Source organism: Pongo pygmaeus, chromosome 1 (genome assembly GCF_028885625.2).
Source record: "Pongo pygmaeus isolate AG05252 chromosome 1, NHGRI_mPonPyg2-v2.0_pri, whole genome shotgun sequence".
Lineage (NCBI taxonomy): Eukaryota > Metazoa > Chordata > Mammalia > Primates > Hominidae > Pongo > Pongo pygmaeus.
This window is the reverse complement of record NC_072373.2, coordinates 182,238,515-182,289,333: the sequence shown is the minus strand read 5'-3', so window position 1 is coordinate 182,289,333 and position 50,819 is coordinate 182,238,515. Positions and strand designations below refer to the sequence as shown.

General features: G+C 48.7%; 1 protein-coding gene across 2 annotated transcripts; it reads left to right on the top strand.

The window, feature by feature from the left end:
- Window positions 1-5,434: 5,434 nt before the first annotated feature.
- Window positions 5,435-50,313, top strand: SLC5A9 (solute carrier family 5 member 9). Of its 2 annotated transcripts, none has more exons than XM_054473773.1 (15): window positions 5,435-5,540; window positions 25,205-25,439; window positions 27,263-27,334; window positions 31,102-31,206; window positions 31,547-31,711; window positions 32,850-32,955; window positions 33,801-33,881; window positions 34,202-34,407; window positions 34,623-34,758; window positions 35,860-35,967; window positions 37,933-38,083; window positions 39,875-40,043; window positions 41,519-41,734; window positions 44,648-44,807; window positions 49,019-50,313. In XM_054473773.1, the coding sequence occupies exons 2-15, from the start codon at window positions 25,278-25,280 to the stop codon at window positions 49,225-49,227; spliced, it is 2,046 nt and encodes a 681-aa protein (XP_054329748.1). In that variant the 5' UTR covers window positions 5,435-5,540; window positions 25,205-25,277; the 3' UTR covers window positions 49,228-50,313. The 2 variants fall into 2 exon arrangements, with proteins under 2 accessions (XP_054329748.1, XP_054329749.1); XM_054473774.2 differs by lacking the exon at window positions 5,435-5,540 and adding an exon at window positions 9,326-9,383 and having other exon boundaries at window positions 49,019-50,178.
- The last annotated feature ends 506 nt before the right edge of the window (window positions 50,314-50,819 follow it).

The following is a 50,819-nucleotide window of genomic DNA, read 5'->3' as shown; positions in this document are numbered from 1 at the left end:
CCATGTGTGTGGTTATTTATATTTACAATTAAAAATAAATTAACTTTAAAATTGTGTTCCTTGGCCACACTGGCTACATTTCAAGTGCTCAGTAGCCACATGTGGTTAATGACTAAGATTTTAGATAGCACAGACAGAACATTTTCATCATCGTGGAAAATTCTATTAAACCACACTGGTCTAAATTCTAAATGCAATGACGTACTGTTCAGCAATAGCTCAGACTTCCAGCGGCCCAGAAAATCCCCCATCTGATGTTAACACTGCAGGCAGATGGGGTCACACATAAAATAGTATATGGAAATATTGCTAATGCTTTACTCCTCATCCCTGAACGGGAACGCCTCTGAAAGATGCTGAAACCTGCCCCATTGCGCCACCTTGTGCCCAACCCTTGATATTGCGCATTCAATGTGCAAATAATTGTTACAGATCCACCATCCCACAAAAAGCCACAGAGGAGAGAATGTCCTGGGCTTACACAAAACAACTTCCTAAATGCAATGGACTTTCTGAGTTACTGCCTCTCCATGGCAAGGGCTTATGAAACACATACAGATCTCTCCATGCTCTGAACTCCTGTCTCAATGAAAGTCATGAGGATTGTTGGTGTTTACCCAGGCATTTTACACTTGACTCATCTATTACTGACCATAAGCATGTAGCAGTGGCACGTGAACTATCACTCCCAATCCTCACAAAAGTCATGCAGTCCCCATCATTATTTTCACTGGATTAGGAAAGAGAGACTTTGAGGAAAGCCGTTTGCTCAAGGTCATACAAATAGTAAGACAGGGAGTGGAAAATCAAACCTAGATCTGATTCCCCAAATGCCCAGCTTTCTCTGTTCCCAGATCTAGCTGGAACTTCACTGGAGGAAAGGGATTTGATCTCCACCTTCTTCTGAACCAAGAAAGGTGCAGCCCAGAACTGGGAAGTGAGCAAATTCCTAAGAGGGATGAGCTAGTGAGCGGGAAGGGAGTGTTTGTCACAAATAGCAGCTTCCTTTGCCCGACACCCATTTGCTGTATAATAATGGGCTGCGATGGACAGGTGGACCAAGAGTCCTGAGATTCAGAGAGAGTTTAAAGAGAAAGCCATAACATTTCAGCCAGTTTCATGATATTTCAGAGATGTTATCACAGTGTTCCAGAGAATGTTTACAAAAGTTTCAGAGATGTAGATACTTGTGGATTTTCAGAGAGAGAGAAAGATTGGGAGAGTTACATAGAGAACTTAAGAAAATTCAGAACAAGGTAGAGAATAAATAAAAAGTCAGATAGGGTCAGAGATTTTTCTCATACATCAGCTCCTAATTGCCAGGAACGTCTCAGAGAATATTCAACATCTTGCTGCAAAATGAAAAGCCCAATGAATTCCTTGGCTATCTACAAATATTGTATATGGAAGTTAGCCTTACATGGAGAATGAGATGGGGTAGAAGGGAGTGGAGAAAGGACTGGTACCTAGTGTTCTGCCTCATGGCCCAGAAGGCAGGTGGGATGGGAGACGTTGGTGTGCTCTACCCCTCCCCACTGCAGTCATCTTTTGTACTGCATATTCTGAAAAAGCCTTTTTTGGTAGGCAAGATATTTATTGATAATAAAAAATGCGTCATCAGAGAAGACAATCTGGAAAAATACTTGAAGGTGCAAAGAAGGAGTAATTCAAAATTACCTTCTTTGATATATTGAGAATAGCACTTTTTCTGCTAGTACATATGTGTGAATGTATATATGCACATATATGAATGGTTTTGATTTTACAAATATATGGTATGTACTCACATATTTACAAATGGAAATCATACTATCTGTAATTCACAAATTGTCACACTAAACATAAACCATTTTTTCTCTTTTTATTTACTTAATATTCTAAGCACTTTTTCATGTTAAGCATTCTTTGAAAACACTAACTGCCTGTGTAATATCCCATTCCATCAATGATTCTCAAACTCTAGCAGGTATCAAAATTACCTTGAGGGCTTTAGGAATTCTGAGCCTCACTCCAAGAGTTTCTGAATCAAGAAGTATCAGCTAGGACAAGAATCTGCATTTCTAACAATTTGCCCAATGTTGATCTTGCTGGTCTGGGAACTACAAAGTTGTTCACTATGTTATACAAAAATTCTCTTATAATTGAATATTTAAATTGTTTTTGTTTTTAACATGAAGCTACCCCTAGCCCCACCTGGGGCCTCTCAGAGCTCTGGGATTTGTCAGGACCAAGTACCTGGGACTCGGTGTTAAATCTGAGTAAAATCTTAATACATGATAATTTTCATAGAATAAGTTTCTACAATGGAAATGACTAACTACAAATTTATGAACGTTTTGGAGACTTAATACGTATGTTCAAGCTGACCCAAATAACTGATACCAAATTGTGTTAAAGGAAAAGACATGGGCCTGGAGGTCGGAGACCTGTGTTTAAATCTTGCCCTGCCACTTGCTTGCTGTCTGACCTCGGACAAGTGACTGGAACTCCCTGAGCCTCGGTGCTATAATTACCACATCAAATATAAACAGGAATGGCCTTCTTTTAAGGTCTTGAACTCAGCCCAAATTCTCCAGCCCCATCTTCTGTCTCAGACAGAATACTGGAGTTGGAAGGAACCTAAGACTGTATCTTGCACACCATGAAGGGTTAGTTTCCCATCCTCTGAGCCTAGGGAGCCATCTATACTTACAACATTCACATCATTTATAACAGTACATTATAAGCAGTTGTTTAAGGGTCAGCCACCTTCCAAGTCAGACCACGAGGTCATTGAAAGAGATTAGGCCTGGTTCATTTCTGAGTCCCAAGTGGTTACTGAACACACGGCAGATAGTCGCAAAATGTTTGTTGACGGAATTGTGAGGAAGGAGCTCAGCCTCCACCATTCCCAAGAAGCCCTGACATGAGATGTTGAAGAGAAAAAAGCATAGCCCTGTAGCTGGGAGCCTTGAGGGTGCATCTCAGTCTTCCCATAAATTCACTGAGATCCTGAGAAACTGCCTGACTCCCCCTCATTTTCTAAGGAATCCCTTATCCCTAATTACCACACAGGGCTAGTAGGTGAAGATAAGAACATGGTGTGTCATTTAGACTATAAAGGGTGGTATGGCTGGGACTCCTAGGATCCTCCAGCACCATTATCTGTTCCTGATTTTTAAAATTTCAGATTCTTGACAGGGCACAAGATCACCCAAAATAATGACGGTGTTTCCCATCCTGCTTCGCAGCTGGATAAGTCCGCATGACTAAGTTCTGAGCAACAGAATAATAGTGGAAAGGTTATGTGCAATTTCTAGGAAGTATGCTCTGGAATACTGAGGCAATGGCTGGAGTTTGAGCAGCCATGTTAACAATGAGATGGAATATGGTAGAGAAGAAAGATAAAAAGGGCTGTGCACCTTTAAAAATTGTGAATTATCCTACCAGTCCTATTCTATCTATCTCCAGACTTACATGAAAAAAAAAACCTTTCCTGCTTAAGCTACTCTTAACTTGGGCATATATTATAGCCAGATTAATCAGAGCTGATATATATGGTTCTGCTAATGACAATATTTACATTGAATTACAGCTTTATACTTTATAGACAGCTTTCAGGGGAAAGGAGTAAATTAATGTAATATTCACTCATTCATTTATGTGATGAAAAAATGAGCATCACTGTGTGTCAGGCCCTGGGCCACGTGCCAGGAACAGAAATGAATCTGGTAAAACCCCTGCCTCCTATGGGCCCACCACTAGCAAGGGAAACAGATGAGCAATCATGACACAATTGAGTGGTGTGGTAATAATGGAAGCATGGGCAACTGTGGGGTGCCATAGGACCCAGGATCTAGGAAAAGGCATGATGTCAGGGATGGATGGGGATGGTGGCAGGAGCTGTGGCTCCAGGTCCCAGGCTGTGCCGCAGATTGCTAATCCCAGGATCCTCTGAATCTCCTTGGCCCAATTCCTATGGAGGCATTAGGGAACCTGTGGCCTGTATTTTCCCTCCCAGTGAAGACCAGATGCTGGTTGAAGAGCTCCCCAGAGCCTTGTTGGGATAACTGCAGTCTCTGCTTTCTGTAGAGGATGTGACAAGGTGAGCCTCAGACTCAGGCAGAAGCCACCCCAACTTGAGGCTTCTTGGGGCTCTGGGATTTGTCAGCACCAAGTAGCTGGACCTGGTGTTCCAGGGTGAACATGTGTGGAGCCAGGAGAAGCCGTTCACCTGTGAATGATAACAAGGCCAGCACCAGCTCCTACTGACTGAGCATTTCTGTGCCAGGCCAAGGGGTCTGTGCTTTACACACTTACTTCATACCTCAAGATGACTGTGTGAGGTAAGCCTTGCTGTCCCCATTTCATATACAGAAAAGCTGAGGCTGGGAAGGGAAAATGAGTTGGCCAGCCTCACACACCTGTGACTGCCCTGCCCGGGCCAGGCTCAGATTCACACGCCTGACTCTTAAAGCCTGGGACTTGAGCTCTCATGGATAATTTAGTCTATCACACTTGAGAGTTCCAAGGTCGTTAGAAACTACTGCAGATGTCACTTCACAGATGAGGAAGCAGGTACTCACAGTGACATACAGTCTTATCCAGGGTCATCAATGTGCACTCATGACTACATAGTGCTTTCCCAGACAAGCTACAAATAGTGTGTGTGTGTGGGTGGGGGGATGGTGTGTGCATGAGCGGGTGTGCACCTGCTGGACACACCCATGCATGAACTGTAACTCAACACCAAGACCTACTTTCTAAGGTCCAAACGATGGCCGTGTCTCTAGTATTAGCCGCCCTTTCCTCCTGTCTTTGTGTGTGGATGCGTTGTTTTATTTTTATTTTTTCAGCTTTATTGAGGCATAATGAACAAATAAAAATTATATCTGCTTAAGGTATATGGTGTGATGACTTGATGTAGGTATACACTGTGAGATGATTACCACAATCAAGTTAATTAATACATCTATCACTTCACATAGTTACCATTGTGTGTGTGTGGTGAGAACACTTATGATCCACTCTCTTAGCAATTTTTATATAAACAATAGAGTATTATTAACCACAGTCACCATGCTCTACATTAGAGCCCCAGGACTCACTCATCTTACAACTGCAAGTCTGTACTCTCCTCCTGTCTTGAGAAACCTGTTTGCCCAGGTACGTAGCAGCTGGGCTGCCAGCAGCAACAACAGCTCCCAGCCCTGAGCTGGGGTCTTCCTTCCGCATCTGACCCTGGGGTCCTGGAGCACTCTGAGCCCAAAGCAAGTCCTCTCTGTTCCAGAACCAAATCTGGTAGCAAAGCCAAGTGCTGTCCCTCAGAGGCCTGGGCCCCATAGACTGGAATGAGACTTCTGGGCCTTTCCAACTGCCTCACCTGGGAGTGGAGCCAGGGCACATCCCTAACCTTCACAGCCCTCCTGGCACTGTCAGAGCAGCTGTCAGAGGCCAGCAGGAGCTGCTCCATGCCTGGGGAGCTGCTGCCCAGGAGCCTGGGACAGAGAGCTAGGGCCCCAGGAGGTTTTGTCCAGGCCAGGCTGCAGAAGGCTGCACAGGTAAGAGTTGGCTGGGGCTGGCAGGTGTGAGGTTTCAGTGGCTAGAGTGTACCATTCTCCTTCATGTGCCTTCCTTTCTTTTCTCCACCCTTGGATTCCTGTCACCATCCTCCTCAGACCTACTCACCTACATAACAATCCTTTCCTCTTGGAATTGAGTATTTTTAGCCTGTCCACATAGGGTCTCCTTCCACCCTCCCACCAGCACTTTGCCATCTGACAGGGAAGCACCCCGAAGCCTTGGCCCTGATGGTTGAGGGGGGGGTACTGTGAGGACACAGAGCACCTCTCCTGGCCTGCAAGGGCCCCGTAAGCTTCTTCTCCCCCTGTACCCAGTGCAGAGAGCAGAGGCACTGCTTCCACAATGCCAGGGGCACCACTGGCACTGTATTCTTGGGTAATGGTGCTCCCTGGAGTTGTGCAGTGGGACAGCCTGACACAGGGCCTGGCACAGAATACGCTCCATGAGTGGCTGAGATTAATCAATGGAATTGCATTTGCATATGAACTGAACTGAGCACAGGCATGTGGGAAAAAAATAGCATCAGTAGGCCTTATGAAATTAGGGCTAGAGGGGGGCAGGAAAGGAGGGATGAGTGAGGGACAGCTGGCAGGGGAGGGGCCGGCACGGCCTCTGGAACTGGGGCCCAGACCCAGTGGAAAGCCCTATCCCCAGTCCAGACATCTGTGTGCCCTCTCATGAAGTGGCATTGTTGTCTGGGGTAAATACCCAAGATTCGTTGTCTCATGGCCACGGAAATCTAGGACGTGGACCCACCAGAGTTAGGTTAAGAGTGGAAGTTAGATAGGCTAAAGAAAGAGAAGAGCTCTCTGTGCAGAGGGGTGGTGGAGAAAATGGGTTGCTGCCTCCGTGGTGAAATGCAGATTTTGTAGATGAGCTTGAGGAGACAGTGTCTGATTTACATAGGGCACGAAAGATTGGTCGGATGAGGTGTGTCATTTGCATAGTGTGGAAGAAGCTGACCACCCCACCCTAATCTTTTCTTATGCAGATGGGTTCTCCCTGGCCGGAGCCATGTTACCTTGTTCTTTAATGTACATGTCGTGACAAAGAAAAGGGAAGGTGGAGCCTCCATGTTGAACATACCTGGCTTCCAGGTAGCCCTTTTCCATTGACACAGCTGCCAGCATTCACCCGTGCAAGTTTCCAGCTTGCTTATCTATGTCTGCAGCTCGATTTTTCAGACTGCTCTTTGTTAGAAAAGAGATGATTTGGGGGCTGCTTTTTGTTAAAAGGGAAATTCCGCGAGGACCCTGGTGCCCTTTCTATCTGCCTAAGTAATTTCTTTCTAGCTCCTGTATCACTCAGAGCTCCCATGCAGAGGGGCAAAACAGAGCCGCTGTCCACCCACCACCAGGAGGGATGCCCCTTCCATGCCCTCTGCCCTGGAGGGAAGGGATGGTGGTGCAGCACAGCTTTCAGAGTCAGACAATCCAAACAAGCAATGGAAATCAGCCAATAAATTTCACTCGCGTCCGTGTAAAAAGACTACCAAACAGGCTTTGTGTGAGCAATAAAGCTGTTTATTGCAACTGGGTGCAGGTGGGCTGAATCTGAAAAGAGAGTCAGCGAAGGGAGATAAGGGTGGGGCCGTTTTAATAGGATTTGGGTAGATAAAGGAAAATTACAGTCAAAGGGGTGTTGTTCTCTGGCAGGCAGAGTGGGGGTCACAAGGTGCTCAGTAGGGGAGCTTTTGAGCCAGGATGAGCCAGGAGAAGGAATTTCACAAGACAGTGTCATCAGTTAAGGCAGGAACAGGCTATTTTCACTTCTTTTGTGGCGGAATGTCATCAGTTAAGGCAGGAACAGGCCATCTGGATGTGTACGTGCAGGTCACAGGGGGTTTGATGGCTTAGCTTGGGCTCAGAGGCCTGACATTCCTGTCTTCTTATATTAATAAGAAAAATAAAATGAAATAGTGGTGAAGTGTTGGGACAGTGAAAATTTTTGGGGGTGGTATGGAGAGATAATGGGCGATGTTTCTCAGGGCTGCTTCAAGCATGATTAGGGGTGGCGTGGGAACTTAGAGTGAGAGAGATTAAGCTGAAGGAAGATTTTGTGGTAAGGGGTGATATTGTGGCGTTGTTAGAAGAAACATTGTCGTGTAGAATTATTGGTGATGGCCTGGATACAGTTTTGTATGAATTGAAAAACTAAATGGAATAAGGGAAGGAGAAAAACAGGTGTAAAAGGTCTAAGAATTGGGAGGACCTAGGACATCTGATTAGAGAGTGCCTAAGGAGATTCAGCATAGTCCTGCCAGCAAAGATTGTTTATTTACTTCAAGAGTTAAGAGTAGCAGTTTGGGGATAGCACCAGGAGATACCAGCTGTGATGGCTTGGAGAAACAGTGTAAACCGGCAGTGTAAACAAGAGCAGGGCATGTATGAGTAGTTGAGAACTGTGAATAGGAGTATGACTAGACAGAAGATAGTAGGGATGACAAGTTTTTTTGGGGCACAGTCTAAGTTGGTCTGGTGTCTGGAATGAGACTGGGACCTAATAAAAAGGAGCGTCTATACAGGAGCTTAAATGGGCTGTACCTTGTAGCATTCTGAGGACAGGTCTGACTTCTGAGAAGGGAAAGTGGTAAAAGTATTGTCCAGTCTTTTTTAAGTTGGTGGCTGAGCTTGGTGAGGTGTGGTTTTAAAAGACTATTAGTCTGTTCTACTTTTCCTGAAGACTGACGACTGTAAGGGATATAAAGGTTTCACTGAATACTAAGAGCTGAAAAAATGCTTGGCTGATTTGTCTAATGAAGGCTGGTCTGTTATCAGACTGTATAGAGGTGGGAAGGCTAAACTGGGGAATTATGTCTGACAGAAAGGAAGAAATGACTGCGGTGGCCTTCTCAGACCTTGTAGGAAAGGCCTCTACCTATCCAGTGAAAGTGTCTACCTAGACTAAGAGGTATTTTAGTTTTCTGACTTGGGGCGTGTTGAGTAAAGCCAATTTGCCAGTCTTGGGTGGAGGCAAATCCTTGAGCTTGATGTGTAGGGAAGGGAAGGGGCCTGAATAATCCCTGAGGAGTAGTAGAATAGCAGATGGAACACTAAGAAGTTATTTCCTTGAGGACAGATTTCCACGATGGAAAGGAAATGAGAGGTTCTAAGAGGTGGGCTAGTGGCTTGTACTATAGCATAGCCTGCCTTTGCTGCTGTGTGGCGATTAGGCCTGGTGGAACTGCCATCAATAAATCAAGCGTGATCAGGGTGAGGAACAGGAAAGAAGGAAATATGGGGAAACGGGGTGAATATCAGGTGGATCAGGGAGTCATGGAGGTCAGGTGTGGTATCAGGAATAATGTGGGAGGCCGGATTGAAGTCCGGACCAGGAACAATGGTAATTGTGGGACTTAACAAAGAGTGAGTACAGCTGAAGGAGCTGGGGAGCAGAAAGTATATGCGTCAGGTATGAGGAAGAAAATAGATTTTGGAAGTTATGAGAAATGTAGAGAGTGAGTTGAGCATAGTTTGTGATTTTTGAGGGCCTCTAAAAGTATTAGGGCAGCAGCAGCAGCTGCACGGAGACATGATGGCTAGGCTAAAACAGTAAGATCAAGTTGTTTGGACAGAAAGGCTACAGGGTGCGGTCCTGGCTCTTGTGTAAGAATTCTGACCACACTAACCATGCCTAGCAAGGAAAGGAGTTGTTGTTTTGTAAGGAATTGAGGTTTGGGAGATTAATCAGACATGATCAGCAGGGAGAGCCTGTGTGTTTTTATGATAATTATGCTGAGATAGGTAACAGATGAGGATGAAATTTGGGCTTGACTGAAGTAATGGGGGCTGTCTGTGAAGCCTTAAGGCAGTACAGCTCAGGTAATTTGCTGAGCCTAATGGGTGTCAGGGTCAGTCTAAGTGAAAGCAAAGAGAGGCTGGGATGAAGGGTGCAAAGGAATAGTAAAGAAAGCATGTTTGAGATCCAGAACAGAATAATGGGTTGTAGAGGGAGGTATTGAGGATAGGAGAGTATATGGGTTTGGCACCACAAGGTGGATAGGCAAAAAAATTTGGTTGATAAGGCGCAGATTCTGAACTAACCTGTAAGCCTTGTCTGGTTTTAGGACAGGTAAAATGGGGGAATGGTAAGAAGAGTTTAGAGGCTTTAAAAGGCCATGCTGTAACAGGCAAGTGATAACAGGCTTTAATTCTTTCAAAGCATGCTGTGGGATGGGATATTGGCATTGAGTGGGGTAAGAGTGATTAGGTTTTAATGGGATGGTAAGGGGTGCAGGATCAGTCGCTAAGGAGGGAGTAGAGGTGTCTTATACTTGTGGGTTAAGGTGGGGAGATACAAGGGGAGGATGTGAAGGAGGCTTTGAACTGGGGGAAAAGGCGGCAATGTGGTGTGGCTGTAGCCCAGGAATAGTCAGGGAAGCAGATAATTTAGTTAAAGTGTCTCGGCCTAATAAGGGAACTGGGCAGGTGGGGATAACTAAAAAGGAGTGCTTAAAAGAGTATTGTCTAAGTTGGCAACAGAGTTGGGGAGTTTTAAGAGGTTTAGAAGCCTGGCCATCAATACACACAACAGTTATGGAGGCAAGGGAAACAGGCCCTTGAAAAGAAGGTAATGTGGAGTGGGTAGCCTCCGTATTGATTAACAAGGGGACGGACTTACCCTCCACTGTGAGAGTTACCTAAAGCTTGGTGTCCGTGATGGTCTACGGGGCTTCTGAGGCGATAGGGCAGCATCAGTCTTCAGCCGCTAAGCTGGGAAGATCTGGGAAGGAGTCAGTCAGACAGCCTTGGGCCAGAGTTCCAGGGGCTCTGGGAGTGGCTGCCAGGTGAGTTGAACAGTCCGATTTCCATCCAATTTCCAGTGGGTTCCTGCGCAGATGGGACATGGCTTAGGAGGAATCCTGGGCTGCGGGCATTCCTTGGCCTGGTGGCCAGATTTCTGGCACTTGTAGAAGCTCCTGGGGGAGACAGTTCTGGAGGAACGCCTGGCCACTGCGGTTTAAGCGTTTGGAAGTTCTTGTGTGCTGGAGATGTGGCTGGGGTTTGTCTCACAGTGGAGGCAAGGAACTGCAACTTTTTTCTATTACTGTACACCTTGAAGGCGAGGTTAATTAAATCCTGTTGTGGGGTTTGAGGGCTGGAATTTAATTTTTGGAGTTTTGTTTAATGTTGGGAGCAGATTGGGTAATAAAATGTATATTGAGAATAAGATGGCCTTCTGACCTTTTAGGGTCTAGGGCTGTAAAGCATCTCAGGGTTGCTGCCGAACAAGCCATGAACTGGGCTGGGTTTTTCATATTTGATGAAAGAGCCTAAATGCTTACTGATTTGGGAGAGGTCTGATAAAGAAAAAGGAGCATTAATCTTGACTATGCCTTTAGCTTCAGCCACTTTGTTAAGAGAGAATTCCTGGGCAGGTGGGAGAGGGCTACTCATGGAATGAAACTGTAAACTGGACTGGGTGTGAGGAGGGGAGCTGATAAAAAGATTATAGGGTGGAGGAGCAGAGGCTGAGGAAGAATTGGGACCTAGCTCGGCCTGGCGAGGAGCAGCCTGGGGAGGAGGGAAGAGGTCAGATGGGTCTGTAGAAAAGGAAGATTAGAAAGACTCAGTGACGCTTGGGGTTGGGACTGAGGGGACAGGCAGGAGGGAAAGAAGGAAGATTTGGGACAAGTTGCACTGGGCACAGAGACTAGGGAGGGACTGATGTGTAAAAGAATGCCTGGACGTCAGGCACTTCAGACCATTTGCCTATTTTTCGACAAAAATTATTTAGGTCTTGTAGGATGGAGAAATCAAAAGTGCCATTTTCTGCCTATTTAGAACTACTGTCAAATTTGTATTGGGGTCAAGCGGCATTGTAGAAGAAAATAAGGCATTTAGGTTTTAGATTAGGTGAGAGTTGAAGAGGTTTCATGTTCTTAAGAACACAGGCTAAGGGAGAAGAAGGAGGAATGGAGGGTGGAAGGTTGCCTATAGTGAAGGAGGCAAGTTTAAAGAAAAGGGAGAGTAGAGACACAGAGGGAAGCGGTTCAGGGGTTCTTACCTTCCAGAAAAGAGGGAAAGGGGTCAGGGTGCAGAGATACGAGGTCGGAGTGTGGAAATAAGGGATCAGGGCACAGAGGTATAAAAAGTTGGGGCACGGAAATAAGGAATCGGGGCACAGAGATATAAGAGGTCGGAGCAGGGAAATAAGGGATCAGGGCGCAGAGATAAGAGGTCAGGCCACAGAAATAAGGGATTGGGGATTCTTGCCCCCTAGAAAAGTGGGACTTGCCACTAAGGGTGAAGGAGAAGGTGTTGAGGGGTTCTTGCCCCTCCTCCAGAAAAGCGGAGAAGGGGTAGAGACATGGAGAGAAGGAGTTGGGGTACTTGCCCCTCCCCTAGAAAAGCGGGACTTGCCACTAAGGGTGAAGGACCAAGGCAGGCGTCCTTGCCTCTGAAACATCTGACACCTCTGAAACGTGGGTGAATAATCAGGGAGGCATCTCTGCAATGATTAAACACCAAGGGAAGGCTGCCTTCCCAGTCTGTGACTGGCGCCGGAGTTTTGGGTCCACAGATAAAATATCTCCTTTGTCTCTACCAGAAAACGAAAGGAATTAAAATTAAGAGAAGGGAGAGATTGAAGTGTGGCACCAAGATTGAAAGGAGAAAGAGGTTGAGAGATAGTGAGGGAGGTTGGAGAAGAGAGTAAAAAGAGGCCGCTTACTGGATTTGAAATTGGTGAGATGTTTCTTGGGCTGGTCGGTCTGAGGACCTGAGGTCGTAGGTGGACCTTTCTCATGGAGCAAAGAGCAGGAGGACAGGGGATTGATCTCCTAAGGGAGGTCCCCCAGTCCGAGTCATGGCACCAAATTTCACTCGCGTCTGTGTGAAGAGACTACCAAACAGGCTTTGTGTGAGCAATAAAGCTGTTTATTGCAACTGGGTGCAGGTGGGCTGAGTCCGAAAAGAGAGTCAGCAAAGGGAGATAAGGGTGGGGGCGTTTTATAGGATTTGGGTAGATAAAGGAAAATTACAGTCAAAGGGGGGTTGTTCTCTGGCGGGCAGAGTGGGGGTCACAAGGTGCTCAGTAGGGGAGCTTTTGAGCCAGGATGAGCCAGGAGAAGGAATTTCATAAGACAGTGTCATCAGTTAAGGCAGGAACAGGCCATTTTCACTTCTTTTGTGGTGGAATGTCATCAGTTAAGGCAGGAACAGGCCATCTGGATGTGTACGTGCAGGTCACAGGGGATATGATGGCTTAACTTAGGCTCAGAGGCCTGACAATAAGCCTCATTTCCTCACCTAAAAATGAGATTCGTAAAGCCAGCTCACACAGTTAGTAAAACAATATAGATCATATTTGGGATGTGACCTACCCGATAATTCTGGCACAAACCGGTAATCATCAGCCTCCTTACCCCTCACTGTTCTGGCAAGGGAAGTTGTCAGCAGGAAGACTGGCTGAGAGTGGTTTTTCAGGAAGAACTTGCAGTGCCCAGGGTGGAAGCCAGCCAGAGGCACATGGAACATGCCCAGGATTTTCCTTGGGGTGGGGAATGCTGGAAGGAGACAGAGAAACACCCAGGCAGCCACATAAAAGGGGCTTATTTTCTGTATGTAATACTCTGATTCCGTGGTGCAGCTAGAGGGTTCCAGGCTGAAGACCGTTCGGTATCCTCAGCACATGATGCTCTATGCTCCAGGGCTTGCCACAGTGCCACATTTCCTCAGCCAAAGGCCTCCCACCTGACCTAGCCTAGAAAAAATGTCAGTCCCTTTGGGAGTGGAACAGACTCAAGGCTGCTTCTCACTCAGGGCTGCAGGCACTCAGTGAGCACTCATAGAAACTGGGAGCTGAGTGAGGAGAAGGAGCACTAATGGGTGGGGGCAGGACCCCAGGTGGGAAGAATTGCGGGGGAAGGTACACAGGTCTGCATGCTTCCAGTTCAGTAAGAAAAGCCAGGACACTCCTCTCCACCCACTCAGCTCAGCGCCCATCTCTGCCTAAACTACTGTATCAGCTGCCTCCTTCTTATCCACCCCCATGCTGGCCCCAAGAGGGATTTTCTGAAATGCCAGTCACCACCTACATTCACTGACTTGCTCCAGTCACTGTAGGCATAAACACAAGTAAGATACCAAGGTCCCCACCCTCAAGGGGCTCACATCTAAGGCAGATGCACCCCAAGTCAATAATCACATTCAGAGAGATAAATGGGGAGTACAATGGGGCTGTGGATTTTCCCAGGCTAGGAGTCTGGGCTTCCGAGGAAACAGCGCTCAGAGAGCTGAAGGTGAGGGAGGGTGTGCCCCTCTAGGAACTGCATGGAGTTCAGTTGAGCAACCAGGAAGCACAGGAGAATTCTGACCCAAACCCTGGGGGGCATGGAGAGAGAAGAGCCTCTTTGGGAGAAGCTGCCAAGGAAGAAGGTGCCTGCAGGACAACTTAGTCACTATGACAGTTGGTGGACAGTCAGCTGATGGAAAGCTTGAGAACAGAGAGGTGTTGGTTTACCTGGGCCCTGCAGCATGGAGAAGGAGGGGCAATGGGAAGCTGGACAGGGCAGGGCAAACACAGCCCTGTGAGGGCAGGAAGATGAGAGAGTTGAGCTTTGCATAGGAACTCATACATAAGTGTGGTCGGAAGACAAGGCTGTGAAGCTGGTGGGATTAGCTGGCTCTGAGATTCCAAGCAAGACTCTGGTTTCCAGAATCTTCAGTGAGGGCACAGCCTAAAGCCTATGGGAGACAGGAGCTATGGATCTATAAGTAGGGGCCTGACCCTCCACTTACTGTGAACTGTAGATGGAGTAAACTGGACTCAGGGCATGTAATCCTAAAAGCAATTTTCTTAATCAACTGACTTAAGCAACTTGTTCAATGGGTAAAATCCTTCCCTTGTCTTCTGGTTACAATTAAGCCATAGAAATCCCTGCTATCACTTTTAGTCTGAAAACACAGTCTCAATTTGGATATTGTAATGCCCAAGGCCATAGATTATGCAACACTTCAATCTTCATGCAAACGTAAGACTTCTCCTTCCTGCAGGTCCCACCCCCAGCTAGGGCTGCTGCAGGGCCTGCCTACCTTGGGAAAAGGGAATGTATCCAGCTTGTCATGTTTCTCACTCTCTTCCTCCCCACTCGAGAACTGCTAGGTCTGACCTCTGGGAGCAGCTGTTTGAGGAGGGAGGAGGAGTTGTAGGGAGCAGGAAAGTTCTGCCTTTAGTAGGATGCTCTTACGAAGGCTCTGGCTCATGGGCCTGGATCAAGCATAAGGCATCTTCCCTGTGGATGCCCTGGTAGAGTATGAAGGATTCCCCCCAGCCTGGGAACCTTCCCTGTGCACTCTTCACTAAGCACTGCATCCCTAAGCCGTGGGCCACTTCAGTTCTTCCACAGCCTCCACACTTCCAGCAGTTCACTTCCAGATCCTGTCAGCTGAGGACCCAATCCGCCTAGGGAGCATATGGAACAGGATGGAAGATCTCAACACTGTCTTTTTCATGTACGTGGCCCACATCTAGTTCACATAAACACATGCCAAAGAAATACTCCCACAATCTTTGCCCAACCCCTACAGAGCAGGCCAATCCCAAACCAACGACTCCCAACTACCCCCACCTGCATACTCCACCAGGACATCCACAGAGGAGAGTCAGCCTTATGCTGTTCAGGCCCAGGAGCCAGAGCCTTCTTAGGAGCGTCCTACTCAAGTCAGAACATTCCTGCTCCCTACAACTCCTCCTCCCTCCTCGAACCGCAGCTCCTGGACGCCGGACTTAACAGTTCTTAAGTGGGAAGGAAGTAAGTGAGAAGCAGCGAGGAAGCCAGAGGCTCTTGCCCTTTATGTATTTTTGGCTTGAGTCCGACCCTGGTCCACGGTGCCCCAGCTGAGGGGCATGCCTCCCAGCTCTCCACATTTCCCTGCCAATGCTCCTGGACCCAAAACTACACTTGGGGCAAGGGGCAAGCTCAAGGCTGCTTGCCCCACACCCCTTCCCCCATCATTAGGAAAATGCAACAAAGATTTGTCTAAATAAATGTTTACAAAATCTTTTTGTATCCCCCTTATAGAGTCTTTGGAATTGCAAATTCAGTTCTTAGTATTTCCTTTACAAATCTGCTCTTTATTTTGTAATGTGTATGTATATTATATCTTTTTTTCCTATACATTTTATTGTGGTTAAATATACATAATGTATAGCTTATCATTTTTCAGTATAGAGTTCAGTAATATTAAGTACACTCACTGTGTTGAGCAATCATTACCACCATCTATCTCCATAACTCTTTTCATCTTCTCAAACTGAAACTTTTTACCCATTAAACAATAACTCCTAAGCCCTCCTCCTCCAAACCCTGGCAGCCACTATTCTACCTTCTGTGTCTATCATTTTGACAACTCTAGGCACCCTATATGAATGGAACCATACAGCATTTGGGTCAAGGACGAATGCTATATAGTTCCATTCATATAGGGTAGATAAGCTCTCAACAAAGGGCATTCTTGAATGGCAACCAAGAATGTTGTTTCTGTTGCTTAAGTCACCCAGTTTGTGGTCCTTATTATGACAGACCTAGCTATAGGCTTTAAGGAAAAAAGGCAGCAAGACTGGGCATCAATGATCAAGGACTGTTGCTTATGAGAGGTGAGAGTTTCAATGTGAGCTTTTAATCTAGTAAACTCTCTATTTCTTTTCTTATGTATTTGTTTCTTGCCACTCAAAAATTCCCTTTCATTCAGCTTAATGTCAAGGTTTATCTCTGTTGTAGTATGTGTCAGCACTGAATTCCTTATTAAGGCTGAATGATATTCCATTAAATGTATTGACTACATTTTGTTTATCCCTTCATTTGTTGATGGACATTTGGGTTGTTTGCATCTTTTGGCCCTTAAGAATAATGCTGCTATGAACATGGGTGTACAAATATTTCTTTGAATCTCTGTTTTCAATTTCTTTTGGATATATGGCCAAAAGTGAAATTGCTAGGTCATAGTAACTCTATTTTTAATCTTTTGAGGAACTACCATACTGTTTTCCATGCAGGCTGCACCATCCTGTATTTCTACCCGTGATGCACAAGGTTTCCACTGTCTCCACGTCCTCACCAACACTTGTTATTTTCTGTTTTATTGATAATAGTCATCCAAATGGGTACAAAGTGATATTGTATCACAATGATAAATGATTAGTGGTGTTGAACATCTTTTCATATGCATTTTGGCCACCTGTATAACTTCTTTGGAGAATTGTCTATTCAACTCCTTTGCTTATTTTTGAGTGGGGTTGTTAGTTTCTTTTTTTTTTTTTTTTTTTTTTTTTTTAAAACTACTATTCATTTATTTTTGTTTTTGGTTGTTTTTTAAGACATTATTGTTCGGGCATAAAAAATGACTTTGTTTTCACTTGTATATTTTCCTTAACATCTTTAGAGTTCATGTCTAATTTTAACATAATAAGTATTATTATTTATATATGATTCCCTTATATTATGAAATCGGTATTTGCAAGTGCTAATTGAAATGAATATGTTATTTTGTCAGTATCTGACTTATTTAATTATAATTATATTAATTACATTTGAAGTCTATTTATTAGGATAACTGATTTATAGAAACTTCCTTTATATAAAACGTTGACTCTGGCCAGGCGCCGTGGCTCACACTTCTAATCCCAGCTTTGCGAGTCTGAGGCGGGCAAGTCACCTGAGATCAGGAGTTTGAAACCAGGCTGGTCAACAAGTGAAACCCCTTCTCTACTAAAAAATACAAAAATTAGCCGGGCGTGATGCTACATGCCTGTCATCCCAGCTACTTAGGAGGCTGAGGCAGGAGAATCGGTTGATCCCAGCAGGCAGAAGTTGGAGTGAGCCGAGATTGCACCACTGCACTCCAGCCTGGATGACAGAGTGAGACTCTGTCTCAAAAAAAAAAAAACAAACAAAAAAAACCCTTTGATTCTTTTACTGTGTCCAATGTATGGTAATCACATTAAATATTCCTAATGCAGTTCTTTTCTTCTTAGAGGGCAGTAGATCTAGGGACTTTCTGCTTTGAGAGAAAGCTACATATATCTTAGGAACAATGAGTTACACATTGGATATTGACGTGTGAATTGGACCCAGGAAAGTTCACAGGGAAAGCAATTGCTTTTTTTTTTTTTTTTTTTTTTTTTTTTGAGACAGGGTTTCGCCTTGTTGCCCAATTGGAGTGCAGAGCCGCGATCTCAGCTCATTGCAACCTCTGCCTCCCGAGTTCAAGCAATTCTCCTGCCTCAGCCTCTCAAATAGCTGGGATTACAGGCATGTGCCACCACGCCCGGCTAATTTTGTATTTTTAGTAGAGATGGGGTTTCTCCATGTTGGTCAGGCTGATCTCGAACTCCCAACCTCAGGTGATCCACCCGCCTTAGCCTCCCAAAGCGCTGGGATTACAGGCATGAGCCATGGTGCCTGGCATGCAATTTTTTTTTTTTTTTTTTAATTTCTGAAGTATTTATTGATCATTCTTGGGTGTTTCTCGGAGAGGGGGATATGGCAGGGTCATAGGATAATAGTGGAGAGAAGGTCAGGAGATAAACACATGAACAAAGGTCTCTGGTTTTCCTAGGCAGAGGACCCTGCGGCCTTCTGCAGTGTTTGTGCCCCTGAGTACTTGAGATTAGGGAGTGGTGATGACTCTTAAAGAGCATGCTGCCTTCAAGCATCTGTTTAACAAAGCACATCTTGCACCACCCTTAATCCATTTAACCCTGAGTTGACACAGCACATGTTTCAGAGAGCAGGGGGCTGGGGGAAAGGCCATAGATCAACAGCATCCCAAGGCAGAAGAATTTCTCCTAGTCAGAACAAAATGGAGTCTCCTATGCCCACCCCTTTCTACACAGACACAGCAACAATCTGATCTCTCCTTCCTTTCCCCACACTTCCTCCCCTTCTCTTCAACAAAACCGCCATCGTCCTCATGGCCGGCTCCCGATGGTCGCTGTCTCTTCGGAGCTGTTGGGTACACCTCCCAGACAGGGCAGCCGGGCAGAGGCGCTCCTCACCTCCCAGACAGGGCGGCTGGGCAGAGGCGCCCCTCGCTTCCCAGACGGGGCCGCCCGGGCAGAGGCGCTCCTCTCCTCCCAGACGGGGCGGCCGGGCAGAGGCGCTCCTCACTTCCCCGACGGGGCCGCCCGGGCAGAGGCGCTCCTCGCTTCCCAGACGGGGCCGCCCGGGCAGAGGCGCTCCTCAGTTCCTCCCAGACTGGGTGGCAGCCGGGCAGAGGCGCTCCTCACCTCCCAGACGGGGCGGCCGGGCAGAGGCGCTCCTCCCTTCCCCGACGGGGCGGCCGAGCAGAGGCGCTCCTCACTTCCCAGAGGGGGCGGCCGGGCAGAGGCGCTCCTCACTTCCCAGACGGGGCGGCCGGGCAGAGACGCTCCTCACTTCCTCCCAGATGGGGTGGCGGCCAGGCAGAGGCGCTCCTCACCTCCCAGACAGGGCGGCCGGGCAGAGGCGCTCCTCACCTCCTAGATGGGGCGACCAGGCAGAGGCGCTCCTCACTTCCCAGACGGTGTGGCGGCCGGGCAGAGGTGCTCCTCCCTTCCCAGATGGGGCAGCCAGGCAGAGGCGCTCCTCACTTCCCAGACGGTGTGGCGGCCGGGCAGAGGTGCTCCTCCCTTCCCAGATGGGGCAGCCAGGCAGAGGCGCTCCTCACTTCCCAGACGGTGTGGCGGCCGGGCAGAGGTGCTCCTCCCTTCCCAGATGGGGCAGCCAGGCAGAGGCGCTCCTCACTTCCTCCCAGACGGGGTGGCGGCCAGGCAGAGGCGCTCCTCACTTCCCAGAGGGGGCGGCCGGGCAGAGGTGCTCCTCACTTCCTCCCAGACGGGGTGGCAGCCGGGCAGAGGCACTCCTCACCTCCCAGACGGGGCGGCCGGGCAGAGGTGCTCCTCATCTCCCAGACGGGGCGGCCGGGCAGAGGTGCTCCTCATCTCCCAGACGGGGCAGCCGGGCAGAGGTGCTCCTCACTTCCTCCCAGACGGGGTGACGGCCGGGCAGAGGCACTCCTCACCTCCCAGACGGGGCGGCCGGGCAGAGGCGCTCCTCACCTCCCAGACGGAGTGGTCAGGCAGAGGCGCTCCTCACTTCCCATATGGGGTGGTGGCCGGGCAGAGGCGCTCCTCACTTCCCAGATGGGGCAGCCGGGCAGAGGTGCTCCTCACTTCCTCCCAGACGGGGTGGCAGCTGGGCAGAGGCGCTCCTCACCTCCCAGACGGGGTGGCCGGGCAGAGGCGCTCCTCCCTTCCCAGACGGAGTGGCCAGGCAGAGGCGCTCCTCACCTCCCAGACGGGGCGGCCGGGCAGAGGCACTCCTCACCTCCCAGAGTGGGCGGCCGGGCAGAGGCGCTCCTCACTTCCCAGAGTGGGCGGCCGGGCAGAGGCGCTCCTCACTTCCCAGAGTGGGCGGCCGGGCAGAGGCGCTCCTCACTTCCCATAGGGGGTGGCAGCCGGGCAGAGGCGCTCCTCACTTCCCAGATGGGGCAGCTGGGCAGAGGTGCTCCTCACTTCCTCCCAGACGGGGTGGCGGCCAGGCAGAGGCGCTCCTCACTTCCTCCCAGACGGGGTGGCGGCCAGGCAGAGGCGCTCCTCACCTCCCAGACGGGGCGGCCGGGCAGAGGCACTCCTCACCTCCCAGAGTGGGCGGCCGGGCAGAGGCGCTCCTCACTTCCCAGAGTGGGCGGCCGGGCAGAGGCGCTCCTCACTTCCCAGAGTGGGCGGCCGGGCAGAGGCGCTCCTCACTTCCCATAGGGGGTGGCAGCCGGGCAGAGGCGCTCCTCACTTCCCAGATGGGGCAGCTGGGCAGAGGTGCTCCTCACTTCCTCCCAGACGGGGTGGCGGCCAGGCAGAGGCGCTCCTCACCTCCCAGACGGGGCGGCCGGGCAGAGGCACTCCTCACCTCCCAGACGGGGCGGCTGGGCAGAGGCGCTCCTCACCTCCCAGAAGGGGCGGCTGGGCAGAGGCGCTCCTCACTTCCCATATGGGGTGGCAGCCGGGCAGAGGCGCTCCTCACTTCCCAGACGGGGTGGCGGCCAGGCAGAGGCGCTCCTCACTTCCCAGATAGGGCAACAGGGCAGAGGCGCTCCTCACTTCCTCCCAGACGGGGCGGCCGGGCAGAGGTGCTCCTCATCTCCCAGACGGGGCAGCCGGGCAGAGGCGCTCCTCACTTCCTCCCAGACGGGGTGGCAGCCGGGCAGAGGCGCTCCTCACATCCCAGATGATGGGCGGCCGGGCAGAGGCGCTCCTCACCTCCCAGATAGGGCGGCCGGGCAGAGGGGCTCCTCACATCCCAGACGATGGGCGGCCAGGCAGAGACGCTCCTCACTTCCTAGACGGGGTGGCGGTGGGGCAGAGGCTGTAATCTTAGCACTTTAAGAGGCCAAGGCAGGAGGCTGGTAGGTGGAGGTTGCAGAGAGCCGAGATCACACCACTGCACTCCAGCCTGAGCACCATTGAGCATTGAGTTAGCGAGACTCCGTCTGCAATCCCAGCACCTCGGGAGGCCGCGGCAGGCAGATCACTCGAGGCCAGGAGCTGGAGACCAGCCCGGTCAACACGGCGAAACCCCGTCTCCACCAAAAATACAAAAACCATTCAGGCGTGGCGGCGCGCGCCTGCAATCCCAGGCACTCGGCAGGCCAAGGCAGGAGAGTCACAGGAGCCCGAGGCAGGGAGGTTGCAGCAAGCCGAGATCCCGGCAGTACAGTCCAGCTTCGGCAACAGAGGGAGACCGAAAAAAGAAGGAGAGGGAGACCGAAAAAAGAGGGAGAGGGAGAGGGAGAGGGAGAGGGAGAGGGAGAGGGAGAGGGAGAGGGAGAGGGAGAGGGAGGGGGAGAGCTGTTAGTTTCATTTGTGTTGATTTATTGGAATTCTTCATATATTATAGGTACTAATCCCTTATCAGATGTATGATTTGTAAATATTTTCTCCCATTCCATTGGTTGCCTTTTCACTCTGTTGATAGTGTCCTTTGATGCTCAGAAGTTTTTAATTTTGATGAAGCTCAGTTTATTTATTTTTTCCTTTATTGCCTGTGATTTTGGCATCATCACCAAGAAATTATCTCCAAGCCCAATGGCATGAAAATTTTACTCTATGTTTTCTTCTAAGAGCTTTATTTTCTTAGCTCTTGCATTTAAGTCTTCAATCCATCTTGAGTTAATTTTCATATATGGTACAATGTAAGGGTCCAACTTCTTTCTTTTGCATAGGAATATTCCATTTTCTCAGCATCATTTGTTGAAAATGCTGTCATTTTCCCACTGAGTGGTCTTCACACTCTTGTCAAGAGTCATTTGACTGTATCTGTGAGACTTTATTTCTGGGCTCTCTGTTCTATTCCATTGGTTTATATGATTGTCTTTATGCCAGTACCACACTACTTTCATAATTGTAGCTTTGCAGTGAGTTTTGAACTCAGGATGCATGAAACCTCCAACTTTGTTCTTCTTATGTATAGTATGTCTTTGTGCCTCAGTGGGAACTTCCATTTATTGGCCTGTTATATTTCTATACTTTTTTATGCATGGCTGAAACCATTTCCCTTTCCCATAAAGCTTTCTCAGTCTCTCCAACAAAGGACTTCATTGATCCTTCCTCTGGGCTATCCAGCTAAAAGGAAGAAAGGGGTGGACAAACATGACCTATTTTGTGTCAAAGGCACCTGTCTTTTGACTGTCTGTATTCCCTACAAGGCATGAACGACTAAAGACATGTGTGCTCCCTGAACAGGGTCAGGGATAGGACAGGCCTCACTTCATGTAGGACTGACAGCATGAGGACATCCTTCACTCTCGGAAGTTCTCTGAGAGAATATTCTGGATAATTGAGGCCTCAGCTTTGAATGCCAACACCTGCCTAAAATGTTTGACCATTTTGCATGAAACTCTTCCTGCCTGGGTTTCATACTCCTTGCCTTCTAAATAGAAAACTCATAATGACCACAGTCATCTTTCCTTGATGACTCTGGGTCGGCCGTATGTGTGTGAATCTTGGCTGCTACTCAAGAATGCCCTTTGTTGAGAGTTGATCTACCCAGTTTTATAGGTCTGTTTGCCCTGATTTAGTCATCTTTTACATTGTCTTTCCTAGACTTTCCAGGTTTAATGACCTCTCATGCACCATCAACCCATTAGCTGCCATTCTCCTTGCTGTCCCTGTGTAGCTTTGCCCCCTCTCTTCTAATTTGTTGTGAATTGGGATATGAATAACAAGACTCTGGCTAAAACAAAAATAAACAGTCTCTGAGTGGGGTCACAAGGCTCACTGATAAGTCAAAGATTTAGGTTTTGGGCATGAGTTTTAGAATGTCTATTCTGGCTGTTTCAAAGCCTTTTTTACTCCCTTCCTCATGCTCTGTTGGTCTCTGGGCTGCTAATGTGCCTGGTTAGCTTACAGATAAGTCTTAGATGCATTCGAGGAGAGGCTACTATAAACCCAAACCTGCTAGTTTTGGATTAGGTAAGTGTGCAGGGGTTGGGGGTCAGCCTCAGGTATCTGTGATGTGAATGGGAAGACAGAGCATGCAGGCAGCAGAACACTGTCCTAGTCCATCCCTACTGCTACAGCAAAACACCTAAGACCAGGTAATTTATAAAGCACAAGAATTTATTTCTCACAATTCTGGAGGCTGGAAGTCCAAGATCAAAGCCCCAGCAGGTTTGGTGTCTAGTGAAGGCCCAGTCTATGCCTCCAAGACGGCACCTTGTGGCTGTGTCCTCACATGGCAGAAAGTGAAAAGGCAAAAGGGCCTGGCTAGTTCACTTAGCCCTTTTATAAGGTACTGATCCCACCCATGAGGGAGAAGCCCTCATGGGCTAATCACTCCTAAAGGCCCTACCTCTTAGTAATGTTGCATTGGGGATTCAGTTTCAACATGAATTTTGGAAGCAACACAAGCATCCAAACTATAGCAAACCCCAAGGGCTGGGTGAGGGGGTTCCTTGTGGGGAGCATAGAAAGAAGTACAAGACTCAGCTGTCTTCTCCCTGCGACATTCGTCTTCCCTTCTCTGGAAGAGTCATTTGGATCCAGAGCCCTCACTGTGGTGCGCTCAGGGGCCTAAGCTCAGACCACTCCTTCCCTGCTCCCTGATTAACACCCGGAGATCTGCCAGCCTCATTTCCCACTGCCCCTGTATCCAGCTCACCCCCAGGGACCACCGGGCACCTGTCCTTCACATTTTCCTGATGTTTCTAATGCTGCCCCTCCTGCATCCCTGTTTATCTGATAAACTTGCCTTTAAATGTGTATATGAAGGACTCTTCCTCTGGTATCTAATCCTAACAGGTGCTAGATCCCATGGAGACCTGATCCTGCTGGGGACTACGCTGACCTCTCTCCCAGATCAATATCCCTCTCCTCGGGGCTCAGCCTGGCCAGTGCCTGATGTTCTGGGATAGGAGAACTGGGGAGAGAAGGCCTAGGACCCTGCCTCTCACTTTTCTTTCCACCAAAAGGGGAAAAAAGAGGATCTGGTCCTCACACCCAGCCTCGGGATCCTTATAGGATGCTGGGGATGGGGTGCGGGACAGAGCCAGTGAGAGCTGGGGATGGGGCACGGGACAGGGCCAGTGAGATCTGTTTTCCTGCTGCTCTAGTCTGGGCCCTACAGCAGATGCATGCAGAGTAATATTTGTAAGACTGAAATATTCCAAATACAGCTACTTTGGAAGGACCATGTGAGCAGATATATGCACGTGGCATCTGGGCCCCTTGGCTAGATGGTGGTCGATGTCGGTTTCTTTGTGTTAACCCCAAGAACATTCAGTAGCTCAGGGTTTGCAGAGGTTCTCAGGAGCACATCTTAGCCTCATTGGTGTTGTGAGGCAGGCAGGGCACAGATCACACTGATGAGGACACCCAGGCCCAGAGACATTTAGCAACCTGCCCAAGGGCATCTGTAGTTCAGTGAGAGGTGGAGCTGGGACTGAAATCTAGGCAGCCTGAGTCCCAGAGATGGTCTTCCCTGGACCCAGGGAGCACTGTATCTTTTTCAGGGAAGGCCTCCTGACCACAACCATTTCATCTGTCACGGTACAGAATAGGAAGTATGCGTCAGGCATCAGAAGATGTGAATTCTGGCTCTGCCTTTTCAGAGATGGCCCTGCCTAGTTCCTTGGAATAAACGATGGTGTCTTCCCTGGCCTCAGTTTCCTACACTATATAAAAAGAGAAAGCAACATCTTGATAGGTTGGAGTGGGAGTACATGAGGTGGTGGCCACTTTGCTAGGGTCACAGTACACTCCTCACCTCCTTCCCCTTGTCTTCCTCTCACTAGGTAAAAGACAATTGCATTGAACTCTTAAGAAAATTGGACTCCAGTCCCGGCTCCACCTTTACTTCCCTGGGCCTTGGTTTTCCCACCACACAGGAATTTGAACACTTTGATTTCTGAAATCCTTCCCACCTCTGGGGTTCCAGTATTCTGCCCCTTTTCTCCTCTTCCTCCTCCTCCTCCTCCCCCTCCTCTTTCTCCTGCTCATCTGGGGTTAGGGAGATTGCGTGTATGTGTGTGCGTGTGTAGTGGCAGCAAGGAAGGGGAAGGAAGGAGTCCTGCAGGGGCTGGTGGTGGCAGTTGGGAGAAAAGGAGGCAGGACTGTATGTGCCAGCAGGGCTCAGAGTTTTCTCACCAACTAAGGGTGCTTGGGGCAGTTTAATCATTAAAGGAAAGGAATGAAGCCAGGAGCACCTCAAAGTCCAGCCTGCTGTTGACCAACACTAACAGATGAGCAAGGAGCTGGCAGCAATGGGGCCTGGAGTTTCAGGGGACGGGGTCAGGACTGAGACAGCTCCACACGTAGCACTGGACTCCAGAGTTGGTCTGCACGCCTACGACATCAGCGTGGTGGTCATCTACTTTGTCTTCGTCATTGCTGTGGGGATCTGGGTAAGTGGGCCCTGAGGCTGGGGCTAGCAGGGGAGGTAGTAGTGGTCTCTCAGCTTGGGTGGGGCTGTGGAGCTGGGGCAGGGCTAGGCAGAAAGAAGCAGATCATAGAACCATGGGGCTGAGAAGGAAGGGCCTTCAGGAATCAGGCTCCTGATCTCATTTTTAGAAGGGCAGAGAGGGGTGTGGCTGGTCTGAGGTCATACAGAGAGTCAGAGGCAGACCAGGCCCCCGACTCCTGACTCCTCTCTGAGTACCTGCTGCCTTTGGCCTCAACCATCCCTGGTTGCCCTGAGCCTCACTCCTTCCTTCTTCCCACCCCAAGGCCCCCAACTCTGAGAACTCTTGACCCCTGGCCCTACCTCAGTCCTGCATTCGTTAGCATCTTGGCTAAGGTGATTTCTAAATGAGAAGGGGCTCATGTGCTCTCAGGGAAGGGTGCCAGGCTGATTCCAAGGTTCCTCTGTTCTCCATTGTTCCCAGGAGCCTCGGTGCTAGAGGCAGGGGCCAGGCTTTGGGGTCAGGGAAACCTGAGTTCAGGTCCCAGCTGCAACAATAAGAGCCTCATGTCCCTGGGAACATATGAGGCCTATCAGCTTTCTCAGGTGAACAATGAGAATAAGGACTACGCTGTGATCATTCAGCAACAGGACACACTGCAGCACCTGGCACGGTGCCTGGTGCCCGATCAGCAGGCAATAAATGGCTGCTATTATCACCACGGCGTTCTGCAGAAGTGTGAGCACCTTTAGACTCTGCTGTGATTCAAGTCCCAGATGGTCACTTCCTAGGCTGTGGCCAGGTCAGAAACCCTCTCTAGGCCTCAGTTTCCTCATCTATAAAGGGGGGTGAACAGTCCCTGCCTTCTAGTGCTGGTGTGAGGAAGAATTGGGCTAACAGATTATCACTGGCTCCTGGAAGTGGCCAGCCGAGAAAAGCACCAACTCCTCTGTGACTTTGGACAAATTGCTTCCAATGTTGGGCCTCCATTTTCACATCTGTAAAATGGATCTGTTTTACTCATATGGCCTTAAAGAGGATCAGAGCTGACAAGGGAAATACAAGCAAAAGCTTAACAAGCACAAGGCCCCACACACATTTATCACTCCCTCCTGACTGATTATTTTCCCTTAGGGGAAAGTCAGAGAACTGTTGGCTTTTGCATCTGAATAGCTGCTTCAAGTTCATCCTTCCCTACCCACTGCCCTGCCCTCACCCTGTATCTCCAGAGAATATTCCAACAGGCTGCTAACTTACCAACTACTGGTGTAAGACAGGGAGGTCCTGGATGGGGCTCAGTGGCATGATATGACTTCAACCCAGGGCAAGGGAAACTCCAAAACAGTACCCATAACTCTACTCAGGGCTCAAAGTCTCACAGTCAAACTGCAGCCCTCTCTGTCCTCCCGCCTCCAGTGTGGGAGCTTGGCTGGGAGCAGGGAGGGGATCAGCTCAGAGAAAGGGTGAGCACTACACATCTAAGGAGGTGATACCAAATCATACTCTGAAAGTGCACTTTGGGGAGGGAAGGATAAGGGGACGAGAGTGCACAATCAATGGCTTCACACACGTGACATCCGTTACCTCCTTTGCTCTTCACACTGGCCCTGGGAGATGAATGACGAGGCTCACAGAGAAAGTGACTCTGCCAAGATACATAGCTTAGAAACCGTGGAGCCAGCCTCAGGCAGCTCTCTTCTGCCTCAGTTTTCACCCTCTGTGTCCCCATAGTGCCTGCACCGAGGGGAAGGAAATCTGCGGGGAGGGGGCAGGGCAGAGGTTCAGAGAGGCTGGAGAAATCCTCATCTCATCTATTTCCTTTCCAGTCGTCCATCCGTGCAAGTCGAGGGACCATTGGCGGCTATTTCCTGGCTGGGAGGTCCATGAGCTGGTGGCCAGTGAGTTGACCCTTCTCAACCACCTCTAGTGCAGAGGCTCCCAACTCTCTTCCTCCCCACTATCCAAGCACTTGTCCCATCTTCTCGCACCTGGACCAAGGCAAAGACCTCCCCGTTGTGTTTCCTGACTCTGGGCCCCTTCTCTCCCACCCAAACCCACCCCGCAACCTGAGTGGTCCTGCTAGCACACACCTTGGACAAACATCCCCTGGCCCCTCCTAAGTGTGGCCCTACATCTGGCACTTGACTTGCAGTGATGAATCTGGAATGTCCCTGTCCTAGAGAAGCTCAGAACTGAGTGGGGCAGATAGATTCATAAACATCATGCGCACTGCTGAGCCAGAGGGAAGCAGGGGGCACTCACCAGAGCTTGGAAGCCCCTGACCACCAGACAGTGGAGTCGGCTAGGGCTAGGAAAGATTTTGGGGGGAAGGTGACACATAAGCTTAATATTGAAGAGCAGTTAAGTTAGGGGAATCGCAGAGGTAAAATCCCCAGCAATCTCAGGGAAATCGATCCCCAAACCTTTGTGAGCCACAGTTTCTCCCATCAAGCCACCCCATATTTCTATTGGTCCTCAAAATTAACTTCCTCCTCCTGGAATGGGATGGAGGGAGGAAAGCCCTGCCTCAAAAATTACCAGTAGAGTCATCAGCCCCAGTGGTAGCTGAAGCAGTATACACACCCAGGCAAGCAAAACTCACACACGGCATGTGTGCATACCCACTCCCACATGCACACTCTCACACACTCACACACAACACTCTCACACTCACATACAAAGGCACCCACACACGTTCATACATGCCCACACTTATACATGCTTGCAAACTCATGCACACAATCACACTCCTATTCTCACACTCACACCTTCTCTCACGCACTCACACACTCTCACTCTCACACACACTGTCACAATCACATACACTCACATGCACTCACACTCATGCTCATTTGCACACTTAGATGCGCACACTCAGACTCACGCATTCATGCACACTCACACCACCAGCCATCTTCATGCCTCTTCCCACCCTTCTCGTTCTCACCACCTTCCCCACTCTCTAGTGATCACAAACTCGTTAAAGAGTAGCAGAAACACAGGAGGCCTCCAGGGCTCTCTGGAAGGTTTAGGTATCTGGGACAGGAAGAAGTAGGGGCAGGGAGCTCTTGTCTTGTCCAGCATGACAGAATCCCCAGGGATGGCGGGGAGCTGGGCCTGGAAGCTCAGGAACAGTGGCGGTGTCACTGGTGCTACCAGCCACCTTCTCATCAGGAAAAAGGAAAAACCCTTCAAAATGGTTCTTTTCAGCTAGTGCCCCCCAAATCACAGCCCTGGAAATGAAGGAAAGGAGGAGAAAGAAGCAGGACAGAGCAGGTTCCTCTGACCACTTCAGGAGAAGCCCAGGGGCCCTGCTGATTGTCTGGTCAACCCACAGAGAGCCGAGCTCTGGCCCGACGATTAGTGTGAGGAACCCGAGGCCTCCGAACAAGAAGGAGGCCTTGGCAGGCACTCCCAGGTTCCCACTGCGCCCCAAACACAGAGCAGGCACCCAGTGGGAAAGAGAGGATGTGCTCCCCATCCTCTGGTGGGCCAGGCTGTGAGCTGTGCCTCCTGCACCTGAGACCTGGGTCCTGCCTGAGGCCAGAGTGAGAACCAGCTCTGGGTAGGGAAAGCTCAGTCCCACCAGCATTGCTGGAGTGTTTGTCTGGGCGTCTGCCCTGTCCTGAGTGTGTGCCCCATGAACAGTGTGGGGCTTGGGAGGCTGAGAGCAGAAGGTGCAGTCGCCCTTCCTGTTCCAGAGAGGCCTGCATGGTCCTCCTCCCCATGCCTCCCCTGCTGATCTTGTTGAGGTCTCCTGGGTTAGGAGCAGGAGAAGTGAGGTTAAAAATCCTGGGCTGGGTTGGGGTGGAGGTGCCTCACTGCTCCAAGAACTGCCTGGGGGAGGCTTCTTCCCCTGAAGTAGGAGGCCTTGGTGTTCTCTGCTGTGACTGGGTGGTCCAGCCCATCCCTACCAGCACCCTGGGACCACCTGAGAGAGGAAGAGTGAGTGTGTGTGTGAGTGCCTGTGTGAATTTGTTTCCATGTGTGAGTGTGTATGCATGTGTGAATGTGGGCACTGTGTGTGTGCATGAGTGTGCTTGTGTGTGTGTGCTTTGTGAATGTATGTGCACGTGTGTGCATACCTGTGCGTGTGAGGGCATATGTATGAGGACATGTGCATATGTGTGAGTGTATGTGTGCGACTGTGCAAGTGCGTGAGTGCATGTGTGTGTCAGTGTGTGCGTGTGAGTGTGTGTGCGTGTGAGAGTGTGGGTGTACTGTGCCTGTGTGTGCGTGAGTGCATGTGTGTGTCAGACTGTGTGTACTGTGCCTGTGTGTGTGAGTGCATGTGTGTGTGCATGTGTGAGAGTGTGTGTGTACTGTGCCTGTGTGAGTGCATTTGCGTGTCAGTGTGTGTGCATGTGAGAGTGTGTGTGTACTGTGCCTGTGTGTGAGTGCATGTGTGTGTCAGTGTGTGTGTATGAGAGTGTGTGTGTACTGTGCCTGTGTGTGTGTGAGTGCGCATGTGAGTGTGCATGTGCATGTGTCAGAGGCGCTAGCACCAGGGCCTCAGCAATGTCAGGCCCGTTGCTCATTCTGTGCCTTTACACTGCTTACTGCCTTTGTCTGAATTTCTCAATGCTTTTCCTCTCCTCTCACTTTCTCTCTCACAGCACCTCTGGAAGAACAGGAAGTTGGGCGGAAGTGAGTCCCACATTGTATAGGTGAAGAAGCTGAGGTGTTGATAGAGGAAGTGGTTTTATTGTGGTGACATAGGATACAAAAAGGAACACGGCTCTGCCCCCAGCTGCCCCCAGCCCTCTCCCCGAGGTCTCCTTAAGCCTCCTCCCAGGCTCCAGAGCCCCTTCCTCTCCCCCTTCTCCCCTCCCAGTCAGAGATCCCATCTAATAATAAGAGATAATATTGACCAAGTGCTCATTAAGTGGCAAGCACTATTTGTGTAGTGTTACTGGAGCCAGACAGCCCGGGATTGAATCCTCATTTGGTCACTTACTAGTTCTGAGACTTGGGCAAGTTAGCTATCTGTGCCTCAGTTCACTCATGGGTAAGATGGGGATAAAAGTAGCACTGAGGGTTGTGGCGAGGATTAAATGAGTCCCCATACTCAGAAGGCCAGCTGGTTCCTGGAGATGCTGCACAGGCCCTGACTGCCCTGATCATGCTCACCATCATCACAGCTCTCTACTGCCTCCAAGTGCTTGGCTGCCCCGCTGGAGAACTAACTCAGCTCAGAGGTCAACCTGGCCTGTGCTCAGTCCCTCAGCTCCTCCCTCTGCCTGGCTCACCCTGGGGTGGTGGGAGGGCCTTTCCTTCCCTCCTGTGGGGCTTCCCTATCCCCTTCAGCTTCCTTCCTTTGGAGGCCCTCAGACCCATAGCCTCAGGGCGGAGGTCCACACTCCCCACTTTCCAGGTTTCCTTCCCACTTTCCCTTTTTTCCCACTTCACCATTTACTCACTGGGTGACCTGGAGCCAGCAAATTCATCTTTCCTTACATTAGTTCCTTCCTCTGTAACCTGGGATGACTAATACCCCTCCCTGCGGATATCTGTGGAATTAAATGTATTTATGAATGTAGTGCCTGGCATACAGTGGGTACCCAATAAATGTCAGCTCCATGCCTCCTCACTACTCATGGTCCTCACTCCAGATTCATTCAGATCACTCCCGACTCCTGACCCTTGACCCAACTGTGCCTTGCAGATTGGAGCATCTCTGATGTCCAGCAATGTGGGCAGTGGCTTGTTCATCGGCCTGGCTGGGACAGGGGCTGCCGGAGGCCTTGCCGTGGGTGGCTTTGAGTGGAACGTAAGGAAGCTGGCCTGGTTTCTCCAGAATACTGATGGTCTAACCCACCTCCGTCTCTGGGATTAGTGCTGGGAGGATCCTTAGAGATGCCTGGGAGGCTACATGGTGAATCGAGAATCCATTTCACAGTCAAGAATCCATTTCACAGATGAGGAAATCAAGGTCTGGAGGAGACAGAGGGATCCATCCAAGGTCACACGGGAGGACTGGGGTCAGGTCCCAGGTCCCTTATTTCTCTGTTCGGGGGCCTCCCACAGCACAGCACTGCCTCTGGGTGGGAAGCTGCCCATCTGTCTACATCCAGGACCTGGATACCTTCTTCTTCTCCCCACTCTCCCAGGCAACCTGGCTGCTCCTGGCCCTTGGCTGGGTCTTCGTCCCTGTGTACATCGCAGCGGGTGTGGTCACAATGCCACAGTACCTGAAGAAGCGATTTGGGGGCCAGAGGATCCAGGTGTACATGTCTGTCCTGTCTCTCATCCTCTACATCTTCACCAAGATCTCGGTAGGTGTCACTGCAATGTGGTCATTGTGTCTGGAAATGCTAATTAGGGAACTGCTGAGTGCATCACCATGTGCGTGTTGCTGAGGGAAAGCTGACAATCACAGTTGAAAAAAGGAAGACAGGACCTATAAACATTTAACGCATGTTCTGCCTCGGCACTGGGGTACTCAGAGATGAATGATAAATGTTTTTGGAGTGAATGACAGCCCCTGCACTCAAATAAATCACAATCCAGAGTTCATTCATTTATTTTTTAATTAATGGATTCTTCGTTCATCAACTGTGCATTAGTTGCCTAGATTTTTGGAGTTAGAAAGGTCTTTAATCCTCCTCTACTGACCTAAAATCAGGAAACAAACCTAGACAGGTCAAATGACTTGCCCAAGCCCACACAGAGGGCTAGCTCTAGAACTGAAGCTGAAGTGTGGGTTCCATGACCCAGTCCAGGCTCCTGCCACTCTGTTATGTTTTAGACCCCATAACAGGTTCACAAAACAATCATGGAATGGTATCTACAAGCATACACTAAAGGGAACTGAATCACTCCATTGCCAGGTCTAGGGCTGAAAAACACTTTAAGGCCCTTGTCCCACCAATGTTTGAGAACACCCTAAGTCAGCTTAAGCTCAGGCTATAAGCCCATGTCTGCTAATAAACCCAAGTATGTAGATGACCCAGACCCATGCCTATCTGCACCAGGGCTTCTGCTGCACTGGGTCAGCCGTGGGCCACCTGGCAGCCAAGCAGGCTCTGCTCTGCCAGGGAGCAGCCAGCAACTCTCTGGTTCTTCCTCTCTTCTCCTAAATGAGCTCTTCTTCTCCAGCCCAGCACCTTCCTTCACTTCCTCAGCCTTCCACTTCATTCCTCACCACTCCCTTCATGTCTAGCAGACCAGCTACACAGTTAATTTATCTCAGTTTGGAGGCTTTATACAGTACTTCTCTGCTTTAAAGTCTCCATGGCGCCTCGGTGTCTGCAAGATAAAACCCACACTCCTTAGCATAGCACTTAAAGCTCATTTTCATCACATGATGAGGGCTGAGGGTGCCTGGTGTTGCTGGGCAGGCAGGTGATGTGTCCATACAACCCTACTGAGGGCCTCGGGTGGCCTGGCCTCTTGGGTCCTGGCTCTTTGCAGACTGACATCTTCTCTGGAGCCCTCTTCATCCAGATGGCATTGGGCTGGAACCTGTACCTCTCCACAGGGATCCTGCTGGTGGTGACTGCTGTCTACACCATTGCAGGTAGGCAGAGGGAAGAGGGCAAGAGGGAAGCTTCTGACTGGCAGAGACCGACCCAGAGACAAAGACTGAAGGAGAAACAACCAGAGAGAGAGACAGAGTGACAGAAAGCTGATGCTGATAGCGAGAAGGAGAAACAGGCGAGGCAGAGACAAACAGAGGCTGAGACAGAGACGTAGAAGAGAAGAACACAGGGGAACAGAACGAAAGACACAGGGACAGAGACCAGGGGGATAAAAAGGGCTGAAATGGGAGGAGGAACAGGTCAAGCAGAGACAGGGAAGGACAGACAGTAAGAAATACCGCAAAAGACTAACTGCCCAGGGAGCAGGGTAGAGAGGGGAACTATGACCCAAGCCAGAGTCACCGCAGGCTGCCCCAGGCAGAGACCACAACCCACCTCCTCCAAATCTCCTTGCACAGGGCTGGGCACCCTGCGAGGCCAGCACAGGACAGCCTTACTTACGGTTAAGTTGGGGTCCAGAGACGGGGGCATTTAGATGGGCATTGGGAAGAGAAAGCAGGGAGTATTCCTGGCAGAACTACAAGTCAAGGAATGGATTTGGGATATTAAACAATAACACAAAGCTGTGGTATGATGGCCACAGTCAGCTGCTGTCAAGACAGACAGAAGGGACCCCAGCACCTTTGACTGTGACCAGCTGGCATCCTGCCGGGGAGGGAGAGAGGGGAGCACTAGGTGTGGAGAAAGGAAGGTGGCCAGAGTTCCCCTGCTAAGAGGGCTCTGTGTCTTCTCTGGTCTCCCCAGTGTGGCCATGCACAGGGCAGGCAGCCAGAGAGGACCCCAAACTGGTGCTGACTGATGAGCCCTCTCCTTGGGTCCCCAGGGGGCCTCACGGCCGTGATCTACACAGACGCTCTGCAGACGGTGATCATGGTAGGGGGAGCCCTGGTCCTGATGTTTCTGGGTAAGGAAGAGACCTAAATATACCCCACCCTCATTCTTAAATTGCTCTCTGTCCTGTCTCTGTTACCTCCACAGTTCGATTGAAACTTTCCAGTGCATAGAGCCATGTGAGCCATGTCCTCTCTCCAGGCTGCGGCTCCCAAAGAGCAGGGTTCTCGCTACTTCAAACCAAGGGTCTTGAGCCCAAGCCCCATCTTCCTCCTTCACCCCCAATCCCCATGCCATTTCCAACCTGAGGGCCCACATGAGGCTGGGGCTGGGCTTGCTGAGTGACAGGCTCAGTGGGGTCTCAGGGCTGCTTCACTCACTGTCTCCTCACAGGCTTTCAGGACGTGGGCTGGTACCCAGGCCTGGAGCAGCGGTACAGGCAGGCCATCCCTAATGTCACAGTCCCCAACACAACCTGTCACCTCCCACGGCCCGATGCTTTCCACATGCTTCGGGACCCTGTGAGCGGGGACATCCCTTGGCCAGGTCTCATTTTCGGGCTCACAGTGCTGGCCACCTGGTGTTGGTGCACAGACCAGGTAATCCCCCAGCCAGGCTTAGCCTAGCCTGCCAGGAAGTGGCGTGGCTTCCTGCAGAAAAACCCAGTGCCTGGATGCATAGAGGGTTGGACCTCATTCTGGGATTGTGACTGGACTGGAGTAGGGGCACACTCATGCCCAGTGTCAGGGCTCACCTGTGGCTTAGTGAGCCTCTCCTCTACCTGCACTGCACTCCTCATTTGCTGCCCTTTCAGGTCATTGTGCAGCGGTCTCTCTCGGCCAAGAGTCTGTCTCATGCCAAGGGAGGCTCCGTGCTGGGGGGCTACCTGAAGATCCTCCCCATGTTCTTCATCGTTATGCCTGGCATGATCAGCCGGGCCCTGTTCCCAGGTAAGAGTGAGCCTTGCTCTCTGGGTATTGGGATCTGAGGCTTTCAAGGAGTGTCTGGAGAATGGGAATGTGGCCCTGGGCAATGTTAGGCCAGAGCAGGGGTTGGCAAGTTTTGTCTATTAAGAATACATAGCCGGGCATGGTGGCATGCACCCATAGACCCAGCTACTTGGAAGGCTGAGGATCCTGAGTCCAGGAGGTTGAGGCTGCAGTGAGCTGTGATTGCCCCACTGCATTCCAGTTTGGGAGACACAGCAAGAGAAACCCTCTTGAAAAGAAAGAAAAGTAAAGAAAAGAAAAGAGAAGAGAAGAGAGGGAGGGAGGGAGGAAAGGAAGGAAGGAAGGGGAAAGGAAGAAAAGAAGAAGGAAAGAAGAAAGAAAAAGAAGGAAAGAAAGGAGAAGAAAGGAAGAAAGAAAGGAAAGAAAGAGAAGAAGAAAAGAAGGAGGAGGAGGAAAGAAAGGAAGGAAGGAAGGGGAAGGAAGGAAGGAAGAGAGGGAGGGAGGGAAAGGAAAGGAAAGAAAAGAAAAGAAGGCTGGGCACGGTGGCTCACTCCTGTAATCCCAGAACTTTGGGAGGCTGAGATGGGTGAATCATGAGGTCAGGAATTCAAGACCAGCCTAACCAACATGGTAAAACCCCATCTCTACGAAAAATACAAAGATTAGCTGAGTGTGGTGGCACATGCCTGTAATCTCAGCTATTCAGGAGGCTGAGGCAGGAGAATCACTTGAACCCGGGAGGTGGAGGTTGTAGTGAGCCAAGACTGTTCCATTGCACTCTAGCCTGAGCGACAGAGCAAGACTCCATCTCAAAAAAAAAAAAAAAAAAAAAAGAAAAAGAAAAGAACACATAGTAAGCAGTTTAGGCTTTGTGGGCCAAACATAATAAGTATTTCAGTAGAAAAAATGTGAATCAGGTAGTAAGTATATGGACAAGAAATTTACCAAAGACCCAGACACCATTTGCCCCTCAACCTTGTAGACATAGGTCCCTGTCAGAGTCTCCAGTGAACATTATCCTGTAGTTTTGGAAAGCAAATACTAGGCCAACCTGAGAAGCCACGAGATCACAGACTCTAACTGCCATCACTTCTTCCACAGACGAGGTGGGCTGCGTGGACCCTGATGTCTGCCAAAGAATCTGTGGGGCCCGAGTGGGATGTTCCAACATTGCCTACCCCAAGCTGGTCATGGCTCTCATGCCTGTTGGTGAGTCTCTTCTCCCCACCCCACCCTGCACTCTCACCTCCAGCCTCCTCCAATCTCCACTGCCCAGGAGGGAAGGCACTAACATGGATGGGAAGAGGGAAGAAAACTATTCACCTCTGCACCCCCATCCTAACACACACACATACTTTTTACAAGCATTTGTATGTAAGACACCAGCTTTGTGGGCAGGTTCTGGAGATGCAGAGATAAAAGGCAGGCCCCTGCTCAGGCATCATGCGGTCTCCAGGCTGCCTGGACTTGCCAGAGGCACAATCCAGTGGGACCAGTGTGGTGACCCAGTATGGGCTAAGGGAGCCCTAAGAAGGCACCTGACCCAGCTGGAGGATGTCTGGAAGGTCTCCCAGAGGGAAGGAAATGGAGCTACATCCCAAGTTAAATCTTAGGCAGACACAGCCGGAGGAGCATAGGAAATGTCATTCTAGGGATGAGAAGCTGTGCGTGCAAAGGCCCAGGGTGAACAGAGGGCATGAAGTCTGAACTGAAAGCAGCCCAGTGTGGATGCAAGAGCCAGGAGGAAGGAAGACAACCTTCCTGGTGGGGATGTCACAGCCAAGCCTTGTTCTAGAGCAGAGCGCTGGGACACTGCGGGGTTTTGGTCAGAGAGAGCATGACTGGGTTTGTGTTTTAGCAAGACCAGTCTGCGTGGACAACTCTGTACGAGGCAGGCTTGTGGGTAGGCAGGGAGATTGTCCATGGGGAGTTTGCAGTGGTCCAGGTAGGTGGACCAAGTCAGTGGCATCAGAGATGGAGAGAAGGGATTTAAAGATGTTTGTGAGGTTGAATTGACAGGACTTGATTTGAGGGATAATACAGACAGAGAAATCCAAGAAGCCTCCCAGATCTTGGCCTTTAGGTGGTGGGCTTATAATGATATTGAGATTAGGGACATACAAAGAGGTGGGATTATGAAGGGCAGCAGAGTAGAGTTATTCCCTCCCTGTGGTAGAAGGAGGAGTGAATCTGGGCAGTAGTGGCCATGGAGGGAGGCCCAGCTAGGACAGAACTGCCCTGACGGGCAGGTTGGAGGTAAGCAGGGAGGGGAGCAGAGCAAGGGTCTCAGGTAGCCCTAAGGTCTGCTGTGAGACTGGAAAGACAATAACTAAAGAGGGGAACAGAAGGCCCCCAGAGGGAGATGGGCACCTGAGTTTGGAGCACTTGAGTCTGAGGCACCTGTGACGCTTCAAGGGAGAGAGGGGGACATCAGAAGGTGGTTAAATATATGGATTTCGAAGGAAAGAGGAGAGAGGTGGCACCAGGGCTGGGATCATCTCCCCAGGGGTGAGCAGCCATATCTCTAGAAGCTTGGTCACTGTCAGAGAAACTTCAGATACCAGCGGGTCCCATCCTCCCTTGTTCAAGTGGAAAAATAGGCCCAGAAATGGCAAGGAGCTAGTCCAAGGATCATACATACAGCTGGTTACTTGCAGAGCCAGGAAATAAGCCCAAAGCTGCTACCTCCCAGGCCAGGGCTTTAGCCCAACACCACCATGTCAATGAAGAAGGTATAGAAACACTAAACAGATCCACCCAATTATTAATAATCACCTTTCTCTTCTCCCCAGCAGCAACCCACTAACCATGTGTCTATAAGCTGTGAAACCTAGACTGAGATGTCAAAGCTTCAGAGAACCTTAGAGATTACCTAGTCTTATATAACTTAATAGGATAGATGAGGAAACTGAGGCTCAGGGTGGGGGGTGGAGGGGCAAATGAGTCACCGAAGGCCACATAGCAAGGCAGGGACAGAGCCTGGGCAGAACCCAGCCTCTAGTTCTGTGGTCTAGTATTTCTTATCTGTGCTGGATGGGAGCCTCATCCAACCCCTTCCCTCTCTCATCCCCACCCCCAGCTCCTGACTCTGCAGAATGCTCCAGCAGCCTCTGTGGTCCTGGAAGAGCCGGCCTTAATGGGCCAGCAGTTCACATGAGCCTTGTCTCTCCCCAGGTCTGCGGGGCCTGATGATTGCCGTGATCATGGCTGCCCTCATGAGCTCACTCACCTCCATCTTCAACAGCAGCAGCACCCTGTTCGCCATTGACGTGTGGCAGCGCTTCCGCAGGAAGGCAACAGAGCAGGAGCTGATGGTGGTGGGCAGGTGCGCTAGCCCCTCCTTCCCTCCTTCCAAAGTGCCCTCTCCCCTCTCCCCTGCCCTGGGTTACCCTGAACAGATGTGGCTGGGTTGGACCCTGGATTGGCAGCCAGAGCACTGGGTTCAAGCTCCAGCTCTCCACATGATTTCGAGTAAGTCCTTCCCCAACCCTGGACACTCCTCCTTTCAGAATAATAGGAAAAAACACCTCTTCCCTGGTAACTTTATCTTGGAATTGATCAACAGGGTTATTGAGAGATGAAAAAGTACTTAAGAAATGAAAGGTAAACTGTGTAAGTGCAAGGAAAGTTAGCAAGCAGCTCACCCAAGGTATTCCCAAACAACTCTGGATGTTACACCCGGTTAAAAAAAATGCTATTAATTTAATCCATCAGATTCACTCTGAACATCTACTATGCATCACATCCCACATGCAGGGGACCCACAGATGGGTCATATGGCCCTGCCCTCAGGGTGCTCACAGTTTATTAAGAAAGGTAGAAACACAGGTAACACAGCAAGGTATTTGCATCAATGGAGATTTTCATAGGAGGGCTGTCTCCAAATGATGCAGAGCCTTGGACACCAAGCTAAGGAATTTGAACTTTATCTTGTGGGTAAGAGTTTTATGCTTTTAAAAGCATAACTTGGTGGCTAAAATTTTTGGTTTTCCATAGGCTAGAGATTTGTAGTTTACATAAGGTTAAGGGGCCCTTTTTTAGATCTTTGCTTCATAATCAAAGGTTCCTTAACTTGGATTTCTGGACTAAAGTTCTCCCACTTTGTGGATAGGTACTTGAATTTAGGAATCTTGCTCTTTCACGTCTCCCTGCCTTTGCACTCAGTGTTCTTTCCACTAGGATGCCTTCTGACCAGGGCTGCCTAATGGATTCCTACTGCCTGCTCATCTGTGCACCCCCAGCCCTAGGCAAGGGGACTGGCCATTGCAGGATCTGAGTGCAGGACAGATTGTGCAAAGAGGAGGGGGATGAGCGGCAGGGAAGCTACTTGGGTGGCTGATGCTGTAGTGGAGTCTGAGAGAGGCAAAGGGGAGGAAAAGGAGAGGAGAAGACAGGTATGCAGTGACATGTCAAAAGAAACATTCCTTATCTGTGCACATGAACTGGTTTTGCTACCTTTTCCTCAATCAGTGAGGTTCGGGCTCTATCTACTGGTCATATGTGTTATTGCACCCAACACATCCAAGAAAAGTTTTTCATCAACTTCACACATCTGCAAAATCATACATGCAGAATGCTTTGGGGACTTAGGTCTGAGCCACAGTTTGTTGAGAGGGAGTCAGGTGAATAAGTGGGATTCTTTCCCAAGATCAATGCCACAGTAAGAGAGAGAAGATCAGCGCCTGGAGGAGGGAGAAGTCCCTGGAAGCTGCAGTCATCTGGGAAAGAGCTGCCCTACACAGGGCTGGGATGGAAAAGAGGAGAAGACATTCTAAGAAGAGACCAGAGGCCTTTGACTGGGGTGGGGGGGTGGGGTAGAATGTATGAATTCCTCCTTGAACAGCAACAGGTGGGTGACATGACCTTGAAGGCGTCTAATCTATAAGTGCCACGGAGGCATTAGAATTATAAGTTTCTTCAGTTCCAAAATTCCTATATTCTGGGATTTTAAGACTAAGTTTCTGAATCTTAGTATTTGAGATTCTGGCTGCCAACCTTCTCTGATCTAGTGATTGTGCATTCCCCTACCTTCTCCTGGTTCCTGCACATCACCTTCACCCCACACCACACCATGCCCACCTGAGTGTGCCTCAGTGCCCTGTGCTCTCTCTGGCAGAGTGTTTGTGGTATTCCTGGTTGTCATCAGCATCCTCTGGATCCCCATCATCCAAAGCTCCAACAGTGGGCAGCTCTTCGACTACATCCAGGCTGTCACCAGTTACCTGGCCCCACCCATCACCGCTCTCTTCCTGCTGGCCATCTTCTGCAAGAGGGTCACAGAGCCCGTGAGTGCAGTGTACCTGTCTCTCACATACAGCAGAGGGGCTGGAGACCTGGTCTCTCAATCACCTGGTCTCTGTGACCTTGGGAAAATCCACTTCCCCTCTAGGCTTCCATTTTCCTGACCACAGCATCCAGCCTAGATTCATTCATTCACTCAACAAACATTTATCAGTCTTATAATGGCAGCTCCAGGGATGCAGTGGTTTACGAGATTCACATAGATGTGCCATCACTTGGCTGGCAGAGAAATAATTGAATAAACAATAGTTATAAAGTATGCTGGCTGGTGGGAGAGTAAAGAGCACAAGCACCTAACCTATGGGGCTCCTGGGAGGAGTCAGGTAAGACTTCCTGGATGAAGTGACATCTGAGCTGAGGCCTGAAGGATTAATGGGAGGGGGAAGAATGTTCCAGACACAAGGAACAGTGTGTGTGAACGTGCAAGAGAGACTGTAATATCTCTAGGGCCTGTTCCATGTCTAACACTATAAGGTTCTATGTGTAAGCAAAATAACAGCAATGACAATGATGATGACAAAGTGTGACCTTACAAGGGTTCCTGCACATGCATTATTCATGCAGTGCCACTGAAACCTGACAGAATCTGAGAGGAAGCTTCGGGTACCCCAGGGCTGGAGCCTTGGTTACTCCCCAGGATAGCCTAGAAGAGACAGGCTGGCTGTACCTTGAGAAGCTGAGGGATATCACGAACACCACTCTACAAAAATAATGTGAGAGCTCAAGGTCATTGAAAATGAGGTCATGGAACCCCCTCCCTTGATGGTGCACCTAAGCAAGTGTCTACTGTCTGCACAGGTCTCATCTCACTGACAACCATGCCACACAGCAGGACCTGGCTGAACTCTGGGTGTTTCTGCTCATTCCAAAGTTTTTGAAATCAGGATCAGTATCTCCCATACTCTTACATGCTGGGAACAGGTACAGGTTAGGGCCAAATGAAGCTATAAAGAAGAAAGACATGAGAAGTACCAGGGCTTTTCTTAAAAACAACAGCAACAAAAGGGAAGTCTCTATTCTGATTTCTGATTTATCATAACAGAAGGTTGGGAAGGGGATCTTGGTATTCCCTGATTATTACAAAAGCTTATTCCATTGTAGTTGAATATTAACCATCTGTTAATTAACTTAGTACTGATTTAATTTTATGAATTTTTAAATTACTGCCCCCAATAAGAAAACTCTTGAGTCAGCAAGGCCGAGTCATTGGTTCAGTCAGTTCACAATGGAGCCAGGATTCAAATCTTAGTCTATCTGACTCTAGAGCCCCTATTCCACTGTGCCTTTAAGTCAAGACAAAGTCTCAGTATTAACGGAAAACTCATTTTCCCATTAGTAGATGGATTTGCCCAACATGGTAATAAACCAGTGGGAGAGAGATTTGGGGAGAGAGTAGTTTTACCTTCCTAGGGTCTCCCACCTGGATCTCACCTCAGCTCTTGTCTGCCCTCTCTCACAGGGAGCTTTCTGGGGTCTCATGTTTGGCCTGGGAGTGGGGCTTCTGCGCATGATCCTGGAGTTCTCATACCCAGCGCCAGCCTGTGGGGAGGTGGACCAGAGGCCAGCAGTGCTGAAGGACTTCCACTACCTGTACTTTGCAATCCTCCTCTGCGGGCTCACTGCCATCGTCATTGTCATTGTTAGCCTCTGTACAACTCCCATCCCTGAGGAACAGGCAAGTGTTGTGCTCATACTGAGGCCCTCCAGAAATGCTCTCCCTTCCCCCATAGCCTAGAATTCCACTGCTGACTTTTACTCTGTTGGGTTATGGTGTCCCCTGTGGCCACATAGATGTCCTTGGGAGGGAAAGTGCCTTGGGCTATGAATTCCCCAGTGAAAAGTAATTCATTCAACTCGAAAATAACTCAGTGAGTACTTACTATGTGCTAGGCACTGTGCTGGGCTTAGAAAGATGAATGGTCCCTGCCAGAGACTATCCTCAGGGGGAAACAGATGCTGACACAAGCTGTCACTATACAAACAGAAAGTGCAGAAGGACCAAGCTCAACCAGAGGGGCCAAGCACAGAGGGAGAGGCAGTCACCTCCTGGGGGCCCAGGGAGGGCACACTGATGAGGACACTTTGAATTAGACCCTGAAGAATGAATAGAGAATTTCTGAGTGGCCAAGAAACAAATACAAGAGAAAAGAAACAGAGAGCTTACTAGGTGAAGAACTCAAATTGAAATCCTCCTCTGTCACAAGCAACAGCCCTTGAACACTTACAGCCTAGAGCTAGGGCTGCTGAAATAAAAGACCACCGATTGGGTGACTTAAGCAACAGAATGTATGGTTTCACAGTTCCAGAAGTCTGAGATCAAGGTGTCTGCAGCGTTGGTTTCTTCCAAGGTTTTTCTCTGTGGCTTGTAAAAGACTGTCTTCTCCTCTTTGTCTTTACACGGTCTTCCCCTATGCCTGCCTGTGACTGAATCTCCTCTTCTTTTAAGTCATAATGGATTATGGCCCATCCTAGTGACCTCAATTAACCTTAATTTTCTGTAAAGACCCCATCTCTAAATATAGTCACATTCTGAGGTACTGGCGGTTAGGACTTCGACACAGAAATTTTGGGAGGACACAATTCAGCCCATAACAGAGCCCATGCTGGAAGACAGTCCCTGAAACACTGAGTGGACATCATGGATAATACTCTTTTGATGGATGGTGCTTTAGGGTTTGCAAGATGACTTTATACCCTTGGTTTCACTGATTCCTACAAAAAAGCAGGGCCTTTCCAGGCTGACTTCTCCAGTGGCTCACACCAGAAATGGGCCCCTCTTCCTGCTGAATCCTCAACCTCTTCTCCATTGCCTGTTTCCTCACTCTTCTTCCCAAAGTCTTCCCCAGTTGAAAATCCTTCCCTGAATCCTGTTATCCTCTAGTTCCTGCTGCCTCCTTCTCCTCCCTTCAACAGCAGACTTTTGCAAAGAATGGTTTCCTTTCCCAGCCTCCACTTCCCACCTCTTGTCTGCTTCTCAACCTGCTGCTGTCTGACTGTTGTCCCCAACATTCCGCTGAAATCGCTCTCACTGAAGTCACTGATAACATCTTATTGCTAAAATCAAAGGTCATGTTCCTGTCTTTATCTTAAGTGAATTCCCAAGAGAACTGGACACTACTGACCACTTCCTGCACCCGGAAGACCTCTCTTCTGTTCACTTCCATGAAATATTTCTCCCCTAGGTTTTGTTTTTTTGTTGTTTGTTTTGCCTACCCTTCCAATCACTCTTTTGACTTCTTCACAGGCTTCTCTGTCTGCTCCTGAAATATCACTGTTCCTTAGGAACCCATCTATGGCCTATAACCTGCCTCACCCTACAACACCCCTGGGCTATAAATTCAACAACTTTCTATATAAAGTTGACCCTCAATTCTCTATCTACAGCCAGAACCCCTCTCCCAAGATTCAAACCCCAAAATCCAACTGTCCCCTGGTGACATAAAGAGACACAGTCCATATGCTACTTGTGACACCCATTAGAAGTATTAGGTAAGGTTTATTGAGAGATACTTACAAGCAAGGAAGCTTCCCAGGCTCTCATGATCCCAGAGAGATGCATGCTTGGGCCCAGCACAGTGGAAAGTAAGAAGTTGGGAGCAGGATAAGGGATACCCAGCTCAACATGCACCAGAAAGCTGCCTTAGAGCTCAGGCAGTGGTGAGTCCAACATCACTGATATAAGGCCGAGAACTGCTGTGTTTTAGTTTACTGAGCCACCAAAACGGAGAAGAGAGAAAGCCACCAGGGCCATCCAAGGAAGTAAGTTTTATTTCTCCTCACCTGAACATCTCCACTTGGAGGACCTGCAGACTCCTGAAGCACATCATCATATTTGTATGTGTACACGTTCTCTCTCTCTCTCTGTCTCTCTATCTCTATCTCTCTCCCTTCTTTCACCAGCACTAATACCCACTCCTTGTCCTGTGTTCTCTATTCCTGGGATAGGCACCACTACATGTCTGGTCACCCAAGGCAGGAACCCTGGAGCCATATTAGCCTCTCCCATGTCCCTCACCTGGCTCTTTCAGTCAGTCACGGTGTCCTGATTTCACTTCCTTTACCCATTTCCTCAGGTGCCCATTATTTTTGGCTTTACTTTTACAACATCCTCCAGGCTGGACCCCTTTCAATTCACTCCAAGAGACCTTTGAAGATCCCGGCACTTACAGTCTCTATCTTCTGCTTAAAGTCTGCAGTGACTCTCCATTGCCTACAGGGTTTTTGTTCTTTAAGCTACGACTCCTCAGCCTGACCTTTGAAGACTTGTTCTCAAGTGCCTGCCTCCCTGTCCAGCCTCGTTTGCCTCAGTCTGTAAAATCCATGAGGACAGGGCTCAGGTGTGTTTCAGGTCTGTATTCCAGCATCTGGCACAAGCCTGGGGTAGAGCACCTGGTGTAGAGCAGGAAGTGCTCATATTTGAAGAAAGAGGAAGTCAGGGCTGAGATCCAAGCCTCCTGACTCCCAGCCCTGGCCTTGTTCTTTGTACTCTTTGCTTTTGCTCGGATGGCCTTCCATAAATGGGCCTCTGTTTTTCTACAGCATGACTTCTCTCCAAGGCAACTGACTCCAGTGTCTTCTTTCCCTCCAGCTCACATGCCTGACATGGTGGACTCGGAACTGCCCCCTCTCTGAGCTGGAGAAGGAGGCCCACGAGAGCACACCGGAGATATCCGAGGGGCCAGCCGGGGAGTGCCCTGCAGGAGGTGGAGTGGCAGAGAACTCGAGCCTGGGCCGGGAGAAGCCTGAAGGTAGGCTGCGGCAGGCCGGGGGATACTCATCACAGAGGAACAGGGGGGACAGACCTATGTCATGGGCAGCCTTTGGGATGGGGACTCTGAGGGCGCCCAATAAATATCACCCTAACTCCTTTCCCACATGGCTACTGAACTAATTGAAAAATAAGACAAATGAGTCAGGCAGATCGGAGCCAAAATAGTGCCCTCGTTACTGATCAAGTGTAAGTGGAAAGAGTTGGTTTATATCTATAGGGAGATGCACTGCCTAATACTGAACCCCTGTATTCCACAGAGGTACCCATCCAGTCACCAGCAGATCTGATCAGGGCACAGAATAAAGAGGGCATGCTTGGCTCAGTCCTGTCCTTCCTGTAAAGAAGGGCATGGCTGAGCTAAGCATGTCCTCTTTATCCTTCCCAAATCTACCAACACGGAAGCCCCTTCACCTCCCCTAGGTTGAATGAGTACAAGGGCAGAAAATCAAAGAATGTTACACCCACAGTGTTTCCTCCACAAGGAAGGAAACATGAGGAATGACAAAGAAACCCCTTACCCGTGTCCCCACCACCACTTTTCTTTATGATTTATTTATCTCCCCCTGGTTCAACAAGTCTGCCTATAGCAATACAGAAGCGTGGTTGTCCCTCGTGGGATGAGAGCAGCCATGCCTCCATACAGTTGTTTCTGTTTTCATGAGGTTCCTACAAAACACTCTCCCACACCTCTGGGTGTCTCCTCGAGCAGCTGATGGGCCATATGACATATGGAGTGCACCCCTGGAGGTTACTACATGTGTTAGAAGATTATGTCAGTTAAATCTACTCCAAGGCCACACAGTATCTAAAGTTGAAAATTATTTTAAGACATGATTTGAGGTACCTGTGTTAGACACAATGCAGCTATAACCTTCCTGGAGTGAAATGAAATACCAACATCAAAACATTCTAATGATAGAGTGAAAACATTATAAAGATTTTTTTCAATTATAGAATTCCCAAGGAAAATGTTAAACTCTATAAAGCTCTACCTGGGTGACAAAATAATCTGTATGCCAAATCCCAGTGACATGCAATTTACCTATATAACAAACCTGCACACGTATCCCTGAAACTAAAATAAAAGTAAAAGAAAAAAAAAGTTGTCCCAGGAAAATAAATAAATTCCGAAAAGTTAAATAAGTTTGCAAATTAAAGTCCAAAATTAATCTCTCTTGCCCTTGTGAATTAAAAATTCAAAGACATTTAATTCTTAAATTTATTTTCTGCCTCAGCGAAAGAAAGTCTTAATACAAGTAGATGAATAAGACATAGTCTCTGTCCCCAAGGAGGTGAGAATCTCTTGGAGGCAAACAGATAGTGCAAAGATGTAGAGTTTACACTAAAATGGATAAAAATGTCAATAACGTAGTAATATTGGGCTTTTAAACACGGTGGTATGTCATTGTTTATAACATCCAGGCAGAGAAATAAAATGCATCTTCATGTGAAAAAACAGTAAAATCATTAAGATTTTTTTAAAAAGGAGGTCTCAGTGCCTGGATGGAGTTAGGGTTCCCTCAGCAGCTGCAGCTGCTTTCTCTCATTGGATTGGCTATAGCTCTAGTTTTCTACCAGCCTCTTGTGTGCCAAACTTTAAATCATTCTAGAGAGCTAAGAGCACAGACAGGATTAGCGAAGCATCACTTGCTGCACCAGCATGGCTGGCAATGCCATGCCACTCAATTCTCGTGACTTTGCCAGGTTTTAGGGGCCCTATACTTTCCTCCAGACCTGAGAAGGCGCCCATCTTTCTTGAGGCCCTTCATCTTTGCTTAAGGCCTTGATTCTAGAGAAACAGCCACTTGCCTAGAGTTAATGACATCATAAGCCCCAGAATCCCACCAAGGTCTAAGGCTCAAAGCTTCTTCCCAAGATACAGCAGTTAAAAGCCAATAATCCAGTATAAAAAGCTATTCATAATGATGGATATAATTTTTTCCAAACTTTCATGGTTAAAACCCACATAGGCTCACTTCAGAAGACACTACCGAAGATCAACATCACCCTGCCTGGTCTTATCAGTTGCCCCAATTACTTCATGGTATATTTTGCTTTGCAAATATATATATATATATAATATATATATAAAATTATATATATATAAATTATAAATTATATATATAAGTTATATATATAAAATTAAATTATAAATTATATATATATAAATTATATATATATTATTTATATATACGTATATATGTGTATATATACGTATATATGTGTATGTGTGTATATATATATATATATATCCTCTGTGTGTGTGTGTGTGTGTGTATGTGTGTGTATATATATATATATAGAAAACTTCTCTCTCAGAAGGTTGCCAAGGGAATCAAAAGAGAGAATGTTTGGAACAGCTTAGAAAATGATAAAGCCTAGTACAAACGAAATGCTGAATTCATATTATCGTTAGTGCAGTTCTGTTGCTATGTGACCTTAAATAAGTCTCTTCTCTTTCCTGAGACTTTTATATATATATATAAAAAACTGCTCCCCCATCATCATTGCAAAGACTGGGTCCTGAGCCTTGTAAAACTTATGGTATTGAAGAAAGCAATCTGAGAGCATGAGCTTTTGTAGATGAGGCAACTGCCAAGAGAAGGAGGAAGGAAGAAGGGGCAAAGCTGCAAAGGAAGCTCCCAAAGAGAAAGAGGAATTAGCAGGGCGTGGTGGCGCACACCTATGGTCACGGCTACTCAGGAGGCTGAGATGGGAGGACTGCTTGAGCCCAGGAGGTTGAGGCTACAGTGAGCCATGAACGTGCCACTGTACTCCAGCCTGGGCAACAGAGTGAGACACTGTCTCAAAAAAAAAATATATATATATGTATATAAAATATATATTTTTAAATATAAAAAATATATTTAAAGGACAGCAGAGTAGATCTGAAAGAAATATGTACATCCCAGTTTTTAGATATGAATTTATTGAGTTATGGCACACCACTTAATAACTCCTTTAGTGACATAGGCTCTCTGGGCATATGAATTTAAATATGAAGCTCTGTGCATCCTCTGTCTCAGAAGGTTGCCAAGGGAATCAAAAGAGAGAATGTTTGAAACAGCTTGGAAAATGATAAAGCCTAGTACAAACGAAATGCTGAATTCCTATTATCGTTAGTGCAGTTCTGTTGCTATGTGACCTTAAATAAGTCTCTTCCCTTTCCTGAGATTTTTTTCTCCTCTGTGCAGTCAGGGAGCCAGACCAGATGGCATCCAAGGTTCTTGCATCTCTGACATCCTGTGGTTTTATTGAACTTACCAGCTACCACATTCTAAACCCATTAAAATAATAAAGCATTCATTCCCAGTGCATTCTTTTCAATCTCAATGAAAGGATGTTTATATTAATTTTATTTGTAATACAATATCTGCTGATTTAAAAAAAAACTTTATTTACCTTATTACTTCTTTTGAATTTAGTTTTTAGTGAATTGAGCTACCTTTTAACCTTAGAGCAGGCCCCTCTCTCACCCTGAGGAAGCCCGTGTCTGCATGGGTTCGGTCTCGTGCACATTTAGAATATCATATACACCAGAACCTCTCTCACTGCTCCAGCACTGGTAACTTTTTAAAGTGCTGTCCAATTTCCATCCTCATTTGGTAGTCAGAACAACCCGGAGAAGAATGGGGCATATGTCATTGATACATCTGAGACAGAAAGAACCTCCAGCTCAGAGAAGCTGAGTGATTTGCATATGGCCTCACAGTCAGCTAATGGCAGAGCTGGCCCTGGAACCAGGTTTCTGGCTTGCAGCCCAGTGCCCTTTCCAATTGCGGTTGTAGCAGTCTGGTTCAAACGCTTCCTTCTTCCTGGGTGAGATAATGCTCCTTCCTTCTTCCCTTATTCAGGACTTGTGCTATGAATTGGGATGAATTGCATTATCCTGCCACCTTAATACACCATCCCCTCTCCAAGAAAGTAGTGCTTCCACTACATGACTGTTTGGGTGCTGTGACCAAGATCAGAACTTAGTCTAGAGTACCAGCTCAGCACCCAGTCTGTGGTTTGCAGAAAGTACAAGTCAATGGTTTCACCCCTCCCCATTTTCTGTGCACCCCCCATACTTACCTTCAGTTTCTTACCATCTCTCTCCCTCCCCTACTCTCCTATCACTTTCCTTTCTCCAATCTTCTTTGCCTCTCCCTTCCTGCTCTCCTTCGTCTTCTGGCTTTGTCCCTCCAGCCCCAAGCAGGTCCTGGGGAAAGTTGCTCTGGAGCTGGTTCTGTGGGCTCTCTGGAGCACCGGAGCAGGCCCTGAGCCCAGCAGAGAAGGCTGCGCTAGAACAGAAGCTGACAAGCATTGAGGAGGAGCCACTCTGGAGACATGTCTGCAACATCAATGCTGTCCTTTTGCTGGCCATCAACATCTTCCTCTGGGGCTATTTTGCATGATTCCACAGACCTGGCTTCAGTGTAGACAGATTAAACAAAGCCCAAGCCTGTCAGCCACAGAAACAGGCTCTCCTCTTACTTTGCTGTCTAAACTGGAGACCACAGAAGTCAAGACTGCAAGCTCCCCTGAGGAGAATCCAACTCAACCTGCACACTTGACAAGTGGAGAAACAGAAGCCCAGAGAGAGCGCTGGGTTTGTTCAGGGCCACCCAGCAGGAGTCACATGGGGTTTCTCCACTCTTTCTGATATATTGCCTTACAGACCTACCTCAAACACACTGTTTCCACCCTCTTCTTGAATGTATTCAGTAGCCTTTACTGAATGTGTGTCTTGAGATTAGAAAAGTGGAGGATACAAGAAAAGAAGCAGCAAGAAATTTGCAAAAATCCAAGAGCACCTTTGCTCCCCCTCATCCTCCTTCCTCTTCGCCTTTCTGGTTCCCCTACCTCTCTATCTTTCTATTCTCACCAATAATCTATTTGTAGCATGAATTTACCCAGGAGGGTCCTATATTTCCATTGGTGGCTCCACAGTGGTGGCTGTCAGACCCGAAGACGTGGGGAGCCAAGGACGGACTTTAAGCATGGTGACAGATGGTATTTTGGGCAGAAAGCTCTTGGACAATGGACTATCCAAAGCACTATTTAAATTCTGCCTCTTCCTACTCTCTAACCCAAATATGCACGAACTCTCTATGGCCGTTGGAGAGACATGACTTGTTAAAACCTCAAGGAATCAAGACATGTTACTCTGTATTTAAGGGTAAGCCCCACAGCGGGCAGCACAAACAGCCTGGGAGCCACTATGCCTGTGCTTCTCTGTCCTTCTCCCTTTGCTTGCCATGTATCTGCATACCTTGGAATACACTGTGACCCCAGTTAAGTGTCCCTTCGCCAGGAAGCTGTCACAATGTCCAAACTTGGGTCAAGGTCCCGCTCCTGCTCCCATAGCCTTGGACCTGCTTCTGTCACAGCACTCATCACACCGAGATGGAAGACTCCAGGGGGCAAGGACCGAGGGCCATGTCCCAAGTGACTTTGTACCCAGAAAATAACAGCTGTTCAATAAATATGTATTGAGTTAATTAGTTCTCCACGGTCCTGGTAGACTTTGTGCTGCAGCTGGCTGGTTAGTGACTTGGAGTGTTAGCTGTTAGGGGTGAGTCTCCTTCACTCGGAGTTTAAGTAACTGAGTCTCAGACACCTAGAGTGAGATCACAGCCCCAGCCTACTGACAGACACCAGGTGAGGGCGTGCCTTTCTTCTATTTCCCAGTCAAGGCTGCCCCTACTCTCATCCATTTACACTGACCAGTAATTACAACTGGATACAAATAAAATTCTACTTCTTTGAGGTGTAGACACAGCAGATTCTATGAATACCTTCTGTCACTGCAGCCTCCACATTTTTGTTTCCATTGACCTTTTGACCTCACTTGCTTCTCACCTTAGTTGGCTCTGCCCTCTCCATTGTTCCCCCATTGATCCTTATTGAGAACTCAGTTTTCCCCTGATTTCTCCCAAAACCTTTCACACTAGTATTTGTGTGTGACATATTATATTGAAGGTTTGGGGAGAAGAATTTTAAACCA

What these genes read in the sequence shown, in the direction of transcription:
- SLC5A9 (XM_054473773.1), top strand. Translation starts at nt 25,278, where the DNA reads ATGAGCAAGGAGCTGGCAGCAATGGGGCCTGGAGTTTCAGGGGACGGG. An exon ending in GGTCCATGAGCTGGTGGCCA is followed by an intron (nt 27,335 to 31,101) that starts GTGAGTTGACCC and finishes TGTGCCTTGCAG; the next exon opens with ATTGGAGCATCTCTGATGTC. An exon ending in CAGCCGGGCCCTGTTCCCAG is followed by an intron (nt 34,759 to 35,859) that starts GTAAGAGTGAGC and finishes CTTCTTCCACAG; the next exon opens with ACGAGGTGGGCTGCGTGGAC.